This window comes from Solanum dulcamara, chromosome 4 (genome assembly GCF_947179165.1).
Source record: "Solanum dulcamara chromosome 4, daSolDulc1.2, whole genome shotgun sequence".
Classification (NCBI taxonomy): Eukaryota; Viridiplantae; Streptophyta; class Magnoliopsida; order Solanales; family Solanaceae; genus Solanum; species Solanum dulcamara.
Genome location: NC_077240.1, coordinates 40547597 through 40619685, shown reverse-complemented (window position 1 = coordinate 40619685; position 72089 = coordinate 40547597). Strand labels below are relative to the sequence as shown.

General features: G+C 35.8%; 1 protein-coding gene and 1 pseudogene across 1 annotated transcript; one reads left to right on the top strand and one right to left on the bottom strand.

Moving 5' to 3' along the window:
* Nucleotides 1-28467: 28467 nt before the first annotated feature.
* On the bottom strand, nucleotides 28468-30224 carry LOC129887357 (glucan endo-1,3-beta-glucosidase, basic). The gene is made up of 2 exons (XM_055962427.1): nucleotides 30092-30224; nucleotides 28468-29726 (listed from the first exon to the last, which is right to left on the bottom strand). The coding sequence occupies exons 1-2, from the start codon at nucleotides 30159-30161 to the stop codon at nucleotides 28705-28707; spliced, it is 1092 nt and encodes a 363-aa protein (XP_055818402.1). The 5' UTR covers nucleotides 30162-30224; the 3' UTR covers nucleotides 28468-28704.
* Nucleotides 30225-30472: 248 nt separating this feature from the next.
* On the top strand, nucleotides 30473-54868 carry LOC129884218 (glucan endo-1,3-beta-glucosidase, basic-like; annotated as a pseudogene).
* The last annotated feature ends 17221 nt before the right edge of the window (nucleotides 54869-72089 follow it).

The window sequence follows — 72089 nt, the reverse complement described above, 5'->3', positions numbered from 1 at the left end:
AGGTTTGGCAGGTCTTTTGGACTTTCTAGTAGCAATGGGTGATATCTGAGTCTAAGTTGAAGTATTATTTGTTAATTCCTGACCTTGAGGAGAAAGTGCAGCTGGTTCCTAAACTAGAGGAGATGAACCACCTGCAGTATTCTCTAAAAAAGGGCAGCCCGGTGCACTTAAGCTCCCGCTATGCGCAGGGTCCGGGGAAGGGCCCGACCACAAGGGTCTGTTGTACGCAGCCTTACCTTGCATTTCTGCCAGAGGCTGTTTCCAAGGCTTGAACCACCTGCAGATGAACCACCTGCAGTATTCTCTATTTAAGAATAAACATCAGAATCCCTGGTAATGTGCTCATTTGTTGTGCAAGTCAATGAGATAGACTCAGTAAGTGCTACATCTTTAATGGAAACACATGGAGTGAGTTCACAATCTTCTACATAAGAACTAGATATCAGCAAATATGGCTCATGAATTGCTCCTGATGTCTGAAAAGGAAACTTAGACTCGTGGAAGATCACATCTCTACTGACAAAAATGACTCTTGACTCAATGTCCAGTAACTTATACCCCTTCTGACTAACAGCACAACCAAGCAACACAGCTTTCTTGGCCTTAGGTGCAAATTTATCATCTCTTCTTAAGTTGTAGAGAAAACAAGATAGCCTATTACTCTGAGATGTGCGATTGAAGGTGGTTTATTATATAGCTTCTCATATGGTGATATGTTTCCCAGACTAGATAATGGAATTCTATTGATAATGTAAGTGGTAGCTTTTATGCATTCTCCCTAAAATTTGTTAGGCAAATGGCCTTGAAATTTGATAGCTCTTGTTGTTTCTAGTAAATGTTTGTGTTTCCTCTCCATAGCTCCATTTTGTTGTGGAGTATGTGGACAACATCTTTGATGAATAATTCCATGCAACATAAATAGATCATGGCATTGGTAATTTAAAAACTCTCCTCCATTATCAGACCTGAACACTTTACCCACATACCTTAAGTGAGAACACCAAGTAACTTGGAAGAACTTGAGAGTTTTGATGGAGAGCTTGAGTGAATTTACTTGAAGTCTTCAATGGAGCCCTTGAGAGTCTTTTGTAGAGAGAGAAATATTTGAGTAGGTGAATTATAGAAGAATGAATAGAGTTACAAGTTTAGGTCAATTTATAGAGCCAAATTAGGTCCTAAAAACGTCTAGGTTCATTAGCTAAAAATTAGGGAAAAGTCTAAAGTGCTCTTACTATAAACTAAATTTGGCTAGAAAACCATTGCCAGATTCGCGACACGGAGGCAAGCAAGTCCGCGACGCGGACTTGCCGCGCACCTTATTGGTTTGCGCAGTTCCTTTGAGAAATCTATCTTTCGATCTACGAATCCTAAAAATCCACCAAGACTATTTTCTGTAAGTTTTGACCCCCTGATCGATATTCTTAACTCAGATTTTCTAAAAAGATTAAGGATAATGCTGAGTGACCTATTCTCAAGGCATTCTTAAGGCACTTATGAACATTTTGAGGGATATTACACTTATATTTATTCCTAGTTAGGCTCAATGAGCCTATACCTATTCTTTTGTATTTACAAATCATCCAAAATACTTGATTCCTCTTAATGATAAATCGAATACTCCCGAGTGCAAACATAGGTTAAAATATAAGTTTGGGGTGGATGATTTGAAAATGCAAACATAGGCCTAGAGCCTAAGTTTGGGGGGTGTAATGGTGTAGGGTGTGAAGTTTCTCAAAGAAAGAGTTGCAGTGATATCCCTCCAAAAAAGATATATATATGTATATGAGAGGAGGAACAAAAGGCTTTATTCATAAATGATGAGACTAGGGGATCCAAGTGTTTGAAAGGAAGAAAATAGGGTAGAGGAAAACTAAATTGATGTAGATGGTGGTGTCTGAAGTAATCAAGTTATTTGTCTTCACTTTTTCATTACTCAAATCCACAAGTCCTAGTTGATATTAAATCAAGTGTCCCTCAATTAGCGCAGGAACACATAATGGGCAAGCCTATGGTACTACGTGTATGCATGAGAATATCTTCAAAGAGTGAGCATTATATTTTGTATTCTAAATCCCCAAGTGTTGTTTATACTAGATGTGTGTGGGGGGGGGGGGGGTCATCTTTTCATGAGTAGGAATATTAAACTGAGTAGAAGTGAATGCCATTGCTGATTAGTTGTCATGAAGCAAGGCATGGTATGTATGATGAATAGGTTATCTTGAAGGTTGTCATGTCATAAACTATGGCTTCTATGAATTAACGTTCATGTCAAGTCAAGTCATAGCTAGGTACCAGAGCCAAGTCTTAGTCTTACGACGCTAAACTTCTATATTTCTTGAGGACAATCAATAACTTAAATTTGAGGATTTTGATAAGTGGATAATTTACCTACATATTTGGTTATTAATCTTACCCTATTATGTAATTTTAAGAGAACGAAGGAGACGTTTACGATGTTTTATCTCCTAAAGACATTTTTTATGATTTATAAATTTTTGGATTGAAACAAAGTAAATAAATTTAAAAAACAATTGGAAGTAAGCAAACGTTTTGTTGCCAAAAATTGATGATGATGCAGAGGAAGTGATGCAGTCACAAGCTCACATGCGGCGCCGCATCACCAGTTTATAGGCTGCAATTTGAGGCAAAATGATTGTAGAAAAAGTTTGTTATATGATGCATTGATGCGGCCGCAACTCCTGATGTGGGGTCGCATATCACTTATCATTCAACACAAGTCAGACACCCAATATTTCAAAGTTGTTGAGATTACAATAACCAATAAGGTGTCGTAGCGCGTGAGCGAGACCTAATTAATTCTAAATTTTTTTATATAGTTTTAGAAACTATAAATAACTTTTCTTAGGATTTTATTAGTAGTTCTTAAAAATTCAGTTCTGAGTATGATTTTCTAGTCTGAAAACGCTATTCTGAGCGATAAGAATGCGCTTTCACATTGTGATCATCGTTTATTTAGTGATGATAATTTTTTGGTTCCTGATTCCTTATCTTGATCATTGTAAGCATATCTTCTTATAATTTAAATTTAGTTTTCGCACTTTGTATGGGTAACTAACCCCATAACTAGGATTGTGGAGTCCTAAAAGGGAAGTAACAATGATATAGTTATATAGAGAAGTTCAAGATGGTAACTCTTGGTTTATTATTAGTTCTTTCGTATTGTGGATTCTGATGAAAGTCCTGAATTAGAACTCGCCCGTATTCTATACTTGATTGGAAAAATAATTAAGATTAAAAAAAAAAGAACTAAGCATAATGATTTGAGACTTGTGTTCCATTTAAAAACTTGAGACCTTACAGTGAGAATCTACTTGAGACTTAGGTTGATAGTTGTTAAAGCAACACCCAAGTACCTCAAGAACTTAGGGTGATATCTTTTAGATGAACCGAAAGAACTCTAGATGTACTTTAGAAGTTAATCACTTTACACTCAAGATTACTTAACTAAAGTTTCGTAAAAGCAACTAGATCGGCGTTATGACCTAGAATTGGAGTCCACAGCCTTAGTTTCATATTGTTATTGATAAACAACAACAATATTTAGTTATGAAGCATAACAAATCAAAGTCTTTTTTTAATTTTACTTTTCGCATTTGTTTTTAGAAATAAAGATCATTTGTTCTAGTTACACCTAAAAGTAACATTCTTGTCATATAATAGTCTTTATGGGATTCACCCTAACCTTATTGTTTGAGCAACATCTGTTTAATACTTTATTGAGAAGTGTAATTTGGACATATCAATCAATAGCTAGATGAGTGCAAAATCGTGCCAAATTTTGAAAACAAAAAATCAATTGAGGAGATAGTATTGAGAAAAAAATCTGAGAGCTTCTCCGGTACAAATTATCGTGCATAACACGCCGATTTCTACAAGAATGAGAGGGATTTGAAATTTTTTTTGAAAAATGGATCAATGGGTTGAGGACATGTGGAGGGAGAGGAATTTCCACCTTATTTCATTGTACAGATTTGTACAAGAGGTAGCAAATCCCTAGAACACCCTTCTAATGGATCGATTAGGAGTTTTTGGGTTATGTGAGGAGATAAAGGAGAAAAGAGGGTGGAGGGATTTAGGGTTCTAAGCTAGCTTTTGTGTTCTTTGTCTGTATGTGTGTGAGAGAGAGAGAGAAAAGAGTAAAGTGAGTTGAGGGATTAAAGGCGGGTTTTGGGTTGGGTGTTGAACCAGTTTCGGTCCCAATCGGTTCAATGTTAGAGATAAAAGAGGTCTGAAGTGTTTAGCAATTTTTTTTAAAAAAAATGTTACCAAATTGTATTTGAGAGCTGGACACTTTGTTGCAATTATGGCCAGATTTGATTTAAGATATAACCAAAATTGATTCAATTGATTGAATCTGGCCAAAATTGAAATAAAGACATACAACTTTAATAAAGTTTTTTTTAAAAAAATAAATTTATTTGAGCTTCTTAATTTAAACAACATAAAATAATTACTTTGCCCTAATTTAATCATCTTAAAATAAGAGTGTCAAATTATACCACCAAATTGCAAATTCAACTTTTTAAATTAAATTTTGAAATAAATAAAATGAATACTTAGATTGTGTTTGGTATGGAGGAACACATTTTTTGAAATATGTTTTCTGATTTTTTCATGTTTGGTTGGTCAAAATATTATGAAAAATATTTTCTTTAAAAAACAAGCTCCTTAAAAATGAGGAAAATGATTTCTCTAATGAAAGTAGGAAAAACAAGTTTCATAAGTGACATTCCAAATTTATTGTCTTCTCCCCACCCACCCAACTTCCCCAATTCCCTCCCTTTGGTCATCCCACCACCACCATCGACATCCCGAAAACCCCATTCTCTATCCCATCCCATCCACCCACCCACGTAGTGTTTTATTAGATATAAATGCTATTGAGATAATATTTTATGCTTGCTTACCAAATACTAAAAATAAGTAAGAAACCAAAAAAAAAAGAAAGAAGAAACTCACTTACTTTTTAACAAATATTTTCCTTCATACCAAACACTATCATACATTCTTTTTGATAAAACAATTTTCCAAACATTTACTTAAAACGAAAACTTATATAAACCTATATATTAAGGGTTATAGAAATATATGAAAAAGCAATATTTTCTTCAAATTAATTTTGAAAATATTTAATCTTTTATTAAATAATTATTTTAAATTATTTGAAGCTGAATAAACTCAAAAATTAATTAGATTGGAAAAGGTCAAAAATTAGGTGTCAACAATTTCCAATAACTAAGAATCAATATTTTCAAAAATGAGGCATTTTATGCAGCACAGGGCAAGAAGTAAATTCAGAGGCAGAAAATATATGTCTCATGAATCTACAGGGTGTATATTTCATGTATCTTTAAATTTATAATTTTATTAGTGAACTTTCGACGCTTCGCACGAATATTTAATTTCATCAAAAACACTTATAAAAAAGTTGAGCAAGTCAGGAAGAATATTTTAAACTTATTTCAAAGTATGTATATTGGAAAAAAAATTTAGTTATAAAATCTTTACCAAGTACTTAGTCTTGGCAATGAAAATTATGAGCAACTTAATTAACAAAAGGTGATATTAATATTAGAAGTTCCATTCACATTAGTGGTGCACTTCATGTCTTCTCATTTACATATCTCAAATCTCTTGTATGCACTTCCTCTCATGATCTATACTATTGTCACGACTCAACCGATCGGGTCGTGTGGGCATTTACTCTAACACCTAGATAGAAGAATCCTTACAGAAATAACATGCGAAAGTTTAACAAATACCAAATACTAGTCTAAAAAATCAGGAATACACCATAGTTGAATTTTTAAAACTCTAAGATTTATTGTCAGAAACATACTAACACCCCCAAGGATACTAGTCAAAATAGGTACAAGAGCTTCTAAAGATACAGATTATAAATAAGATAATGACACAACTAACATCATAAGGAAGGAAGAGTAGAAGTAGTTGGAGAATCATCTTTGTCTTCACCTAAAAAACATCACTGATCCTGTAACCAGACTACGCCAAGTGGCATAGTAAGAGTAGTATCAGTACAAACAACACGTACTGGTAGGCATCATCAGTCAACCCGATACCCACAACATAATATAAAGAAATCAACAAAAAGAAAACATGCTCATAAGAAAATACACCGCTAAACCTTTATGCACAACTCTCACCATTCCCGATAACCTCATTAAATTTATTCAAGCCTAACTCCCATCCTTCTAGTTGGTATGCTGCCAACTCTAATATAAATCAAGACCTAGCCCTTATATCACATAGAGAAGTTTTTAAACTATGGGTCACTACTAACTCGGGAAAATGAGCTAAAAGAGACTTTTGAGAGTGGAATGAAGAATAGGAGATTTCTATTTCTTTTTTCTTTTATTTTGTTATAAACATTTAATTAGGGGTTAATTATGAATAAGTGGGGTTGATTTAAAATATTTGTAAACTTAGGGTAAAAAATTAAAAGATCAAAAATACTACCCCAAAAAGTCTCCTCTTTCATATTTCAAAATTCAAAATTTTTTATTCCCTCCATCTCTTTTTTTTTACTAATCTCTCTTTTTCTTCTTTTCTTGTTCCTTTCATATTTCAAAATTCAAAATTCTTTATTCCCTCCATCTCTTTTTTTTACTAATCTCTCTTTTTCTTCTTTTCTTGTTCCTTTTCCCTTTCATCTTCTTCTTCCTTAACTTCTTTGCCTTTTTTCTTCTCCGTTTTTCCCTTTTTTTTCAAACTTTTTGTGTTTTCATCTTCTTCTTCTTCGGATGTTGTCATCCTCATTTTTTTCTTCACTCCGATTTGATAGTGAAAATTATAAAAAAAATGATATGTTGTTTATATAAACAGGAGTCGTTCAAGCAACCAAAAATTATTTAAACAACCCTAACTTGTTTAGTTCAAACAACAGAAGTTGTTTAAACAACCAAAAATTATTTAAACAACCAGAAGTTGTTTAGTTCAAACAACTAGAAGATATTTAAACAACCCTAAGTTGTCTAGGTATTTTTTATGATTCTTTAGTTAAAACAATGAGAATATTTTAAATATCAGCTAGTTGTTTGGAGAGATATGAAAATATTTACTAATTATTTTGGAGATCGAGATATGAAAATATTTGTTAGTTGTTTAGACAAATGTTTAAACATCTGCCAGTTGTTTGGAGGTGATGATGACGTGGAGGAGGGGAGGTTGGGGGAGGATGGGGTTGAGGGGTGGATGAGGGGCAGGGGAAAAAAAAGAGGGGGTCTTTTGTAAATTAAAAAAACTTGTGGTTCTTAAAATATGTGTCATTATCACTAATTAAAGAAGAGTCCCTTTTACTTTATTTTTAAGACTTGTGACCTATTTTTTTTATTTACACTCTCAAAAGTCTCTTTTAATTTAATCCCCTTGCTAACTCTATCTAACAACTCTACTACCTTTAGCTTTCACATCAACACTTGGCCCTAAAATAATTATCTCACTTGGAAGAGGTAAACATTTAATGGACCTAAGCTCCTCTATGGTCCGTACTGGACCGTTGTGGTGGGACCTAACCCGCTGTGGCGGCCTCTCCACAATGGGATTCCTCCCGCCAGAGCGATTTGGCCAGAAACAGTAAATCTGACTTCTCCCCCAATCCCCCTTTTTCACATGTACCAATAGGACACCATTAATATCTAATTCTAAGTCACTAATCTTACTAAACCACACATCAACTGCTCTCCACTTATTTACCACGGTCTCATACCTACGATAGGATGCATCTAGCAATCATAACATAATCTGAACAGGCATATATATAGAAGCACATTACTAATTTACCATTTTAAGACCAATATATAGTTTTGCAGTGTAAATCTCAAATATATAAGTCAACAAGATAACATTTGGACCTTCGGTCCCTTTATATCAATTATTACACAGGATATGCATGCTTAATTATAATCCGATCAGTTTCTCTATTATCACACATATAGACAATAGTCATTATATTGTATTCACTTGACAATAAATATTGTATTTGTATTTAGTACTTGTATCAATTATTTTAAAAAAACAAATGAACAATCAACTACAAATACAAAACTATAAAAACATACAAATGATGGTGCCAATAAAAATACAAAAATAAAATTTAAGTCACCCCAACCACTGCCGAAACCACCAAAAAACTGTCGGAACGAGCCAAACGTGCTATTGTCGTTGGCAACTGGATAACTCCACTCACCATTATCTTTTCCTCCATTAATTCTCCATCACCTCCACTGCTTACACCCCCAGATCACGACTTGGCCATCGAAAATAATGAAACATCACTTACAGATCTGACCGGAATGGTAGAGAGAGTAAAAATGAGAGAGAGATTAACAATTGCAGAATACAACAATGGAAGAAAAGAAAAAACATGATGAAATTGACCAAAATACAACTACTGTAATGTTGGTTACCTAACCAGTACATAAATCTCGATAAAGACATATTCAATAGGAAGTTACATGATTCAATGGGATTTTGATTGAAATCTTTTGTATGATTTTTTCCGTTTTGAAAGAAAGAAGAAGACAAAGAATCTGGAAGGAGAGATAAGTGGGAAAGAATATAATGAATAAAGAGAGAAGCAAGAATGATTAGAAAGAGAGAGTGAAGTTGAGGGGGAGTGAAACTAGAATGTATTTGAGGAGGATAATTATAAATACATAATTTGCTATAAAACCAACATATAGTGCTTTATTATAATTTTTTTAAACTATAGCTCTTTTCCATAAATAAGTTGAAATTTTTGCCTACATCCATAATTCTCCCAAAAATATACTACCTAAAATAGGAATCCTAACTAATTTTGGGTCCTAATTAACGTGAATAGAAGAGAAAATATACTACTTTAAATAAATTTATTCCTTCTAAAAATTAAAACTCAATAAAATATTTAAAAATTCCAAGTTAGAATCTACCTCTCATAATTAAAACATTCTTAGAATTATTTAACTTCAATTTACAAAACACGAATTTTCATGTACCCTACTAATTATTTTTATATATGTCAATTATTGTTAATTTCTTTTCATGTACTTTCATCCAAGTTTTTTAAATATTTTCTACTAATTGTAATTTAATCTATTTTTATTAATTGAAATTGTTGTTCAACAGTTCCTTGACTAGGTCCATGCCTTTTACTCTTGATCTCAAAATTTTATTTACGCAAGGAAGATAACAAATTAATTCATTTTAGGAATTATATTGTTTAAAAGATGGAGCGGGTAATTTACTTTATCATGAAAAAGATTGTGTGATTTATTCTTTTATCAACACTTGTGAGATCTATTTCTTGAAAACAAGACTTACTGAAAATTGATTTTATATATATATATATATATATATATATATATATATATGTGTGTGTGTGTGTGTGTATATGTATGTATGTATGTATATATATATGTATATATATGTATGTATGTATATATGTATGTATGTATAATGTAAAGCCTCTTGGTAGATAACTTTCAGTTTCTTTTATTGCATCTTTAAGGTTGTCATCTGCTTAACCATTATGTTTTATGTTATTGTTAATTTATAATAAATAATTATGTTATATTATTGTGGTCATGTATAATGTAATTTGTTTTCATGTATCTTACTGTTTAGAATATATTGTAGAATCAAATATAGAACTAATTTGACTTTGATAAACATAAAAATAACAATTTATCAAAATTACTTTTGTAGTGAATTATGTACCTTTTTATAATAACCATCTTCCATTTTGATGCTATAATAATTAATTATTTTGTAGAAATAGAATCTTTGAGATTATTAATAGCTATAGAATTTGTAAACTTGAATACACTAAGTAACAAAAAAATAATATATGAATGTTGCATCTTGAAAGCTTATATGCTCGGCAGATTGGGAACAAAAAAATATTCTTAATAAAGCAAATATTAAGTTTAAAATATCATGATGGTTCTACGATGATAAATCACCTGAATAATTTTTAGGGAATCATGCACCAGTTATCTCCTAAGGGCATTAAATTTGATGAAGAAATTCAAGGCTTGCTTCTACTTTGTTCTCTACCAGATTCTTGGGAAATATTTAGAACGTCATTGTCAAATTCTGCTACGACTGGTGTAGTGTCTTGAATGAAGAGTTGAGAAGAAAATCTCAAAGTTCTTCTTCGTCGGATGTCCTGGTAACTGGATCCAAGGGAAGAAATAAAAATCGTGGTTCTCAGAATAGAGAACATAATAGGAGCAAATCTAGAGGTATACTTAAGGATACTAAGTTCTATCATTGTGGCATGAAAGGGCACACAAAGAAGTTTTGCTGAAAATTGAAGAGGGAGAACAAAGATAGAGAGGAAAATTGGCAATGAAATTACCTACCCACCGTCCTCACCGAAGATCTTACTAGTGTTCTTGATGCAGACATTTTAAATATTTCTTGTGATAAGTCGAGCTGGATTGTGGACACTGGTGCCGCATCTCATGTGACATCAAGGAAGGATTTTTCTCTTTCTATACTCTTGGTGACTTTGGAACCTTTAGTATGGGTAATGAGACAGTATCTAAAGTGGTTGGTGTTGATACAATTGTTGACACTCAATTTTGACCTTCCATAACGCAAATTAGCAATCAAGTTTCTTTAAAATTTTGAAGCATCTTTAAATAGATTTTATTTTTAACTAAATAGAATGATATTTAGGTTAGTTTAATTATAGTTTGTATTTTAAAAAAAAAACGTTTTTTTCTTGAAAAAAAAAACTCCCACATCTAAAATTAGAAGGAAATTTATAGTTTTTGAAGCCTATATAAAAGCTTATATTCTTATTAGGAAGAGAGGAGGTGGAAGGTTCTTTTAGCCACCCCAAAGTTAGAAATTTTCTTAACTTGACTAGGATTTTTGGACTCTTGTCCCAAGCCTAAAAGTTGTGAAAATTTCTAGTTTTCAATCTATATTTTTCTTCAAGGAAAATAGGAGATTGAAGTCAAAATTTAGGCTAAGAACAGTGTTCTTATAACGTCGAACCCACGAAGGTTCGAGTCTAAATTTTTAATCTTTTATTTTATCTTTTTTTTAGATGGGAGTGCCATCAGGCTCTTGGATGGTGGTGAATGTCTTCCGCTCATCGTCTTCCATCTCGTGGCCCGAAAAAGGTAAAATATTTTCTTAGCTTAATTTTATTTAATTATTTCATATTATTTCATGTTTTATAGTTAGTTGATTTGTACTTTTGTTTTTCTTAGTTAGCATGTATTAAGAATAGCTAGGTTAGTGATAGAAATTCCTTATAGTTAGCATGTGTTAGGATTAATTAGCTAGCATGTGTTAGGATTATCTAATGAAAACACTTAGTTTTGTTCATTATTTTTTCAAGTAGTTTTCCTTGACAATATAGGTTTTCATGTTTTCAAAATCTCCTTTTAACATAATGTAGATAATAAAATATGCTTAAGTTATATTTAATTAGAACCTTCATGCCTAATTGATTTGATTCTTTCTTTAAAATTGAGCTAGTTAGCATGTTGTTAGTCACTTCTAAGATGCCCATCAATTTAATAACTCAAAATACCATGATATATTCCTTGATTTAGTTTTAAATGAGTAAACACTTATGTAATTTTATTTTGGTGCATATGATATCAATTTGAGTCAATCTTTGGACTTAATCCTTGCATATAGTTGAATTTTGAGTCTCTTATCATCTTGATCAAATGACTGGAAATTAATAAATGGAAAAAAAGGTAATATCTATGATTTGAATATTGATATTAGGTTGTATACACGGAATACAAGCGGAAAACAGTGTCGTATACACTGATATACAGTGTGTATATAATTTGATGTAAAGAAATAATGTTATACATACTATATACAGTGTATACGCAATGATATACAGTAGATACATAGGGTAAAACACTGTATACAGTGTTATATATACTGTGTATATACTATATATAGTATATATACAGTGATATACAGTAGATACAGGGGAAAAACACTATATATAGTGTATATACAGTAATATGCAGCAGCTACAAGGAATAAAAACTATATACAATGTATATACAGTCTGATACACAGTGATATAAAATGATATACAGCATCTACAGGAAATAAATACATGGTATATGGTGTATATACGATTCAATACAGTGTATATACAGTTGCGATATATAGTGGAATTGGGCTTAAGGCCCAAAATGCAGATGACCCCAATAACTTAGTCCAGGCGTACAGAAACTAAGTATTGGACCAAATTTTCATACTTTATTCATTTATATTTAATTCGGGTTGTAATAATTTATTTATTTATTTACGTTTGTTTATACTAACGTAGAAGTTGATTAGTTTGATTTAACTTAATTGAACTCCCCTAAGGATAAACCAATTCATGTTAACTTATTCTTAAAATGATTTTCTACATTTACTTAATCATTGATAAACTTTCGCTTCTTTTTTTATATATATATATATATATGTATATTATAATCAAATATTTAAGTTTTATCAATTTTATTTTTATTTTTTATTTTTTCTAAAAATAATTTCAAAGTCTTCGTTTCCTTTTAAATTAATATTTCCCAAAGTTAGTCAAATAATTTTCAAATCGTTGGATAACCGCATGTTAGCGGCTATTTTAAGTGCTAAAACCTTCTTAAAATAGTAATATGAACCTCGTACCCTTTTCTCTAAATTTTTAAGACTTAAATCTGTTAGTCTTTTAAATTAAGTTTTCTTAATTTCTTAAAAAAATTAAGTGGCGACTCCTCTTTTACTAAAATTGATTTTTTCTTATAAAGATGAAATTAATTTTACACTTTGTCCATTTTTCGACATAACAATAATTTTTTTGAAAATTAGTGTTGGAACTAAACTAGTTTTGAACAATGTAAAACATGCATCTGACATTCATCTGCACCTAATTTATGTTGGTGTTCTAGGTGATGAAGGATATGTTAGTATCAATGACGGTGAAAAGTGGAAACTCATTAAGGGTTCTCTGATTGTGGCTCGTGGTAATAAACGTCATGGTCTATACTAGACTACGTCTTCTACTTGTGCTAATATGGTAAATGAAGTTGAGAGTGATAACTCTTCAACGTTATGGTACAAAAGGCTTAGCCACATCAGTGAGAAAGGATTAATGTTCTTGTCAAGAAGAAATTGTTGTCAGATTTCCAAAGTGCTAAATTAGAAAAGTATGGGCACTATTTGGTTGGAAAACAAAATAGAGTTTTCTTTACGTCTAACCCTCCTTCAAGAAAGACAGAGTTTCTTGAGTTGGTGCACTCTAATTTATGCGGTCCAATGAAGACAAGGACATTGGGTGGTGCACTCTACTTAGTCACCTTTATTGATGACTGCTCGAGAAAACTTTGGGTCTATGTCTGAAGACTAAAGACCAAGTGTTGGGTGTCTTTAAGCAGTTTCAGGCTTCAGTTGAAAGAGAAACTGGAAAGAAACTGAAATGTATTCGTACTGATAATTGTGGTGAATATTGTGGACCATTTGAGGAATACTGTAAGCATCAAGGTATTAGATACCAGAAGACTCCTCCTAAGACTCCTCAACTTAATGGGTTGGCTGAGAGGATGAACAAGACCTTAATGGAAAGAGTAGATGTTTGCTTTCTGAAGCAAAATTGCAGAACTTATTTTGGGGTGAAGCCTTATTGACCACTGTATATGTTATTAACTTATCTCCTACTGTTGCTTTGCAAAGTGGTATGGCAAAGATGTTTCTTATGATCATTTGAGAGTATTTGGATATAAAGCTTTTGTACATGTGCCAAAAGATGAGAGGTCAAAGTTAGATGCTAAGACAAGGCAGTGCATTTTTGTTGGATATGGCCTTGATGAATTTGGTTACAGGCTATATGATCCAATCGAAAAGAATCTTGTAAGAAGCCGTGATATCGTCTTCATGGAGAATCAAACCATTGAAGATATTGACAAAGCGAAAAATCTATAAACTTAAAGTTCTTGTTACATTCCGTATTTTTGCATCTTGGATTATTCGTAAGCTAACGGTTATAAATTCAAGGACTTTTAATTTTGAATTTTAAAAGGAAATGATTTGTTGTAGATGTCAAGTTATATGAATAATTTATGTGAAGTAAAATACATCTCAAGAAGGACCCTTGGGCCAAATTTAAATAGAAGCCATCAGATATGTTTTTCTTAAAGTCACGTTTCGGGTAAGCTGACTTCGGGAGGTCATAACCTCTTTAGAATTTGGGAATTTGGGAAAACTCTCAAAATGAAAGTTGTATATAATGAAAATATCTTTCCAACCATAGGTCGTGGGATGAAATACGATAACGGAGTAATAAGATATAGACATTTTAAGTCTGACAGGCCAAACTAAATAGTGGATTCGGCCCAACCCAATTCTAATTCGGGTCAGGCCCAATGCCCACGAAATTAAATCTAATTTTTTGTATCTATTCCTTCATACTTTAGACCAAGAAAATTCTGGAAATTTCCAGAGAGAGAGAGAAAGGGAGTTCTTGAGAGAAATACCAAATCTGACCAAAATTCGAGTCTCGAAATCCGAAGCTCATGAAGAGAAAATTGTTGTACATCGCGTTAGCTTCAATTTGAGGTAGATATCAATCAATAAGTAGAATATTCAATGTGGTCTCTGCAAATTTAAGGTAATATTAAAGTCTTCTTTTCAATGTTAACAAGTTTAGTTAGAGTTTTAACGGATTAGAACGGAGAAAATAGTGTTATAAACTCATTTGGTAATTTGTTGAGATTTATGGGTTAAAGGGTTGTTTTAGGTAGCTTAAATAGATGGAATTAGCTTAATAATGATGTATAATAATGGTTGATATTGTTTTGATGTTGTTGATGAGTTGTTGTTCTTGAATTTGGAGGAATAAGGTGTATGAAGATTATGAATGTTCAAATCCGTTTTTAGAATTGTGTAGCTGGTAGTAATTCTAGAATATCTCATTGTGTAGACCTACGATTTTAGATATTAAATATGTTTTGGAAAGCTAATACACGTACCTACAACTCTTATGTTTATGTTGTAGTCTATATTTGCTGTTATTATGTCGAACAATGAGGATGAATCATAAGAAAAATTCTGTCCAGATTCTGGATTGAAAAATCCCTCATGTATAGCTGATAGTGTTTTGATGATATCTCTTTGTAGAAAATGAGTTTTGAGTTGATTTCTTTTGCATTAGAAACTTAAGACAGAGATCTAAATGTTTCATGAAGGTCATAAAGTCCAGTTTTGCCGTTTGCATTTTCAAAATTTAGATACAACTTGAGGTACTCGGCTTTCCGAATTTACTGCTTTAGTAACATGAGTCGGGTGGAAACATTCTAGGCTTATTATCAATAATAAATCTTATTTTGTGTCAATATTTTGGATTGTTGATGTTTCTTGATGATTATATGGCTGGTTTGAAAGTGGGAAAAGTGAGCGGTATAGGGGAGGTGCTGTCTAATTTTTGTAGAAATAACCTACTAACGATAGACTACATTTTATTCTTGTCCATAGCTTAACCATAGTGCTTAGCGTTTTAATATAGGTTGAGACAATATTGGACAACATATACGTATAAACGCTAAAGGTATGTAAAGTTAACATTTTCTTCTTTTGGCATGATCCATATGAAACGAACGAATGACGTATGCTTAAATTCCAAAGAAACTCTTATTCGTAGATATACTCGGATGGCTACCGTTCTTGATTTTCAAAATTTATATTGTTATGTCTTGACTCATGTGTATGATTCCAGCCATCCTAGTTGGTATAACTCATGTTGTGGTATAATTCATATTTTAGTATAATCCATAATTGGTGTGATTCATAATGACTATTGTCTTGGTTTTCAAATGATGGACTGTTTTGCTTATTCTATTAAGTCTCCGATAATGATCAAATTTCACAAGGTTGCTAATGATACCTTATTCGTGCATATTGTTATGGTATTATTCACCGAGTCCTATGAAAGGCCGGGTATGTTATCATGTATGGATTCCACTACATTATTCACCGAGTTCCTTACTAGAGGGCCGAGTACGTGATATGATAATATGATATTATGGTGATATGACGATATGATTATGGCACCGAGTCCCATAATAGGCCGGGTACGGTATCAGTGTACACTACTCTATTCACTGAGTCCCTTGCTAGAGGGTCGGGTATGGTATATATATACATATGATGATATATTAATATAACTGTGACACCGAGTCCCATAATGGGCCAGGTACGATATAGGATGATGATATGCATGTCTTCATTTTATAAGACACAGGTACAGTGATTTATTGATTATGATACTTGACTCCTGAATCTTTATTTCAGATGTGATCTCCTTTACGATATTTTATGCTTTATATACTCGGTACATATTTCGTACTGACTCCCTTCTTCAGGGGGCTGCGTTTTGTGCCCGTAGGTACAGATACTCATTTTGGAGAGCCGCCAGCTTAGGATTCTACTCAACGGGTTTGAAGTGCTCCATTGTCTCGGAGCCTAAACTTTTGGTACTAATCCTTATAATGTATATATTTGTGTATTTAGGGGTACGGCGGGGCCCTGTCCCGTCATATGCTATTGTTAATCCTCTTAGAGGTATGTAGACACATGAGTGGGTTGTATATAGATATTGTCCGGTGTACTAGTATGACTTATGTTTTTGGACATTTACATTCGGAGTGGAAGCCTTGTCGGCTTACATATTATGTTATCTTATTTTTGACAATTAAGACTCCCCAAGAAATAGGTGATTTTGGTATATATATAAGTAACAGTTTGAGACGACGTGCTACCCATATAAAACCTATATCATATTTAATTGTCGATTGACTATAGATAATAGGTGTGTATACGAGGGTCCAATTCGGACACTAGTCACGGAGCTAGGTCGTGACAGTTCTGATGGCGTAGTCCATCTTGATCAAGTTCCTCATATAAGTGTGCATGATGTTGATGGACCTGTTGATCATGGTGCTGCTCAGAATCAATTCCCAAATCAATATTTTGATATTGATAACAATAATGATGTTGTTATTGACGATGCTTCTACTCATGAAGTTATGGAAGAAGCAAATAATCTTCTTAGGAGGTCCACAAGACAGCGTCTTTTTTTTCTCTCGCTATTCACCTAATGAGTATGTGCTATTCACTGATGGGGATGAATCAGAGAGTTATGACGAGGCCATGGAAGATGAACATAAGGATCAATGGATTCAAGCCATGCAATATGAGATGAAATCTTTGCATGAGAACCACACTTATAAGTTGGTGAAATTACCTAAGGGCATGGGAGCTTTGAAGAACAGGTGGGTTTTTAAAGTTAAAGTTGAAGAACGTGGCTTGAAGCCCAGGTACAAAGCTAGATTTGTTGTTAAGAGATTTATTCAAATAAAGGGTAATAAATTTGATGAAATATTTTTTTCTGTAGTGAAAATGTCCTCCATTCGTACCGTTCATGGTTTGACTGCTAGTCTAAATTTAGAGATTAAGCAGATGGATGTGAAGAAGGCTTTTCTTCATGGTGACCTAGAAGAGGAGATTTATATGGAATAATCTGAGGACTTCAGAGTAAATGATAAATATAATTTTGTGTGCAAACTCAAAAAGAGTCTCTACGGGCTAAAGCAAGCTCCTAGGCAGTAGTACATGAAGTTTGAATCTGTTAGAGGGGAGTAAAGCCACAAAAAGACTTCCTCAGATCACTGTGTATTTATACAAAAATTTTCTAACAATGATTTTATCATCCTCTTGCTATATGTGGATGATATGTTGGTTATGGGTAGGAATACTTCCAAGATTGATGAGTTGAAGAAAGAGTTGTGTAAGTCTTTTACTATGAAAGACTTGGGTCATGCCAAGCAAATTTTGGGCATGAGATCGTCTTAGGGATGAAAAAAAGATTTATTTGTCACAAGAGAAGTACATTGAATGTGTACTAGAGCGCTTCAACATGAAGAATGTCAAGCCTGTTAACACACCTTTTGCTGGTCATATGAAATTGAGCAAGAAGATGTGTCCTACATCTAGGGAGGAAAAACAGAGCATGGCCAAAGTTCCATATTCCTCCATCGTCGGAAGTCTAATGTATGTAATGGTATGCACTAGACCTGATATTGCTCACACAGTTGGTATTGTTAGCAGATTTCTCGATAATTCAGAAAAACAGCATTGGAAAGCTATAAAGTGGATACTCAACTATCTAAGAAGAAGCTTAGATAAATATTTGGTTTTGGAGGATCAAATCTAATCTTAAAAGGCTATACAAATGCTGATATGACAGGTGACCTTGATAACAGAAAATCCACTACTGATGGTTGTTTACTCTCTCTCTCTCTCTCCCTCCCTCTCCTTAATTTTTATGCGTCTGCTGCCAAAACCAACAACACCACGAGGTGCGGAACACTCAGGAGAGCAAACCCCAGGTAGCTCCTCTGAGATCTGCTCAGCCACGCGCCATCACGCGCCGCCAGCAGCCCCAGATCTGCGACGCCACGCGCTACACGCTCCGACGCGTGTGGCAGTTTCCGGCCATTTTTCGGCTCCGTTTTTTCTCCCAGGGTGGTCGCATCTGCATTCCGAGGCTGACCATATATTTGTATCCAGTTTTCCGGCGAGTGAACAGTGCTCCGGCGGTGAACAGTATGTGGGATAGGATGGCCAGCTGCATTAGGGAAACAACTAGAGAGGTGTTGGGGGTCTCATGAGGCCGCCATGGCGGGCACCGAGGGGATTGGTGGTGGAATGGAGAAGTCCAGGAAAAGGTAGAAGCAAAGAAGCAGGCATATTTAAAGTTGGTATATAGCAAGGATGATGAAGAGAAGCGAACGAACAGGAAAAAGTATAAGTTAGCGAATAAGGAGGCGAAGATGGCAGTTTCGACGGCCAAAACGGCAGCCTTTGAACGCCTTTATGCAGAACTAGAGGGAAAAGGCGGGGATAAGAAGCTATTTAAGCGTGCCAAGGCGAGAGAGAGGAAGTCACGCGACTTGTATCAAGTGAAGTACATCAAGGACGAGGATGGTCAAGTACTGGTACAGGAATCCCGCATTAGACAGAGATGGCAGTCATACTTTCACGAACTCTTGAACGAAGGAGGGGACAAAGGCTTTGTGTTGGAAGACTTGGAGCACTTGGATAGGCGTCGCGACTTTGGGTATTGTAGGAGAATAAAGGTTGAGGAGGTTAAGGGAGCTGTTCGTAGGATAAGCAGGGGAAAAGCGACCGGACCTGACGAGATCCCTGGGGAATTTTGGAAGAATGCAGGTAGGGTAGGATTGGAGTGGCTGACTGCGCTGTTTAATGTCATTTTCAGGACATCGAAGATGCCGGAAGAATGGAGGTGGAGTACAATCATTCCCGTGTACAAGAACAAGGGAGACATTCAAAGCTGCAACAACTATAGAGGTATCAAGATGCTAAGTCACACTATGAAAGTGTGGGAAAGGGTGATAGAAATGAGAGTGAGGAGTAGTGTGTCTATTTCAGAGAACCAGTTTGGATTTATGCCGGGGCGCTCGACTATAGAAGCCATTCATATCTTAAGGAGATTGGTGGAGCAGTATAGGGAGCGGAAAAGGGACTTACACATGATATTTATTGACCTAGAAAAGGCCTATGACAAAGTTCCAAGGGAGGTCCTATGGAGATGCTTGGAGGCGAAATGTTTACCTGTGGCATACATTAGAGCGATTAAAGACATGTATGATGGAGCTAAGACCAGGGTAAGGACGGTAGGGGGGGACTCGGAGCACTTTCCTGTTACGATGGGGTTGCACCAGGGATCGACTCTTAGCCCGTTTCTATTCGCCCTGGTGATGGATCAATTGACTAGACAAATACAAGGTGAGGTGCCTTGGTGTATGTTGTTCGCGGATGACATAGTCCTGATTGATGAGACTCACAACGGAGTTAACGACAAGCTGGAGGGATGGAGACAGACGTTGGAGTCTAAAGGATTTAAATTGAGTAGGACCAAGACAGAATACTTGGAGTGCAGTTTCAGTGGCCTGCCACGTGAGGCTGATGGGGAAGTGAGGCTTGGTACCCAGGCCATTCAAAAGAAAAGAAGCTTCAAATACCTTGGGTCTATTATACAGGAAGATGGGGATATCGACGATGATGTTTCACACCGCATCAGTGCAGGGTGGATGAAATGGAGGCTCGCCTCCGGAGTGCTGTGTGACAAGAAAGTGCCACCAAAACTCAAAGGCAAGTTTTACAAAGTGGTGGTTAGACCGACCCTATTGTACGGGGTGGAGTGTTGGCCAATCAAGAAACTTCATGTCTAGAAGATGAGAGTCGCGGAAATGCGAATGCTGCGGTGGATGTGTGGGCACACTAGGATGGATAGAATTAGGAATGAAGATATCCGAGACAAGGTGGGAGTGGCATCGGTGGAGGACAAGATGCGGGAAGCGAGACTGAGATGGTTTGGGCATGTGAAGAGGAGAGACACAGATGCTCCAGTGCGGAGGTGCGAGAGGTTGGCTATGGACGGTTTCAGGAGGGGCAAATGGAGGCCGAAGAAATATTGGAAAGAGGTCATTAGACATGATATGGCACAGTTGCAGCTCTCCGAGGACATGACCTTAGATAGGAGGCTATGGAGGACTCAGACTAAGATAGTGGGCTAGGTGGCCGATCGGTTCTCCATAGTAGTCGTAGTCGCGCTCATTTGTCTTAACATATGATTTTGCATGGGATTACTGCTTATATTAGTTGGCCCAGTCTACTTTGGGTATCCTATTTTATCTATAGTAGTTAATGCTCCTTTATCCCCGATCTTTCCTACCCTGACTATATCGCTTTATCGCTCTCATTATTCATATCTTTATATTGTTTGTTATATGCCTGGCTTTACTGACCTATGTCTTGTTTTTCCTTGTTTCTCCTCCCTTGTTCTTCTCTCTTAAGCCGAGGGTCTTTCGGAAACAGCCGCCCTACCTTTTAAGGTGGGGGTTAGGTCTGCATACACTCTACCCTCTCCAGACCCCACATGGTGGGATCACACTGGGTTCGTTGTTGTTGTTGTTGTATTTTGATCATATATAGTTTTGTGTTAGTCCGCATTTCTCCAAACACCTATCTATCTACGCCATTAAAAACGTACTCTGTTTTTACGTGTTTTTCGATTACTTCGATATCATAAGCTTCACCAGATAACGGCACCACACTTGCAGCCAAAGTGTTGCAAGCGACTGGATCGGTTCTTATAAATGAAAATCTGCAATATTAGTGGAAAAATTTCATTCGAGTTGAAATTTTAGGAATAAATTTAATCCGAAGGAGAAAAATCACCTTTGAGAGGCGTAGCTGGTATGAGATCAGTTGTTTGAGAGCTACATACTGTTACAATTAATTGATAGGAAAAGGGGAACGGTGCAATTGAAAAAACTCAATGACTTCTGTTTTTAATAAGAACTGTAATTTATTCTGACTAAATTTAAATTTAAAAAGATAAAAAAGAAGAAGCTACCATATGATATTGTAGCCATTCATTATGCAATGAGGCCCAATAAAGGCCTAATTGAGAGAAAAACATGAAAAGAGTGACTTGAAATACATGAGAACTCGTCTTCTTCCCCAACTTCAGAGCATAAACTTGAAATCATATAAGAAAATCAGGATTATATGTTTGAGATTTTTGGAGTGAGCCTCTCGTTGTCTCCTTGAAGAGGAAGAAGAATTTTAGGGAAAAGAGGAGGGCAAGGAGTTGTATGTAATGGAAAAGTGAGTCTTCCTCAAAGATTTCAAGCGACTTGACTCTTTTTAATTTTACTAGTTTAGTAGTTATATGTGCTTTGTACATGTGCATTACGTCATAAATTATTAGGTTTTTTCTGTAGACATGTTTCTAATCTAAGTAGGTTTTTATTTTTTTATTTAAAAGTTAGAATTTTGTTAACTTTAATAACTTTTGGAGATAATGATACTTTAATTTTTAATTTATAAATAATATTATTAATTTATTTAATTATTGTTAAAATAGTTTATTCAAATGATATACCACGCGGCAAGGTAAAAATTGATAATTAACAAAAGATGATTCTAACATTCTAATATTGATCTCTACTAGTTAGAGTGAACTTAATAGAGACGAAAAGACTAATTCCTTATACTATCTTTATGAAATCATTAGATAAAAATAATCATGAAGAAACATAGTTAATACATCAATAAATTCAAATAATATATTGATCTCTAATAATTACAACAAACCCAATAGAGGCGAAAAGGCTAATTTCTTATATTATCTTTATAAACCCATTAGATGAATTAAATTTTGACAAAAATAATGAATTATAACACGTAAATAAATAGTGTCTAAAACGAAATTCTTTAGTGAAGAGCAAAAACTTTAATTAATATTTTAAGGGTCTTCGTGTTTTTAATATAGTATAAATTATTATGAATTTTAAATTTGAGAAAGCCAAAAAAAATTGACAAAAAAAGAAACAAATATTGTTTTTACAGTGCCACATCACCGCGCTTAAGATTCTCTTTTATGTATATAGATATAGATTATTAAGGGAAAAAAAGTAAAACTTTCAATAATTCTGCAAATAAATTCAAATAAATCACCATAATATAGAAAAAAATATTATAATTGTTATTTGAGAAAGGTAACAATACAAAAAATGATAATAATCGAGATAATTTTTAAAATAAAATCATCATACATCTCCACATTTATTAGTCCTTCCACTTTAAACTAATATTTGTGCTGATTATTGTTTAAATATTTCAACCAATAAAAGGATGAAAAGAGTAAGACCAATGACAAAAAAAAATGGATAGAATTGTCTCAGGAACATAGTGCTATAAAATCTCTATTCTATCAGTTTAAAGCATGATTATCTAAAATCTTATTTATTGCAGTGTCATAATCGATGAGAGTTGTTTTATTTATTTATCTATTTTTAAAAAAATATAATATCATAAAGTGTAAATATCATTACACCAATAATAAAAAATATGATTTTTATGGCAAAAATACGTTAAGAATAATAAAAATTAAAATTAACGTCAGGGACTTACGTCCCAAATTCTAGTGCGTACGCCCTATGAATCGACGCCTTCAATTTACACCCCAAAGCATTTTTGATGCACCCCTCCGTGGGACTTTCCCCGAAACTCACCCAAAAAATGCCTTTGAAAACATCAGTATAAATTACATGGGAAGCTAAGACGTCGTATAAGAGACATGCAAGATTCAGTTTGAGTTAGTTTGTTGTTTATAGAGTTGTAATCTAAACTGCTCTTTGAAAGTTTGTGAAGTTTGGTGAAAATCCTACAAAATGTAGATTGTGGTTTTTCTTTCCTTGAGCAAGGAAGTTTTCCACAATAAATTCTGTGTCTTGTTTTTACTGTTTACATTTGTATCTCTAATTCATGAACCTGGTTCTTAAAATCATTAGGTGGTATAGGTTTCTTCAGTTGTGCAATTTAATTTGGAAGTAGTACACAATTTGGTATGTAAAATTAGAAAATAACTTTCAACTAAATGCACATTTTGCAATACAAGATGTTAAGACGATATTTTGCACTAGGAAATTTAAAGGTTTAGCCCTCAAATTCTTCAGCAAATTTTTATCGGGAGGGATATGCAGAGGGGGAGAAAACCTGTTGTGTCAATACTGGTGGCAACAAGTAGTAATCCGAGAAGCACGATAGCAATTATCAGCCATTTGAGTAGTAGTAGGTGTGTACATGAATCGAGTTGGTTCGAATTTTTTACAAATCAAACCAAACCATTTGTGTCGGGTTATTAAATCTATAAATCAAACCAAACCAATAAAAGTCGGATTTTTCGATATCAATTTTTCTCGGGTTTTTTGAGTTTTTTCGGATTTTTTAATAGTATCTAATAAAAAGCACAAAGCAGTGCTTCTTAAAAAGAGTTCTAGTACAAAATATCAACATATAAGATGGACGCAGAACACTGTTTGAAGTTTTAACTTTATAATATAACTTAATAAGATGAGTTTTTTTGTATATTATTTAGATGAGCTTCTCAAGTCCAAATCTAAATGTAAGAAAGAAAACAAAAATTATGAAAACATTTTAAAAAATATTTATAAATTACATTTTAATAAATATTTTTATGTATAACATAATTTAAAAGTAGTATATCTATAATCAGGTCGGTTTGGGTTCGGTTTGACTTTTTTTAGTTAAAACCAAACCAACCCTATAATGGTCGGGTTTTTTTTCCAAACACCAAACCAAGTCAAACCAAATCACTAGTTGGATTTGTTTTCTGGTTTGATTCTATTTATCGATTTGGTGCAGTTTATCGGTTTGCCCTATACAACCCTAAGTAGTAGTATGTTTATGTGATGAGAAGAAGGCTTGTTGGTAGAAACTATGATGAACTTGGAGCTATGTGCTTTGTACATGTGTCATAAATTATTAGGTTTTTTCTGTAAACATGTTTCTAAACTAAGTAGGTTTTTATTTTTTTTATTTAAAAGTTAGAATTTTGTTAACTTTAATAACTTTTGGAGATAGTGATACTTTAATTTTTAATTTATAAATAATATTATTAATTTATTTAATTATTGTTAAAATAATTTATTCAAATGATATACCACCCGGCAAGGTAAGAATTGATAATTAACAAAAGATGATTCTAACATTCTAATAGTGCTCTCTACTAGTTAGAGTGAACTTAATAGAGACGAAAAGACTAATTCCTTATACTATCTTTATGAAGCCATTAGATAAAAATAATCATGAAGAAACATAGTTAATACATCAATAAATTCAAATAATATATTGATCTCTAATAATTACAACAAACCCAATAGAGGCGAAAAGGCTAATTTCTTATACTATCTTTATAAACCCATTAGATGAATTAAATTTTGACAAAAATAATGAATTATAACACGTAAATAAATAGTGTCTAAAACGAAATTCTTTAGTGAAGAGAAAAAAATTTAATTAATATTTTAAGGGTCTTCGTGTTTTTAATATAGTATAAATTATTATGAATTTTAAATTTGAGAAAGCCAAAAAAAATTGACAAAAAAAGAAACAAATATTGTTTTTACAGTGCCACATCACCGCGCTTAGGATTCTCTTTTATGTATATAGATATAGATTATTAAGGGAAAAAAAGTAAAGCTTTCAATAATTCTGCAAATAAATTCAAATAAATCACCATAATATAGAAAAAAATATTATAATTGTTATTTGAGAAAGGTAACAATACAAAAAATGATAATAATCGAGATAATTTTTAAAATAAAATCATCATACATCTCCACATTTATTAGTCCTTCCACTTTAAACTAATATTTGTGCTGATTATTGTTTAAATATTTCAACCAATAAAAGGATGAAAAGAGTAAGACCAATGACAAAAAAATGGATAGAATTGTCTCAGGAACATAGTGCTATAAAATCTCTATTCTATCAGTTTAAAACATGATTATCTAAAATCTTAATTATTGCAGTGTCATAATCGATGAGAGTTGTTTTATTTATTTATCTATTTTTAAAAAAATATGATAGCATAAAGTGTAAATATCATTACACCAATAATAAAAAATATGTTTTTTATAGCAAAAATACGTTAAGAATAATAAAAATTAAAATTAACGTCAGGGACTTACGTCCCAAATTCTAGTGCGTACACGCCCTATGAATCGACGCCTTCAATTTACACCCCAAAGCATTTTTGATGCACCCCACCGTGGGACTTTCCCCGAAACTCACCCAAAAAATGCCTTTGAAAACACCAGTATAAATTACATGGGAAGCTAAGACGTCGTATAAGAGACATGCAAGATTCAGTTTGAGTTAGTTTGTTGTTTATAGAGTTGTAATCTAAACTGCTCTTTGAAAGTTTGTGAAGTTTGGTGAAAATCCTACAAAATGTAGATTGTGGTTTTTCTTTCCTTGAGCAAGGAAGTTTTCCACAATAAATTCTGTGTCTTGTTTTTACTGTTTACATTTGTATCTCTAATTCATGAACCTGGTTCTTAAAATTATTAGGTGGTATAGGTTTCTTCAGTTGTGCAATTTAATTTGGAAGTAGTACACAATTTGGTATGTAAAATTAGAAAATAACTTTCAACTAAATGCACATTTTGCAATACAAGATGTTAAGACGATATTTTGCACTAGGAAATTTAAAGGTTTAGCCCTCAAATTCTTCAGCAATTTTTTATCGGGAGGGATATGCAGAGGGGGAGAAAACCTGTTGTGTCAATACTGGTGGCAACAAGTAGTAATCCGAGAAGCACGATAGCAATTATCAGCCATTTGAGTAGTAGTAGGTGTGTACATGAATCGAGTTGGTTCGAATTTTTTACAAATCAAACCAAACCATTTGTGTCGGGTTATTAAATCTATAAATCAAACCAAACCAATAAAAGTCGGATTTTTCGATATCAATTTTTCTCGGGTTTTTTGAGTTTTTTCGGATTTTTTAATAGTATCTAATAAAAAGCACAGAGCAGTGCTTCTTAAAAAGAGTTCTAGTACAAAATATCAACATATAAGATGGACGCAGAACACTGTTTGAAGTTTTAACTTTATAATATAACTTTATAAGATGAGATTTTTTTGTATATTATTTAGATGAGCTTCTCAAGTCCAAATCTAAATGTAAGAAAGAAAACAAAAATTATGAAAAAATTTTAAAAAATATTTATAAATTACATTTTAATAAATATTTTTATGTATAACATAATTTAAAAGTAGTATATCTATAATCAGGTCGGTTTGGATTCGGTTTGACTTTTTTTAGTTAAAACCAAACCAACCCTATAATGGTTGGTTTTTTTTCCAAACACCAAACCAAGTCAAACTAAATCACTAGTTGGATTTTTTTTCTGGTTTGATTCTATTTATCGGTTTGGTGCACTTTATCGGTTTGCCCTATACAACCCTAAGCAGTAGTATGTTTATGTGATGAGAAGAAGGCTTGTTGGTAGAAACTATGATGAACTTGGAGCTATTTTATAGTATCCTTGAATATAATATTCGACTGATATATTATTAATTATTTGTTATTCTTAGGCCTATGAAGTTAAGAGCCGCCAAGGGGCCCTGTTTAATCACATATCCATACATCAACTTGTTCATTTTGTAAAAAAAAAAAAAAAAGAAACACGAGTTTGGCGATGTTGAAGTTCAAACTTCAAATGCAGCCCTGACTTTACAAAACTTTATATCTAGTTATAAGATAATTTTGAGACACATGCACAATTAATTGTGGAGTTTTTATTTATGAAAACAAGCACAACTTTTGAAATTCAAATAATGACCAAAGGAATTAAACTAAAAATATGTATAATGTACCAAAGTATCCTTTATTCATGTGGTCTTAAGTATGTCATATGATAAATTGTAATTAAAGAGTTGTCATTTTTTGAAATAAGACTAAAACAAAAAAGTATGACAAACAAATTTAAGCAAAACGAATATTAAAAACACTCTTCGAAACAGATATACATGTAATTAAACGATATTGATCCTACCTGTTTAATAATTCAAAAGATTAGTGGAAACGCAGGAGCAAGCTGCAGTGTTGCAACAAAGCATTATTGGAAGCGCTTTGGCACGTAGAGACCATAACAAAAATCCATTTTATTAGTTGCGGCCTTTTCGTTTGATATGTATTATTTTAATGGCGGCTTTTCTGTGGAGTGTGGAGGTAGCTATCATGATTGACTTTAAATTTAATACATTTATTGTAAAATAATTTTCATTTATTATATTCATTCCCGTCTTCTAAAATAAAAATATTGGTATTTTTGTCTATGATCTGTATGCATTGCGACTGATGCTTCTCAAGGGGCTGCGGAAAATATAAGTACACATTCAATTCAAATAAATCTTTATAAGTTACTTTGGGATCAAAGACATCGTATATTTGCAACACCTTCCTCCTTCCTTCATTTGTGGTCTGGTTTATTTTTATTTTTTTAAAAGAAAAAAGCTTGATTATTGATTAGCAAGATAACCTTAGCAGAGTTCATTCCCCTGCCCTTTCCCCTACCTCCTATTAAATAAATAGAAAAAGATTATTGAGCAGAGTTAATAGCTCAATTTGTTCAATTGAGAGTGAGAATTCCAAAGCGATTCAATAGATTGAAAGAAACTTGAGCTAAAGCATCATGATTATTAGAGACATGCACAATTAATTCAGTTGGATAGAACTATCGATGAGGGAAATTTGTGGTAAGAAAGAGCTTGCTACTATTGATTAACGTGATACAACGTAAAACCTTAAATCAGTAATTTCAGTTCTTTTTGAACTACCTCCAATTTAGCTGAGGGGTAGCAGAAACGTGGGATTACAGAAAGATCAGTTGCATGTCACCACTAGATTAGCTCATATTCATAAATTATACCTTACAAAATCAAAGATTAAATGACTGAATCAAGTTAATGATAAATACACGAAATGATAAACAATAATTAAAATTTGCAATTACCAGATCCGAGTCTAATCAAACATGGAATTAGTGTATGGAATTTACAAACTTACGAAAAGTTTCTTTCCAAAATCACAAATATCACAAAGAAAAGGAATTTAAAACATTACTAGCAGTTGCATCGTCTCTGGTTAACGATTCACGAAGACAGAGCAATGTTATTTAGTGTAGCATACAAAGATAATTGCATAAAAAGAATAAATTTTGTTGCTGGGGCAAAAGTGATTTCAAATGTCTCTTCTTACATCTCGCTTATGAGGGAAGCAGTGACATTAGTTTCAGCAGAAATGTCCCAAACTCTATCAGAAACCCCAAAGTTGAGATTATATTTGGGCTGCTTGTTCGGGGAAAACAATCCAAAATGTTTCTCCAACTCAGGATTCTTGTTATTCTCATCAAACATGGCAAATATATAAGTCTCAATGGGCCCAGGCTTTCTTGGACTACCCTCTTTCGCATGTTGAATTAAGTTCCTCAAATAAGTTGCTGCATTGTCTTGTGTGGCACCAAATGCACCAGCAGATGGCCATCCACTCTCTGACACAACAATTCCTACAGATCCCCCTCCTGTTCGATCCATGGCAGCATACACAGAATCCAACATAGCATCAAATAAGTTCCTATATTGACGCGAACCATCTTGTACCACCACATTAGGTGCTGTAAAAAGAGCATAGGGGAGTGAAATCTGTCCTGGATTACCAGAATAACTAAAATAAGGATAAATGTTAACGAGCAAAGGTGCACGTGTGTCCCTTAAAAACCCAACAATGGGATCAGTGAACCATCTAACATCGTTCCTAAAGGAACCCTGTGATGGTGGATAAGAGTTGCCAATCAATGTCATGTCTACTGATGTTGAAACCTTAATGTCGTTACCCAAACCAGCTGCACCAATTGCTTTATAAATGTTTACCATAGCAGGAACTTGAAATGAGGCAAGATAAGATGTGCCTGTGACAGGGCTGATTTCATTCCCAACAGCTATGTACTTAATTTTAACATCTGGCCAGAAATCTCTCACGTTCTTCTGTACCCACCAATTCGCATGTTCCATGCCAGAAGCAATGTGTTTCACATCTACATTCGGAAGTCCTAGTATGACTTCAATGTTCGATCCTCTTAAGGCATTTAAAGCTCCATGATTCGGATCATAAAGCCTCAGTCTTCCAATGTTTCTTGACTTGTACAGTTGTATAACTTCCGAATGTGATGGCAAGTTGTTCCCCATCATTCCATAGCAAACACCTATCGATTGAGCCTCTGCTCGATAACAAGTAGAAATTAATGGGGTGTTAGAAACTTAACCAATTCTTGAAAACTTAAAAAAATTTAAAGAAGACATGGTATATATGTTACTGGTTCCTCTGAATCTACTAGTTTTCTCTCAAAACTGTTTATGTTGAAAGAGTTCACTAAATAAATGTTACATTTTGATCTGTTCTCATACCTCAAATTGGAAAAGTTTGTGAGTGTTAACTGAAAATAGCAAATAACTCTTGCTAAAATGAATATACTGCAAGTTAGCGTGGGAAAAAGAGACACAAGTAATAAGTGTATACGAAAAATAAGCAAATAACTATCAACAATAATTTTCAGTGGGAAATTCAAAATGTTTAGCTAGAAACCTGATATGTGAATGTTGGTGGCAACAAGTAATCCTAGAAGCACGATAACAGCTATTTGTGAGGTAGCCATGATGTTTGATGAGAAGGGTTGTTGGTAGAAACTAAGATGAAGTAGGAGCTATATATATGGAGGGAACCTTGATTATAATGTTAATTCGAGTGGAATATTAATATTAGTACGTAAGTATTTATTATTCTTAGTCTAATGAAGTTAAGAGCCGCCAGGTGGACCTGTTTATATGTTCACATGTCCATAAGCCAACTTGATCATTTTGTACAACAAGGATGAAGGGAAGGAGTCCAAATGCAGCCCCAACTTTATAAAGCTTATATATTTCTAGTTGGGTCTTCTTTTATCTTTTCACGATAAATTGTATTTTAATGGCGGCTTTTCTTAGGAGGCAGGCAGCAGCTATCAAGATTATTGACTTTCAAGTTTATAACTATAGTGACATTTTTCGATGTGTTTGAACGTACTAAAAGAGCTACTTGCCCAGAGTAGGCTGTAGATCAGAAATTCAGAATTATAGATGAATTTATTTTTAAAAAGTATTTGTGTAACTTTCAACAACAACAACAACAACCCAGTGAAATCCCACAACATGGGGTTTGGGGAGGGTAGAGTGTACGCAGATCTTACTCCTACCAAGGTAGGTCGACTGTTTCTGAGAGACCCTCGGCTCAATAAAAACATAAAAAGAGGTCAGATAAGGCTAAGAAATTCAAAGCGCTATGGGAAAACAAATAATGAAAGCGTCACAAATAAAATAGAGTAATCAAAGTATAGAAAGTAATAGATAATAACAAATATAACAGAAATCAGAGCACAAGATATTGTAATGCGCTAATGCGCCTACGAATAGGGAAGAATAACGAGACTATGTACTAGCCTTCTACCCTAATGTGGGTCCTCCACACCCTCCTATCTAAAGTCATATCCTCGGTAAGTTGTAACTTCGCCATGTCCTGTCTAATCACCTCTCCCCAATACTTCTTCGGCCTACCCCTACCTCTTCTGTTACCATCCATGGTCAACCTCTCACACCTTTGCACTGGGGCATCTGTGTCTTCCACCTAGGACACTCCTACCTTGTTCCGAATAGCCTCATTTCTAATCATGTCGCTCCTGGTATGCACACACACCTATCTCAACATTATCATCTCAGCAACTTTTATCTTTTGAACGTGAGAGATCTTAACTGGCCAACACTCCGTCCCATACAACATAGCCGGTCTAACCACCACTTTATAGAACTTGCCCTTAAGTTGTGGTGGCACCTTCTTGTCACATAGTACTCCGGAAGTGAGCCTCTATTTCATCCACCCTGCCCTAATACGATGTGTGACATCATCATCAATCTCCCCTCTGCCTTGCATGATAGACCCAAGATACTTGAAACTACTTCTCTTTTGGATGGCCTGGGCACCAAACCTAACTTCCACGCCAACCTCCTGAGGTGTCTCATTGAACTTGCACTCTAAGTACTCTGATTTGGTCCTACTCAGCTTAAACCCTTTAGACTCCAAGGTATGTCTCGAATCCTCCAACTTAGCGTTAATTCATTACGAGTCTCATTGATCAGGACTATGTCATCCACGAAAAATATACACCATGGCACCTCACCTTGAATTTGTCGCGTCAATCCATCCATCACCAAGGCAAATAAAAATGAACTAAGAGATGATCCTTGATGCAACCCCATCACAACTGGGAAGTGCTCTGAATTTCCTCCTACTGTCCTTACCCTGGTTTTGGCTCCCTCATACATGTCCTCGATCACCCTAATATATGCCACAGGTACACCTTTAGCCTCCAAATATCTCCATAGTATCTCTCTTAGAACTTTATCGTAAGCCTTTTCTAGGTCGATGAATACCATATGCAAGTCCCTCTTCCTCTCCCTATACTTCTCTACCAGTCTTCTTATAAGATGGATAGCTTCTGTAGTTGAGCGTCCCGGCATAAATTCAAACTGGTTCTCTGAAATAGACACGCCTCTCCTCACCCTCATCTCCACCACTCTTTCCCACACTTTCATAGTATGGCTTAGTAGCTTGATACCTCTATAGTTGTTGCAACTCTAGATATCCCCTTTGTTTTTGTATAGAGGAATCATTACACTCGACCTCCATTCTTTGGGTATCATTGTCGTTTTAAAGATGACATTAAATAACCTAGTCAGCCACTCCAAATCTACCGAGCTCGCGCTCTTTCAAAATTCCCAGGAATCTCATCAGGTCCGATTGCTCTTAACCTCCTCAACCTTAATACTCCTATAATACCCAAAATCGTGACGTCTCCCTGTATGCTCCAAATCTCCCAACATGAAGTTTCTGTCCCCTCCGTCATTCAAGAGTTTATGGAAGTATGACTGCCATCTCTGTTTAATGAAAGTCTCATCTACCAATACTTTTTCATGCTCATCCTTAATGCACTTCACTTGATCCATATCACGTGCCCTTTTCTCCCGCACCTTGGCTAGCCTGAACAATTTTCTATCCCCACCTTTCTCTTTTAGTTCAGCATAAAGGCGTTCAAAAGCTGTCATTTTTGCCGTCGAAACTGCCGACTTCACCTCCTTCCTCGCTATCTTATAAAGTTCCTTATTCGTCCACTTCTCCATCTCATCCGTGCTTTCTATCAACTTCGCGTACGCCATCTTCTTTGCTTCCACCTTCCCTTGCACTTCTCCATTCCACCACCAGTCCCCTCGATGCCGACTACGACTACCTGTAGAGACTCCCAACACTTCTCTTGCTACAACCTTAATACAACTAGCCATCCTATACCACATACTAGTCGCATCCCCACTACTATCCCAGGCTTCCATGTCCTTCAATTTCACTCCCATCTCTAAGGCACTAGCCGTGGTCAAACTCCCCCATCTGTGTAACTTTCAAAAGAGTAAAATGTTATTTTATCCATTCATTAAATTGTAACCCCCCTCCCCCCCCCCCAAAAAAAATGACTTTTTATGTCCAAGTTCATGTTTATTGGATAAACTAGCTTCTGCATTGCATATTTATCTTAAAATACTTAGTATAAATTTTATATTACAAATAATAAATTTTAAATAATACATGTAATATTCGACAATCTCTTTGCTGTAAAATAAAAATAAAGACATACCAAAAAAATAACAACCATTAGCTGAGGTTAGAAAATGATCTTACAAATTCGATGCTACTTTCGTGGCATATATAGTACTATAATTTAAAGATAAATACGTACTATAATAAAAGTATTTATCTCAAAGAATTAACTATTATGCATCCAAAATAAAAACTTAAATTGATATATATATTGAATGGCATCATGATCAACTCAAATGTCAATAGAAGCGACCGAACCTTGTTTCGACTCAAACACATGAATATTTAAAAAGTATTTAAAAAAAAGAAAAAAGGGAGATGATAAATACCTAAAACTGAAGATGGTTGAGAAGAAAACTCAAAATATTGTGAACATTTTAACCAAATGAAATAGTAAAAAAGAACATATTTGGATTGACTTTTGATTTTTTACTTAATAAGCCAAATATCATAATTTAGGAATTCTAACTTGTGGGTTTTGGCTTATTTTTATCATTTTACTTCAAAATCATGTGGTTATAAATATTTTTAAATTTATCAAACACTTCAAAAGTGTTTAAAAGCTCTTTTTGACTAAAAAAACATTGAATCAATAGGTATTTGCTACGGGATGCTAGGCAACAACTTGCCTTCACATGATGAACTCTACAAGTCAAGAAACATTACAAGATTGAGACTTTATGTGTAACACCTAGAAAATTTTATGCTATAAATTCAAATCATTAGTCGTAGACATATAAGCTTGGATCGGATGATGTCTATAAATTTTCAAGAAACAACTTGCCTTCACATGATGAACTCTACAAGTCAAGAAACATTACAAGATTGAGACTTTATGTGTAACACCTAGAAAAGTTTATGCTATAAATTCAAATCATTAGTCGTAGACATATAAGCTTGGATAAGATGATGTCCTACATATATATGTGTGTTAAGGTCAACTGCCAAGTATAAAAAGTGTATCGGATATGTAGATCATAAGGGACCTCTAGTACTAAGTCGAGTTCAAAGCCTTTCTACCAGTTAAGTTTTCGTATTAGTTAATTCAAGGGTCAACTTCAAATGACCATATCTTCTAGAATATGAAGAGTTATGTGGATCATAACCTATCAAATTAAAGGTATTTGATTCTTTTTTCCAAATGGACATTGTCTTGTTGCTCGCCGGTCGAGCGCCCAAGGCATTTTCCTGCGATAGCGTACTAAGGCAGCAGTTACTACCTTGCTGCACAGTTCACCTCCCTAGTTCAATAACTTGCCCTAGAAAGAGAAGTTCTCAAGAAACTAACTTCCTCCAAGGTTGATTTATCATCCAAGCCCCAAGGTAAGATTTGAATAGAATTTCATAATTTCTTCATCACACCAATTAATACCTTTTACTCATGGAATCCACAGGTTTTCAAGAATATCCATCTCTAAGGTTCAAGAATGAGTTCTTTGTATCTTTTTCTCCAAAGATTCTCAAGGATTTAGAGCATTTAAGGTATATACGACTATATCTACATGTGGGAACAACTTTTTTCTTCCCCACGAACTACATTTTCATGCTTTCAAAGAATCCGTCATGAATAAATTAGGGTTAGGACGAACTCCATATTCTTGAAATTGTTCTTGAATCTTCATGAAACCCCCAAAACTCTCCATGAAAGTATTTCAATTTCTTGATAATTTGAGTTTTCTACAATTTTCTATATGAAATTACGAATGTTTATTGATAGAAGAAATTCTTATCTTGAGAACTACTTTAATGATTTTCTTTATGACTTCTTGATAAATCTTTGATGATTTCTTGATGTTTTCTTCGGAATTCTTATATTATGAACACTAGAACTATGAGTTACGAAAGTTCCCAAATATGAGACCTTATGACGCTATCTTATGATTCTCTAACTTTATTATTATGATATGATATATGTCTCTCATGAATGCAAAGCTATGATATATGAATTATAACCTCATGACGTGATGATATGATCAATGAAGTTTATGAACTATGGTACTTGAATGTTATGAATATGAGCCTTTGGGGTAATCCATAATCACATGAGATTAAGAGAGCTAAAGAATTAACCAAGAAGGCATAAGTTTAAATGACGAACGTCTGAAACCATGTTTGCTGATGTAGCTTAAGGATCGTACCGTTGGTTCAGGCAACTCCTTATTTTCTCTCTTGTTAAGGGCTAGTTATGAATCCACATGATATGTACATGTATGTCTCATACCTGACAAGGTATGAGATGGCTTAGTTGATCGAGACGAGATCAAATTCCTTGCTCTCAAATGGTGATTTATGTAGGGTACATTATTAGACTCCCATAATGAACTAAAATATGATGAAAGAAGTATAATTAAGGTAGTTTAAATGACTTCATCTCTTAACCTTCATATGTTACGATTATGACTATGTGAGTTGCTTCTATTGATCTGATATGTACATTATGTTTTATTCGGTCATTTTACATACACTACTATTTCATATGTACTTACGTCCCTTCTGTTGGGGCGCTGCATCTTTTTATTAATGCAGATTTAGGTACGCAGACACGTGATCGGCTTGCTCATTAGATTCCATTTCATCTGCTATTGGTGAGCCCCTCTTTGTTTCCTGGGGCTTAGTCTACATCTCTCTAATGCTTTATGTTTATGCATTCAAGGTATACCGGGGGCCTTGTCCCGATAGACATTACTCAGTTATGTTTAGAGACTTCATAGATAGACAGTTAGAAATGTTTCATGTTTGGACTTTTGTTTCCTTTGTCAGTGTTTTAAATTCTATGAATTACAATTATGCATAGAGTTTCGTTTATAAGGCTTGCCTCTTCAAATGTTTTAAAAATATATTTTAGCTCATGTCTCGATGTATGCTCATGTATAATGTCATGTTATGAGAATGCTCGAGCTAGAAATGGCATCGAGTGTCGGCCATATGTAGGATTTAGGCTCAAGACATGACATTATGATCCAAATCATGGACTTTTGCAAGGCTCCAACATTGAGGAACGTTATACTAGGACTTTCCGATTCAGATGTCAAGCATGCATATTGGTTCCGGCAATGAACATGCAATTGGGTGGGTTCAAAAAAAGGTTAAAGCTTGCTGGCAAGATGTTAAAAGTTAAGTATATTGTTGTTGGGAAGGAAATCAGCCCTGTCACAACCACATCTTATCTTACCTCACATCTTGGTTCTGCCATGAATAACATTTTTAATGCAATTAACTTCGCTGGTTTGGGATACGACATCAAAGTCTCAACCTCCATAGACATGACCTTGATTGAAAACACTATTATCCACCATCACAGGGCTCGTTTAGGAATTATGCTATGTGGTTTGTTGATTCGGTTGTTGACTTTATAAAATTCACACATTTACCTTTGATCGTTAAAATTTATCATTATTTTAGTTATTCGGGTGATCCAGGATATATTTCTCCACCATATGCTCTTTTTATAGCACCTAATATGGTGGTACGAGATGGTTCGCGCCAACATAGAAACTTTCTTGATGCAATGATGGATTCTATGTATACTTCCCTTTTATCTAATTTGTATTACTAAAATACTTAGAATAATAACTTTGCAGAAATTCGTAAGAAACAACAAAGTTTAAAGTATGTTTTCAAAATCAGAGAGTAAAAACCAGTATTGAAAAAAGAATTTTTAATAAAAAATTGAAACAGTATCAAAAAGGAAAAAATCGAGCTCAGTGACTGTGTCCTTTAGGAAATTATTTTCCTCAAGTATCCGAGGTTAAAAGAATATATCCTCCAATGATAGAACGATTTTACTCACCAGTGTATTGATATCAAAAGCAATGGTGTTAGTGAACCACTCAACGGGAGCAAAGTACACTAGATTTAGTTGTGCAGAAGAAGAAGAAGAAGTAGTTCAAAAAAATCGTAGTGAAAAGTCTAAGGAATAAAAGGTATTTATAGCCACCGAAGTACTGTTTTTGAAAGTTTTCAGCCTTCCAAAATAGTCATTTAAGAAACGACTATTTCTGAAAGTTTGCAACCTTTCAAATTAGTCATTTAATAAATGACGGAAAATTTAAATAAATCCGGTAAAGAAATGGGTTGCATGGATTCGGTTCGAACTGGGTCGTTTGGATTGGCTAATTTTATAATTAAATAATTAATAATTAATTAAATAATTATAAAATATTGTCCAAAAATAATCTCTCGATTGATCAGCTTTCAATGTCAAAGCCTAAGCCGCACAACCGACGATAATGATGGTGCAAGGGGGTCCCTCTTTTCCACTCTTTTAACAACAAGTAAAAGTGTTTTCTTATTTAAACATTTGAACTTTTATTTCCACCACAAATGAGGGAGAAGTGTTTTTCATTAAAGCATAAGGAACACTTCATATTCCTTCCTTCCAGATTCCCTCCATTTCCCATTTATTCTTACTATACCCAACAATTCCCCACATGAATAGAGAATGACTATAACATTAAAGAATGCACAACCAACTGTTTACTTTACAAGAAAGGATCAATTGCATCTGGATAAGTAAATTTTCCTTTGAACTTTCTGTAGGGAACATATGTCGAATATACTCGGTCAATCAGTAGATTTGATATCTTTGAAGCATCGATCTTTGGTGTATACCTAGACAACCATATGTCGCACAATCAACCCTTTACCATCTATGGTTCTTACGGTTGTATTCATTTCATCCATGAACACCTCCCAATTTCATGAGTGTATAGAGACTGGACTTTTACAATCATTCTCTTTGAAGCGGCTTACACTACACACTTACATAGGTGATTTTGAACCATGTTATCGTGTAGATACACTATTTGATCAAATCATCCAAACATAGAAGTTATTAAAAAACTTTAAGCTTTATTAACTCATTAAAAAATCACAATATTTTATCCTTGTTCCTAAATATTGTCTTCATCATGAGAATATTAGTTAATTGACAATGCCCAACCATCATTCACAACTTTTTTTGATCTCCTTGAACCTAGCTCTTGGGATCTCCAGTCTGTTAGGTAGAGTTAGCACCATGGTGAATTGTCCTAAGACTTAAACCCATCCCCTTAGATAATCTTTCAACTGCCTCACTGACTTGGCCTTTTGTAAGTAGATTCGACACATTATCCCTAGACTTTACATAGTCAATAGTGATAATTCCACTAAAGAGTAGTTATTTTATGGTATTATGTCTTCGTCGTATGTGAAGAGATTTTTGATTGTACATAGTGCTTCCTTCGCTACTTATTGTTGTTTGACTGCCACAATTTATGCATATAGGTCCTATAGGTTTGGGCTAGAATGGAATGTCTTCTAAAAATATTCGGAGCCATTCAACTTCTTAACTGGCCTTATCTAAAGCAATAAATTTAGATTTAATTGTAGAGCAAGTGATACATGTCTATTTGAATGATTTTCAAGAGATTGTTCCTCACCAAGGGTAAATACATACCAACTTGTAGATTTTATTTCATTTGAACCAGTGATTCTATTTGCATCACTATATCCCTCAATCACAGCGATATTTGTTATAATGCAAAGCATAGTTTTGTGTATGTTTCAGATACATCAAACTTTCCAACATTCTTGCATAGTCCAATTGTGAATCACTTCCACCTTCATTCTTCTGAAATGCAAAGCTTACATCAATTGTTGTCTCGGCAACATTTAAATCCAAATACTTGAACTTGTCAAATACTTTTTTAATATAATGAGACTACGATAATGCTAGACATCTGATTCCTAATGTCGAATCAGCAACTCCTAAATCCTTTATATCAAATTTGCTAGAGAGCATGCGCTTAGTATCATTTATATCTTCAATATCTTTACTCATTATTAACATTTCATCAACATATAAACAAATATTGAATTCATAATTTGGAGTATTTTTAATGTATACACATTTATCACACTCGTTGATCTTCTATCTGTTTGCCAATTTTGTCTAGTCAAATTTAGTATGTCATTGTTTAGGTGCTTGTTTAGTGACTTAACAAGTTTGCACACTTTCATTTCTTTACCAGGAACCACAAATCCCTCAGGTTATTTCATGTAAATTTCTTCCTCCAATTCTCCATTTAAGAAGGCTGTCTTAGAATTCAGTTGATGGATTTCAAGACCTTATATAACCGCTAGTGCCACTAACACTCGAATAGATGTTATTCTTGTTACTGCAAGAATGTGTCAAAGTAATCAAGACTTTTTTTCTATTTATAAACTTTGACTACAAGTCTAGCCTTATATTTGTCAATAGTGCCATCAACTTTTATTTTCCTTTTAAAGATCCATTTTGATCCTAAATATTAATTTTCGGGAGAAAGATCGACCAGTTCCCATGTATGATTATTCAAAATTAATTTAATCTCACTATTGACTACTTCTTTCAAAAATGTTGATTCAGAAGAAGACATTGATGTTTTAAATGTTTGAGGCTCATTTTCAAGCAAGAATGCTATAAAATTTGATCCAGAAGAAGTAGATGTCTTTTGGTGTTTGCTGCGCCTTAGATCCTTTTTACGTAGTGTACTTTACTTTGGTTCTTCCCACGGTCTTTTACATCTTTCACTTGACGACTCGCATTTAGTTTTATATGGATAAATGTGTTCAAAGTTTTTAGCATTATCTGACTCAATTATCATATTAATATGAATTTCAAAATTTTTGAATTTGTGAAGTCAAAACTATCGGGCCTTGTTGTTTGTAGCATATTCAATGAACACACGGTCCACCCATATTTTTTGGTCCAATTTTTACTCTTTTGGATAAAGGAGCTTGTACCTTTGCTAAACACCCACACATTTTGAAATATTTCAAGTTGGGTTTTCTTTCTTTCCGCAATTCGTATGGAATAGATTGAGTTTTGTTTTGAGGCACGCTATGGAACTTTTGGTTGGCTGTAAGGATAACTTCTGTAACACCTATAAATTTCTAAGCTAAGACCCAAATCATTTTTCATATACATATAGGATTGTACCAGGTGATTCTTAATTTTTCATAGGTGTTAAGGTCAATTCTTTACTATAGGAATAGATTTGGAAATGAATTAAGGTCATAAGAATCCTCTAGCAAAAAGTTGAGTTGAAGGTTTCTTTACCGATTGAGTTTTGATATAAAATTTTACTTTGGTCAACTTTAAACTATCATATCTGCTAGAATATAAAGCGTTAGGTGGAACATAAAATATCAAATTAAGGTCTATAAATCCTTTTTTCAATGTCACCAAGTTTGCCTCCACCAAAGTTTTCAGTCCAACAACTTCATAATCAGGTATGTAAGGCTACTCAGAGCGTTGACCAAAGTTTTTCCTCACGCCTTGCATCTAAATTTAGCCAATAGAAGATTAACCTAGGGTTCTACTCGAGCTTCTCTGAGTTCTTGAATCAAGATAGCGTTCGTTCTATTGTATTTTGAGTATTATCTTATTTTTAGTATTGAGTATATGTTCCTCCATATAGAAATTCTGAATTTTTCTTGAGATATAGTTCATGATTATTCCTCCCATGAACTCCACATTAGTTGAGAAGTTAAACTAGTTGCATTTCTTTAAATTATGCATGATTTTTAGAGTTTGAGTAAACTAAAGAATTTATGCATTAATTTATATTGAGAATGAGCTTGAGAAACAAGAGTTATTTTTAAATGCATTTACTGAGATTGAGAAAGTATAACTATTTTAAAGAGAATATAGTGAGTTTGAGAAAGAGTTGAGTTAGACTTAGGTAAGTTCAATGAGACTTAAAGAGATGTATTTTGAGTATTTTATTCACAGTGATATATGAGCAATAATGCATATTTTTAGGAGTAGTATTAAGCATCCATTTGGATAAGAATTTAGACAATTCAAACCCCATAAACTACATAGATACATGAGTTGAGTTTGCGTCTCTTATCCTGACAAGGTAATGGATGGCTTTAGCATGTGAGCAATGCATTGTCATCATGAGGCTCATAGTGATGTTTGTGGGTTAGAGAAACTCCCCAAGAAAAGTAAAGTTATATTATTTTCAATATTCAATATTGCTGCATATTTTTCAGTTATAAAGTTTTGAGGTTTTTTATTACACTTGTATTGTTTTACTTTTAGTCAAGGTATTTTCAAAATTCTGTTCAACATGAGTATTTAGTTCAGTTCAATATTTTTATTCAGCTTTATTATATACAGTATTGTCACGCCCCGGGAGGGTACTCTAGACGTAACCGGCACTCAGAAACCTTTTCTGGCTCCCAAGCGAACCACATAGCCTGATCACACATCCGTTCATTCATTCATTCAGCGGAAAATTTAAAAATAAAGAATAATTTAGCGGGCAACTCAAATCACCCATCCAACTCAAAGAATAAAGGCCATGGGCCGACAGATCAACTAAAATATTTGTCATTTAAAAATAGTTTGACAAGAATAACTCAATCGACTCATCACTATCTAGTCTATGAAGCCTCTATCACTACTATCTAATTGGTGCCAATGACATGTTCATGGCTACCTCAAATCAAAATGAAAAGGGCTAACTCAATGCAAGAATACACAGACGGTGTCCTCCGAATGTAGGGGAGGACTCACCAACACGCTGAGTGCGAATAGATCCCCAACGATGCTCCTAATGACGATCTCTTAAACCTGTCTCTGTATCATGAAACGATGCAGGTCCAAATGGACGTTAGTACGTGGAATGTACTGGTATGTAATATGGCAGAATGAAGCATACCTCAAGGAAGAATAGCAGCGGTCCAAATATCTCAAATTGAAAAGATGAGAGAGACTCAACAAGGCATCATAAGTCTAAAGTAATAATACATTTTTAGACAAAGACCAATCATATACCATACGGTCCAATCCAATCATACACAATACAGTTCAATCAAATCATTTACAATTTGATCCCTTTCAATCATGTACACTCCGATTATATACACTCAACTCAACAATCAACTCAAAGGACTCAACTCGATAAATATGCAAATTAAATTATGCAACGTTTTACAATTCAACTCAAAGGACTCAACTCAATAAATATGTAGCAACTCACTCAAGTGTCCTAAGTCTAACAAGAAATAGTTTAGATAGGACTAACTCATAAGCATAGAGCAACTCACTCAACTCAACTGACTCAGAGTACTATCAAGACCTAAATGGGAGTTTCTCTTAACCGACAACCAACACTTATGAGCCAGTTAAGGTACAACGAAACGACGTCGTTGCCACGCCCGTTCATACCTTGCCAGGGCATGAACGACGAACACTCATGAATCCAATCCAACCAGGTCCTATAATGTCAGGACAAAAGCTCTCGGGGAAGCATCCAACTTTAACGGTTCAATCCCCCCTACGTTTGGCAACACAGGTATTGGGTTCGAGTATGGACTATACTCTTACCCAATTCGGTGCTCAATACTCCTCCCATGACTCCATGCTCATAAAACTCCTCCAATCATCTCAAACAAGCCCTCACGGCTAGTTTCATGTGGAACATTGCCACCTCATCAACTTTGTTCTCATTTTAACTCAATTAACTCATAATGACGAGTCTAATTGGACCTTCTTTCAAATTGACTCCTCTCAAATCATCAAACTCTTCTCTTTAAAAATTTATACAATCTCAACTCAATGATTGCAGAAAATATTATGTACATAAAAATATAATTTCAACTCCTCAACTCAAACTCAAAATAGATACTTTAATGTAAAAATACTCAACTCATTTAAAGGCTCCTCATACTCAACTCATACTTAAACTCTTTTCTAAATCAAAGATAAAACTAATAATTCTTTAGACTCAAAATAGTGTATAAGTAGTTTATGCAAAAAGGTTCACAATTAATTTATTTAAAGCTCCTCCTCAAAAGATCATTTATTTTCAAAACATTCCTAAAATTCCAATCAACTCAAATTATGCACATCACATACCCCAAACTCACATTAGACTCCAATCCACTTCATCACATAACATCCTCATCACATCATCATCATATATTATCATTTACATCATCATCAAACATTATCATCACATCATTGTCAAGTATCATCATCACATCAATCATCAAACATCTACTCCAAAATCCTTATTTTTGCCCTATGTTCATTTTATAGAAGCGAAAGGGACATTCTTAACTAATCAATTCATTCTTTTCATTCCAATCAATACATATATATACACACAACTATCCATCTCAACCTCAAGACATTTATGACAAGAAATCTCATCTTGAGTTCATGTGAATGAAACATGGACCCATACTCTCAACAAAACTCAACTCAAGAATATCGTCAATACCTATAAATCTATATACAAAGATACATTTGTAGCCAAAAATATGAAAGATAACTATTTAGTAACTCAAGTCATTAAAAACATCAATCAACTAATAGTACTTAAAAACATTCCATAGTTTAGGAAAACTCTCAAGAAAACCTTCTTAGAAGGTTCAACTCTTTCACAACTTCTATCCAACACATATATGGGCATATGGAAGAACTAAATCCATATTTTAGGTTAGCCTTACATACCTTGTTTGAAGACTTTGAAAGAACTTGATGTTGGGTATTTAATGGAAGACTTGAATCCTTGAAACTCTTGAAGGCACCTTTTGTTGGAGATGGATTTGGAGAAGAAGAAGAAGAAGAGAGGGAAAATATTTAGGGCTTTTTAGAGAGAGAGAGGAGCTGAAAATAATGGTCCAAAATGCTCAAGGATGGTGTATATATAATTTGGAAAAAGTCCAAGTTGCCCCTCTTCCAAAAATCTGGAAATTTGGGCAAAAGTCTTGCTGGCGCTATAGTGGCGCATCGCGCCAAGCTAAAATAGGCTTAAAAACCTGCACATCTAATAGTGGCGCATCGCGCCAAGCCCCAAACTACTGAGGCTGTTTTCTGGCGCTATAGTGGCGTGGGGCACCACTGGAGCGCCAAGCCTGAATCTCGCCCAGGCCTGAATATTCCTGCAGTACTAGTCCGTAGTAAAATGGCCATAACGTTTGACTCCGAACTCCAAAAATTGCAATCTTGGTGGCGTTGGAAAGAAGACTCAAAGACCTTTAATTTGGTAGGTCGTGGTCCACCCATTTCATTATATCCTAGGAGATATGGTCGTTTAAAGTTGACCCTTATACTAACTCGTCCGAAAACTTAATCGATTGGAGTTCTTTGGACTCGACTTGGTGTTAGAGATCACTTATGACCCCTAAACACATATAACACACTTCAAATACTTAGGAATTAATCCTAAATCACATGTAGAATTACAAGTCCTCCGGCCCGAGTCTTCCCACACGTGAAGAAATGTTTGATTCTTTGCGAAAAGTTTTCCGGGGTGTCACAAGTATGTTCCATGTACTGACACCATTTGGAGATGCATCGTTTTATGATGTAGATTCAAGTACTCACGATAGCAGACATTCATAAGAACTCTTTTTATCAGCAGTTGGCAAAATTGTGACACCTATCTCAGTTTAAAGAGTAGTCAAGTAGTCGTGGTTCTTGTTTCGACATCTATCTCAGTTTAGTAGAGGCTTCATTGACAAATTTAGTGAGTTAGTTCAATTTATTTATTCTGTTATTTTAAACCTTATTAGTATTTATATTAAGAGCTATTTTCAGACTTTACAAAATTGAGATTGAGATATTTTGAGTTTTGCTTAAATGTTTTAAAGGTTCGCTTTAAAAAGCTTTCGCAGGTTTATTTAGTCTTCAGTTCAGTAATCAGCCTGGCTAAGGGTTTGCTTGGGGCAGGCAATGGTCTCCGAGTTACAACCACGTCCAAAGTGTAGGCTCGGGGCATGACAACTTTCCCCCCACAAGCTCTGTGAGAAACCAAAACTTATTAATAAAGTATTCATCATCTCTTTTAATGTTTGATTTTTCCTTTCTGCAATTTCATTTGATTGTGGTGTATAGGGGACAATAGTTTGATAAATAATTTCATATTCTAAATATATCTCTACAAAAGGAGATTCATATTCTCTACCCTATCACATTGAATCATTTTTATCTTTTTAATCAATTGATTCTCCACTTCGTTCTTGTATTGCCTAAATGTGTCAATTGCTTCATCCTTACAATTAAACAAATACACATAGCAATATTGAGTTCAGTCGCCAATAAAAGTTAGAAAATACTTGTTTCCACTGCGAGATGGTATTGACTTTATATCACATATATTTGTATGAACTAAATCTAAATGATTTGTATTTCTATCAATAGATTTATGATGTTTAACAAACTTAGATTCAACACAGGTTTCACATTTAGATTTAATACAATCGAACTTAGGCAATACTTCTAAGTTCATCAAATTTGTAACATTTTATAGTTGACTCGTATTAAAAGAACATGCAATAAAGCATTTGATTTAAATAAGTAAACAGAAGAAGAATTCTTATTAATCTTGTCAACAATCATTACATTTAGCTTGAAAGGGCCCTCAGTGAGGTAGCCCTTTTCTAAAAACATTTTTTTCTTACTTATTATAGCTTTGTCACTAACAAGGACACACTTACATTCATTTTTAATGAGTAGTCCTGCTGAAACTAATATTTTCCTAATTGTAGAAACATCCAGGACTTTATTGAGAGTCAGTACCTTGCCGGAAGTCATCTTCAAAAGTATCTTCCTAGTTCCACAATCTTGGGGGTTGCAGTGTTCCCCATGAAAAGCTCTTTATCGAATTCAACCAGAGTGTAGCTTGCAAATGCTTCTTTTACAAAACAAATATATTGAGTGGCACCAAAGTAAAGAAACCACTCCTTTGGGTTTCCAACCAAGTTTCACTTTGATATCATATCATATAGGTCATCCACATCCTCCATCTTTTCCACCATGTTTGCTTGAGCCTTGTTGTTTTCCTTGTCCTTCTTTGGGAAACGACATTTGAGAGCCTTGTGGCCATCTTTTTCATAATTATAGCAATTGTCATTGAGCTTTTTCTTGGCTTGCTTTTTCTTCTGTCTAGTGGACTTGTCTTTTTTCTTTCCTTTTGTAGGGAGCCTCTTCAACAATATTAACTCCTATAACTGTTGAATTTTCACGTGACGTCTTCTCAATTTTTTTGTTATCTTCTTCAATCTTGCGATGAATTACAAGATTTTCCAGCTTCATCTCTTTGCGCTTGTGTTTTAGATAGTTTTTGAAGTCTCTCCAAAAAGAAGGTAAATTTTCAATTATCGCAGCCATTTGAAATGCTTCATTAACCACCATACCCTCATTAATAAGATCATGGAAAATAAGTTGAGGCACTTGAACTTGGGTTCGAACTGTTTTGTTGTCTATCATTTTATAGTCTAGAAACTTGACAACCATAAACTTTTTCAAGCATGCGTCTTCATTCTTATACTTTTTCTCAAGTGCATCCCGCAACTCTTTCAAAGTATTTAATGCACTGTAAACGTTGTACAAAATCATCTAAAGCACTTAAGATGTAGCCCTTCCATAGGTAGTTTGCCTGATTCTCTGCCTCAACAATCATGAATTTTTCTGTCTGTGATATCAGAAGTAGAGACAAGAGGATCTTCATTGATAAACTTCTGCATACCAAGTGTGCTAATCCAAAAAATACCTTTTGTTTCCATCCTTTGAAGTTACTCCAGAGAATTTCTCCATTTTTTCGACCGGTGGCACAACAATTTGGCTTGGTGACGCAACAATTACAGAAGTAGTAGCACTTTCAATTGTCATTTTTTTCACTTTCAAAATTGACAAATTTGATTCAGTAAGAAATAAACACAATCACAAACTTATCACAAAAACAATTACGAATGTTTTCTATTCTTCAAATCATTGTACAAATATGAACTTTAATATTTCAATGAAGTTTTTATATTCATCAAATTGAAATATTAATTCACACTTAGTATTTAACAGCTTAGTGAATTTTTTATACTATTCAAACTAAATGCACATTGAGATTTATTCAGAGAAGATTTTGTATTCTTCAAATCGAAGGAGTAGAAAATAAGAAGATTTTAGTCTCCAAAAATTCAGACACTGTTAAATTTCAAATGGAGTTGAAAAACAGATTTTAGTCTCCAAACAATAATATAAATTAATAATAAAAACAATAATTTCCTTAAGGCTTTACTGGTGTTCGACTTGGAATATCTTACTAATGCTCTGATACCATGTTAACTCCACCCATGGAGCTTTGTATGATCACTACGATTGATTAAGATGAGCTAGATAAGGTAGATGAGGAAGATGCAGAGAAGAAGAAGAGGAAGAAGATGAAGAAAGGAAGAAGATGCAGAGAAATGAAAGGAATCTACATTTCACAAAAAATGTGACTTGATTCATTCATTCATTACATGTGTGTAGGGTTGATTTATTTATAATGCATCTAGAGTTAGTTTATATTCACAACAACCTATAACTAACTCATAACAAACTCTAACTAACTCATAACAAACTCTAACTAACTTTTAACCAACTTAGTTAACCATGTTAGCTTGTTAACTTGCCTATGGTTAACACTCCCCCTCAAGCTCATAGTTTGAACAAGTTCATCACTCCAAGTTCATTTAATAGCCCCTTATGTTGTGCCTTACCAAGACTTTTTGTGAGCAAGTCAGCCAAATGATCCTTGGTGTGTACGAATTCAATTTTCAGCATTCCTTGATTGATTTTCTCTCTTACAAAGTGACAATCAATGTCTATGTGTTTGGTCCTTTCACGAAATATAGGATTCATAACAATCTGAATTGTGTCTTTGTTGTCACACACCATGGTTATAGGCAACTCAATGTGTATGCCAAGTTCTTCAAACAAACCTACTAGCCATGTAACTTCTACAACATAGTTTGACATGCTTCTGAACTCAACTTCAGCGGAACTTCTGGACACAGTCTCTTGCTTCTTCGACTTTTAGGATATCAAGGCTCCACCAAACTTCACTAAGTAGCCAGTGACTGATCTCCTTGTCTCTAAGCAGCCACCCCAATCTGAGTCACAGTAGGCTAGAAGCTTGTTAGTGTCTCCTGCTGGCATTAATAAGCCAAGTCCAAGTGCTTCTTTTAAGTATGTAACTACTCTAAATGCTTCCTCCATGTGGGACTCTTTTGGACAGTGCATGTACTGAATTAGGACCTGGACTGAGAAAGCTAAGTCAGGCCTAGTCATGGTTAAGTATAGCAGTCTTCCTACTAGTCTTTGATACCTGCCAGGATCTTGCAGCTTGTGATCTTCATGTCCCTCATTACTTTTGATACACTTATCATATTGCACAGAGGTCAACTTCTGATTCTATTCTAGAGGTGTCCCTACAGGTTTAGCTCTCCCTAGGCCACACTTAGCTATTAGTTCAAGAGCATACTTTCTTTGAGACATGTGAATCTCTTTGCTTGATCTAGCACATTCAATACCTAGGAAGAATTTGAGTTCTCCTGGATCCTTCATCTTGAATTCCTTTTGTAAATCTTTCCTTGTGTCACTAATGATATGCTGATTACTGCCAGTGATCAAAAGATCATCTACATAGACCAACACAATGACTGTATCATCCTTATCATGTCTAGTAAAGAGAGAGTAGTCATAGTGACTCTGATGGAATCCGAAGTGAATTAAGGACTGTGTTAGCTTGAAGTTCCACCGCCTTGGTGCTTGTTTGAGACCATATAGAGACTTATGAAGTTTGCAGACTTTAGAACTCTCCCCCTGTCTAGCAAATCCAGGAGGAATGGTCATGTACACATCTTCTAACAAATCACCATTGAGAAAAGCATTGTGAACATCCATTTGATGTATGACCCAACTTTTTGATGCAGCAAGAGCAGTGATAGACCTCACAGTAACCATATTAGCCATAGGACTAAAAGTATCACTATAATCTAGGCCCTCCTGTTGACTATACCCCTTAGCTACTAATCTGGCCTTGAGCCTCTCAACCTCCCTTGTAGACTTATACTTGACTTTGTAAATCCATTTGCAGCTAATAGGTTTCTTACCTGGAGGAAGGTCTACTAGACTCCAAGTCTTGTTGTCCACCAAAGCATCTATTTCCAACTACATTGCCTGAATCCACTGAGGGTCAAGAGTAGCTTTTTTATAAGAAGAAGGCTCTAAGATAGCTGAATATGCCTTGATAAAAGAGTTGTAGGAAGGGGAAAGATGTCTATAGTTAACATAGTCAGACACTGGAAATGAACAAGAGTGGCTCTTGGGCTGAGTGATAAAGTCCTGAAGCCAGATATGTGGTTTGGATGGTCTAGAAGACCTCTTGGAAAGAATAGGAGAAGAGGTTGATAGAGGTTGGGAGACTGTAGGAACTGCAGTAGGGGACATAGAAGGAGATGAAGTAGTTGAATAGACTTCAGGTGCAAGAGGAGCTGCTGTAGTGGGTAGATTATAAGGAACTATGGGAATAGATGGTGCAGTGTTAGATGGTAAGAAGGTTAAGATTGGAAATATGGAATTGGCTGAGGTTTGTAAATCTCTGAAAGGAAACAAGTCTTTTTTAAAGACAACATGCCTGTTTACAAATAAGGATTTATCATGGAAATCATATAGAAGGTATCCCTTTTGGGACATAGAGTCGCCCAAAAGAATAACAGATATGGCTCTAGGAGAAAACTTATCTTTGATGGATGGACCAGTGGCAAAACACAAACAACCAAAGGTTCTTATATGAGAGAGGGATGGAGGATGCTGATACAGTAACTCAAAAGGAGACTTATAGAACAGTAGTTTAGAGGGAAGTCTATTAAGAAGATAAACAGCAGTGGTAGCACATTCACCCCAAAACTTTAAAGGTATGGATGCCTGGAACCTTAGGGCTCTTGCCATGTCTAATATAGACATGTGTTTCCTCTCAACTACACCATTTTGCTGAGGTGTATAGACACATGTGCTTTGATGACATATTCCAAGGCTGGATAGCATAGATTGAAAAGATGTGCTCATAAATTCAGTCCCATTATCAATTCTAAACACCTTGACACACGTAGAAAATAGGTTGTGAACTTGAGCAAAGAAATGTCTCAGCACAACTATGGAGTCAGACTTAGCAGTGACAAGAAATAACCAAGTGAATCTGGAATAATCATCTACGACAGTAACAAAGTACTTCATTCCATTATGAGTAGGCACCCTATATGGACCCCAAACATCACAATGCACTAAATCAAAGAGTGCCTTTGAAGTATGAGTGCTTACAGGAAATGGAAATTTGGTTTGTTTAGCTAATGGACACATAGTACAAGTAGAATGATCTGAGGTATCTAAGGCAGCAAGACTAGAAGACCTCCTTATAACATCAATGGGAGCATGTCCTAGCCTCCTATGCCACAGTGTAATGCACTCAGAATTACCACATATAGGACTACTAGTAGAAGATGTCTGAACTGTTTAAGCAGCACTACATAAATGTGGAGTAGGAACAAAATAGTTGGAGCCTTCCTTGAGGATGTAGAGCCCTTCATCTTCTCTACCAATCCCGTTGACTTATCCACTATAGAGATTTTGGAAAACACAGAAATCAGGAAAAAATGTTACCATACATTAGAGTTCCTTAGTGAGCTGAGACACAGATAACAGGTTGCATTTGAATTCAGGTACAAATAGAACATTTCCAATAACTTGATCTCCAAATACTTTTGTGGTGCCAACATGAGACACTGATTCTACATTTCCAGTAGGTAGAAGTACCTGCCTCCTTTTAGTCTTAGACACTGAGGTGTACTTATCTAACAGTGTTGATTGAGATGTCATATGGTTAGTGGCTCCTATATCAACTATCCACTCCTTACTTACATATTTGGATACTAGAGCAGACAAAACTCTACCTGTAGTAGCAGCTTTAGCTGAGTGCTCTTCACCAGTGTCACTTCCTTTGGCTAGTAGCTGCATGATCTGTTGATATTGATCAACTGTAAAGAAAGCTGCAGGTGGCTTATTTGCTGCACTAGTATCTCCATTGTGTGATGGACCTGTATTTTGAGCAACTGCAACTTGGTTAGAAAAAGAACTAGAGCTAGATGTAGAGCTACCAGTTTTCTTCTTGGATCTCCATCCAACTGGATAGCTTTTGACTTTGAAGCATTGATCCTTAGTACGACCTCTGTAACCACACACTTCACAAATGATGACAGGTTTCTGTGATGATTTCTGATAATTATACTGAGTCTCATATTGATTCTTGCTTGGATTCCCACTACCACTAGGATGATGACCAAAGTTATCACTCCCAGAACTATGACTATTCCCTCCCTTTTGATTAAACAATGGAGTGCTCTCAATTAGTTTCGGAAGAGATGAGCTTTCATAGTTCGTGTGTGCTATGTTTCTTTGGCTTTCATGATCTATGACAAGAGAAAAGGCTTTGTTCAGATTTGGAGTTGGTGACTGCATAAAAATTTGTCCTCTAACTGCAAAGTATGTTTCATTTAGTCCCATTAGGAACTCTAGTAGCCTTTGATACTCATAATGATCTTGAAACTTCTTAGACTCAGGGCATGAGCAGCCTGGACAAGGCATAATTGAGTCAAACTCATTCCACAGGCCTTTGAGTGTAGTGCAGTAGTCTGTAACTGACATAGTCCCCTGACTTAGACTATGAATTTCCTTATAGAGTTGGTACACATGAGCTCCATTAATTTTTTCAAACCTTTCTTTTAGATCACACCACACTTTGTGTGCATCTCCACCATATACAACAGTTCCTAGTAGTCCAGGTCGAACAACATTCATAATCTAGAAAAGGATTACAGCATTACACTTCTCCCATGCATCAGCAAATTCAGGCCCAAACTTAGACTTAGGAAATCTGCCATCTATAAATCCAAGTTTACTCTTACCTAGCAGCCCAATCCTCATGTATCTACTCCATATTACATAGTTCTCTGAGACAATCATTTGAAGAGATATTAAGTAGCTACTTGGAGTATCATTTTGATGCAAGAAAAGTGGATGATTATGTTCGATATTTGGGACTATGAAGTCATCTGCTACAGTCATTGCTGCTGTGTTTTCAGTGCCTAATGTTCCAGATGTAGTTTTACCTAAGTTCACCATTAAACTTTCTTCAAAACTGAGTATGATGAGCCTTACTTATGATTCAAACACTTTCCAGATTTGAATCAAATTTACTACACCTGCACTGCACTTCTTCTAAGGCTTTACTGCTGCTCGACTTGGAATATCTTACTAATGCTCAGATACCATGTTAACTCCACCCATGGAGCTTTGTATGATCACTACGATTGATTAAGATGAGCTAGATAAGGTACATGAGGAAGATGCAGAGAAGAAGAGGAGGAAGAAAATGAAGAAAGGAAGAAGATGCAGAAGATGCAGAAGAGAAGATGCAGAGAAATGAGAAGAATCTACATTTAACAAAAAATGTGACTTGATTCATTCATTCATTACATGTGTGTAGGGTTGATGTATTTATAATGCATCTAGAGTTAGTTTTTATTTACAACAACCTATAACTAACTCATAACAAACTCTAACTAACTCATAACAAACTCTAACTAAATTTTAACCAACTTAGTTAACCATGTTAGCTTGTTAACTTGCCTATGGTTAACAATACACCACATAAATTTCTGGTGAAGGGTGTGCACTAAGCCATCCTTCACCTACTGTGGCTCCGCCCATGGGGGACGCTCTTTCCAACTCTTTTAACAATAAGTAAGAAGTATTTCCTTATTTAAATAGTTGAACTTTTTTTTCACCACCAATAAGGGAGACATCTTTTTCATTAAAGCTTCGGGAACACTTCATATTCCCTCCTTTGATGTTTCCTCTATTTCCCTTTTATTTTTACTATACCCAACATTCCCTTAATAATGTACCAAGAGGGAGATTTGTAGACATCATTGTATCTGAGAGTGGATGGACATCCACTGGTGGATTTGGAACCATAACAGACAATGCAATAATTTACTTGAGAAAATTAATTCAACATGCTAAAGAGGGTATACCCCAAGAAAGCCTGGGCCTATTGAGACCTATTTATATGCCATATTTGATGATAATAACAAGAATCCACAGTACGAGAGATATTTTGGATTGTTTTCCCCCAACAAGCAACAAATATATATATAACCTCAACTTTGGGGTTTCTGATAGAGTTTGGGACATTTCTGCTGAAACTAATGGCATTGCTTCTCTCCTAAGTGATGTGAGAAAAGACTTTGAAAACATCATTTTCTTCTATATTTGAATTGTAAGTGGGAAAAAGATTTCATTTCCTCCTCCATATCTCGTTAAGTAGTCATTTTCTTAGCAATGCACATTCATTTTCACACCCAAAAAAATAGGCATTTTATTGGATGAAAAACTTAGTACCAACAAGAGAATTCGTTCTTAATGCAATCACAGAGTGGTATTTTAACTTTTTTATTTCTTTCTGATTTTGGTTGTCTAGCAAACAACTTTTAGTAAGTTTGCAAATTTCATGGACCATCAATTACATAAATAGGTATTTTATTTTTTTTAACCTTCTAGCAACTTTTGTATGTTTATAACTTTCATGGACCTTGATGAAGGGTACAGATTTTTGTATGTGTTGCTAAGTGTTGTCAACTTAGTACTTTTGTTTTGATATTTTGTTGTAACTTTTGGATTTCTTTGATCTAAAGTTCTATAATTCAGAAGGTAGTTGTAATGTGTGGTGAAACTTTATTCAAGTTTAATATAAGGAGGTATGTTCCAGGATTTAAGGGACTTTGACATACCACTTTATGTATTTATATATGGTGTAAACTTTTATTGTATGAAAAGAATATAAATCTGCTCCCTTTCTCCATATTATCTCTCTGTTTTCATAATTGTTTTTCTCTTTCTCTCCTTCAATTGGTATCAGAGTATAATTGATCTATGAGGGACCTTTTTAAGAGAAAAACACAGCAAGAACACCCATCAAGTTTAACTAGTCCAGGTCTCTTTCTGTTCAGTTCCCCTTCACATGCCTTCTACCAGCTCTCCTCTTTCACCCCTATCTTTAATTGCGAGAAATACCAAGTTTGGCTAGTGAAGATGAAGACATATTTAAAGGGTCTTGGTTTATGGAAGTATGTTGAGGAAGATAGCAGTCCAGAAACTTTTAGAGCAAACCCAACTCTCTTCAGCAGATCAGAATTCATGAAGAAGAGAGCGCAAAAGGTCTAAAAGCCTCGTCTTTTATTCATGCAGCTATCTCAGAGTCAATTTTTACAAGGATCATGACATGTGAATCTACCAAAGAAGCTTGGGATATGCTAAAGCGAGAATTCCAGGGGAGTGATATGATGAGGAAGATGCAAATATTGAATCTAAGAAAAGAATTTGAGATGTTAAGAATGAAAGAGACCGAAAAGGTGAATGATTATGTTGATAGAATCATGAAAATTGTCAATCAGATCAGGTTGTTGGGAGAAAAAGTTGAAGAGAGGAGGATTATTGAGAAGGGGATGGTGACACTCCCAGAAAAATTTGAAGCAAAAATCTCCTCAATTGAAGATACTTGGGATACGTCTCATGTCATATTGAATGAACTATCCAACACTCTTATTGCTGTGGAGAAAACAAAAGCTTTTGGAGATAAAGAGAACTCAAGCGAAATCGCTCTTGTGGTAGTTCAAATATCTAAATCTCAATTTGATGGTGAATTAAAAAGGCAACCAAATGGAAGACATGGTAAGGAGGAGAAGGAGCAATATAACAACCAAGGGAGATATAGAAGATCCAAGTATCCACCTTGTCCTTATTGTAAAAAGACCAATAATGCATAAAAGTTTCACTGGTACAGACCTGGAGTTTAATGTAAGGTCTGCAAACAGTTTGGTCATGTGGATAAGGTGTGCAAATCAAATCAAAATCAGCCAGCTCAAGCTCAAGGCCAACTAACCCAAGTTACTAAAAATGTTGAAGATCATGAAGAGAAGTTGGTTGCTGCTTCTATTGCTAAAGAATGCAATGTAGTAGTTCAAGATCATGATGTGTGACTTGTTGATAGTGGATGCACGCATCACATGACAGCTAACTTGAACAATTTTGAATGGCAGGACCATAATTATTTCTCCAAAATCAGACTTGGAGATGGCAGACTCGTAGATGCAAAGGGAAAAGGAGTATTTGTTGTTCAAAATCCCTAGGGTATGAAGCTTATATCTGATGTATTATTTTTCCCTAAAATTAGCCAAAGTCTTCTCAGTGTTGGCCAATTGCTTGATAAAAATTATGCCTTGTTATTTAAAGATAAAGCATGTGAAATCATGGATCCAACTGGTATAAAATTACTCTTGGCCAAAAAAACAACAGAAGCTTCCCTCTTGATTGGAAACATACTAAGATTGGAGCTTATGTCCGCATACAAGATGAAACTTATGTTGGTCACATCAATTTTAAATCTTTAAAAATGATGCAGAATACGGAACTTGTGACAGATATGCCTTCCATAAATGAAACCTCTAATGTATGTGCAGTGGCTGAACCAGAATTTTTAGTAAGGTAGTTCAAAATCTGAAAAAGTAAACTAATAAACTAGCCGAAGGGGGTTCGACATCTATTATATATACATAAAAAAATTATTTTAATCATATATAAATAATATAATTTTTCACCGAATAAGGTTAAGATGAACCCCTGATTGTAAGGTGGCTAACTCCTATGTATGTGGGGTTTTCCAAATTGGGAAGCTAAGTCAATCACCATTTTCTATTAATCAAGCCCGGAGAGCTACTGAAAAGTTCCAACTAATACACACTGATGTGTGTGGACCTATGAGCACTTCTTCTTATAACGACAACAAATATTTTCTTTTATTCATTGATGACCTTACGAGGTTTTGTTGGGTTTACTTTCTTAAACATAAATCTGAAGTATTTGTTGCATTTCAAAAATTTAAAGCAACTATTGAAAACCAATGTGACTCTTTGATAAAAGTCTTAAGGTCTGATTCTGGGACTGAGTTCACTTTCAATCGATTCAAGGATTTTTTTCACAAAGTAGGAATTCATCATCAACTTACAGTCACTTACACACTGTTTCTTCCAAATGCATACGCAGGTGTACGTGGTCTCAAAAGTAATATAGTGACCCTTTTTAAGAGTCAGATATCGAACCCAGAGGGAAATGCAATTAGGAATTAGTTAACTTTTCAATGAATCAAATTATTCATGTGTGTTTTCAAAGAGTTGAGTTCATTTATATCTACAAGATAATTATACCAAAAACTAAATGAGAAATTGATTTAACGATATTAGAGAAATTTTATTAATTTAAAGAAAAGTCCCTAGGTTGTAGCACTCATAGATTTCCAGTCTAAAATCCTTTACTTTGGTATCCAATGGGTTTTTCGATTACTGGTTTACAAGGTAGGATTATACAATTATGATCTTCTGATCTCTAATTGCCTACTCTTGTTGACAACTTAACTGCATCGTTGCGCGGGGATAAACATGAACCAACAAAAATGCATTAATATTATCATCTTGTTTAGTAATCAAATATGGTGTATAGATATATGTCACGGTCATTCTATACACGAATTATTCTAGGCAATTCTAGGACAAACATGCAGTATTCTATCCCCTTTCCTTCTTCAGTGTTCCGAGTGGATTTTTTTTTATTCTAATGGTGATCAAGCATTAAAACAATCAAAAACAAGAATATAAGAGTAATCACATACAAAAACCCATGTCCAACCAAAGCAAACAAGAACAAACCTTCATCTTTTGGAGAACAAGGGGATTTAGCCACTCATGGTGTATAACATATTTACATAAATCATTAATAATATCAAAATTTAGATTCAAATGAAAGGAAAGAATAAAATATCACCAAGAAAAGCTTTTCCTTTGTCTTCTTCAACTTCAAACCCAAAAATCTGATCTACTTTTTAATAAAATATGTAAAGGTGCTATTTATAGCCCCAAAAATGCAAAATTAAAGTAGGCGCACTGAAGTCCGCGATGCAGACTTGGTTCAGTTCAGTGTAATTTTTCATTTCCTTTGTCGGCATGAATTTATGCTATCCAGAACCAGGTCCTCGACGTGGACCTGATGCTAACCACACTGTTTTGTCGAGTAAATTTTAAGTTTTGGAATTAAATCTCAAAAGCCAAGTGCGCGTCGCGAACACATTTCCTTATAGTGTATTTTCTTCACATTGTATTTTCAACTTCGCCTTTGAGCTCCACTTTCTATCCGATCATGTTTTGAATGTTCACTCTTTTCCAATCATCCCTGAAAGTGTCTAATCACATTGGTTGGTTACAATAATACCAAGATGCAACAATATGAACTAAATTCTAGAAATTTGCTCTCAACTTGATCAATGAGTTATGGGTTTTATTTGTTATTGGGCGCATAAATGTACCCAAGATCACCACCCACACTTATAACTTTGTTAGTCCTCGATCAAACTCCCAATTTTATTCCTAAAATAACAAATCCATGATATACAAAGCAATTCTACCAAACCACAGTGATTTCATAATTAGCTTATCTTACAAACACATGTCAAATTTCTGTTTTAAGCAACTAACTAACTCAACACCACATAGACTCGAGAGTTGACTTTGTAATGAAATAACTCACATGGTTTGTTAAATTAAACTTTATGCATAATTACAATTTCTTCATTAAACATGTGCCGTCACCAAGAAAGAATTTACCCATACTCTCACAGTTAAGTTAATGGGTATTTAGACAAAATTTCGCTCACTCTCCCAAATAAAATCACAAGTTGCTCAAGATGAACCATAGGCTTCCTCTTTTTTTTACTAACTTCAACAATGATATGGTTGACGTTTTTTTCATTTTCCACAAGTTTGTTTTCTCTAACACAAAATTTTATTTCAATTAATAGCACTAATGGTGAAGGGGAGCCTTGGAGTAATTGGTAAAGTTGTTGTCATATGACCAGGAGGTCACGAGTGACTTGGAAACAGCCTCTGGCAGAAATGCAAGGTAAGGCTGCATACAATAGACCCTTGTGGTTGGTCCCTTCCCCGGACCCTGCGCATAGCGGGAGATTTAGTGCACCGGGCTGCCGTTTTTTTTAATAGCACTAATGGTTTTATTCTTAGTAACCCAAGGTTGTTAACCTCCCATTTCTCCACTTTATCTTTTCCAAAGCGCTTGGATTTTTGGATCAAAATTATGGTCTCAGAAAAATAATTGGGAATAGGCCAAACTAGGCTGCCAAAGAATCAAGTTAAAGGCTCAAAAGGGCTAAATATGGATTTACATTATGGTGGGTACACAAGTGGTTTTAAAATGAGGTTACCAAAGAATTGCCTAGATCCTTTTCCTAAATTCTAAACTTCCTTTAGTTTCACTACTCATACACACAGGGCAAGTTCTAAAAATCAAAAGCAACCAGGATTATATAATTTACCTCACTTAAACTGCATATTTTTAATTTCAGAACAACAATTCTTCAGAAATATCAACCACAATCATATGAATTCAACATTATTCAAAATCTAACAACAGAGTATTAGGTCTCTCAATTTAGTCAATCATTTTATCTACTACCTTATGCAATCTGATAGTTTGGCAAAACACTTTATATATATTACAAATATCTAAAAAAAATAAAATTGTACAGTTCAAAGGGACTATCCATGGGCAAAGAATCGAAAACAAATGCCATGAAACCCAAATTCAGAAAAAGTTTTAAATGATATCAACATTTAAGATAAACCTAAAATATCAGTGCTGACAAAAATAAACAAGTACCAATCTATATAAATCACAACACAAGTCTAACAAAAACAACTACAATTAGCAATCCAAATAAAACAAAACATCAAACTTAACAACAAAAATAAACAGATATGGTTTAATTTAAAAAGATTTAAACAGACTCCACCTCAAACTTAGAGTTGGAAACTGTACTCAGAAGCTCAAGGTAGTAGACTTCCCTGTCTACTCATCCATCTGTCCATCGACATTTGGATCTTCCACCATCAGGGGGTCAAACTCTTGTGGCCTCCAAATCTAACCTCCACGTCTGAGCCAGTTCTTCTTTTATCCTCATCCGTGGGGATGTTGTCTTCAATGGTCTCATAAAAGTCAGGTCCTAGTTCGAGGACAGCTATAGCATGCTCGTTCAACGGGTATTGTCTCTCGACCTCACGGAGTTCCTCTTCAGTTGAAGCTCGCCCTCCGATGCGGTGTCGAAGCATTTCTAAGACAAACATGTAGGCTGTGATCATATCATTGTTCCTTGCGCTCTCCTGGGTAGTGATGACTGGGCCGTGAGTGTAGTCTGGCCCCTTGATGTTTGTGATATCATAAGAATCTGAGGGAATAGGGGCCATATAATCATGTTGTTCCTCGGGGACCCCGACCCTTTGACATATATCCATTATGAGGCCTCCGAATGCAAATCCCCTAACTCAATGAACCTTGTATTTCCTGAAGTGGATTTTATCACCGCTCCAACATTCACATCTACCCCTTTCATAAGGACATATACCAAGCATACTCTGTCCCATGTTAATTCTGTGTAGTGGAGGCCTGGAATGAGACTGTGCATAAAAATCTTCACCTATACATGTGCTTCTTTGTTAAGATACGCGTATGGGAATATGCTGTGGTATCCCCAAAGACCATGACGTACCCACTTTGCAGTCGATCTAGGCCCATACAAAGTATGTTGGACATCCATGTATAAAGGTTGAATTTTCAATTTGTCAAGGTGGTGGTTGGCAGCTCTGGCATTCCCAATATCTCATTTATTGCCATTGGAGATAGAGGAACATCAACCCCTCGGACTGTGATGTAATGTGTGTGCTGATCAGGTTGATAGTTTGCATAGAATTCCCTTACCACGTGCAAATTGCACGACTTTGGGTTAGTGAACAAGAAATTCATATTTAGTTCCTCTATTCTCCGCATTATTTGGGGGTAGTCTCTGGCCAATTTTTCTTCATCAATTGGCATATCAGACGGATAGCGAGACTCAGTGTGTTTCTTGTACCAATTTGTTTTCAGTTGGATGCACCGCTTTTATGCCAAATTGACAAAATTGGCCTCGAGGCATGGGTGGGTCAGGTGGTATAGAGGGTGCCCCTCTATCTCTTTTCCTTCTTCAGGAAGATGTAGGTTCCTTTCCTGGCCTTCTATTGGATGTCATTCTTACTGCAAACAATATACCCAAAAACAACATATAAGAATCTAAATATACATTCGAACTTCAGGCCCGAACCCCACACTGAAGCATTTCATTAGCACGCAAGTAATATGAAGGTACTCAGGCTTCCCTTTATTTGAGTACTATCCATATACATGCTAACAAACCAACCCACACTTCAAATAATCCACATGGTGAGTCCAATACTATAAGAATTCAAAATAGCCTCTCATAATCTAGCATATCCCCCCAAAAATCAACATACATTATTCAATACTACAAGCCATTTCAACTCCAACTTCAGAGCACACAAATAAACTCATGATTTACCCAACATAGTATTCAAGTTCAAGCAGAAATGTATATACATAATCACCCCTACTACAAGTATGTTTTCAACCCAAGAATTGGCATAATATAAACTTTTCACACTATTTTCATAACTCAAACCAACTTCAACACATTACTTTATGCATGTTTACTCAAGAATTCAACACATATTAGCATAACTATCATAACATCCAATTTCTTCTAATTATCAAAAGTAGGGTTAGGTTACAAGAACATAACCCATAATCAGTTAACCACAACAAGCAATTCCTAAACAACTTGACACAACCAATAATTATTTTAATCTAAGAACTATGAAAATCAATTATATTGAGTCAAAATTTAAGGCCAAAGAACTTATGTAGATTTCAACCATTTATATCATAAAAGTAGTTCAAGAACACATGCCTTGTCAGTATGCAGTAGAAACCCAAAAGAAATTTGCTTGGAATTGTTAAATGCATCACAGATTTTTGCGTTAGAAGAAAGGAGTTTTGAGAGTTGAAGAGAGAAAAAAAATGGTTCAAAGTTGAAAATTGAAGTTGAATGGGTATTTTTTGGAGTTTTATACTAATTTCATCGGGTGAACCCATTAAAAATGGGTTAAACCCATCTTTTTTAAATGAAGAATCTCAAAAAATATCCCGGTCCACGATGTGAACTTGTCGCGGACCTTACTGTTTAGTGACCCAAAATTTTAAATTGCATTTTGTACTGAAATTAACCAGGTCCGCGATGTGGACCTGGCGCGCACCTTACTTGAAAATTATTTTCACAAAAAAAAGACTGAAAACATACCTGGAAAAATTTGCACTGAGATAGAACAGGTCCGCGACGCGGACTAGTCGCGAACCTCTCTGTTCAGGCTTCGTCCGAATTCTCTTTTTGTTTTCTTTTATTTTATAAAGTAATTTATACAATGAAACAAAATGAAATCCATTATAACCTCTAATAAAAAATATATGTTACAATACCTCACGGGTTACCTCCCGCGCAGCACCTTATTTACCGTCGTGGAATGACTTAACGCCTTCATCTTTCGTCCTCAAGCTCTACAGCTTCCTTCTCACAGTCCACATCATTACTAAAGTAGTGCTTGACTCTTTGCCCATTAACTAGAAACGTGGATGTTTTTTAGGAATTCCATAGTTCCACAGCTCCATGAGGTGTCATACATGCCATTTCAAAAGTGCCACTCCACTTGGATCTTAACTTCCCTGGAAAAAGTTTTAGTCTAGAGTTAAAAAGAAGTACCTTTTGCCCTGGTTTGAAAGTTTGAGTGATGATGTGCTTACCATGCCATCGCTTTATTTTTTCCTTGTAAATCTTTGCATTTTCATAGGCATTGAGCCTAAACTCCTCGAACTCATGCAATTGGTCCAATCGCTTTCTCCCTACTAACTTTGGGTCAAGATTCAACGTCTTGATTGCCCAATAGGCTCGGTGCTTTAACTCAACCGGTAATTGACATACTTTACCAAATACCATCTGATATGGAGAGGTCCTGATGGGCATTTTGTATGGCGTTCGGTATGCCTAAAGTGCTTCATCTAACTTCTATGACCAATCTTTCCTTTGTGCATTCACAGTCTTTTGTAATATCTGCTTCACCTCGTTGGATACCTCGACCTGCCTACTGGTTTGTTGATGATATATTGTAGCCACTTTATTCCGCACCCCATACTTAGCCAAGAGATTCTTCACTATTTGATTTATGAAGTATGATCCACCATCGCTGATAATTGCTCTAGGAGTGCCAAATTGAGTGAAAATGTGCTTCTTGAGAAACTTGGTCACCACCTTTGAGTCATTGGTTGGAAGAGTTACGCCTTAACCCATTTGGACATGTAATCTACTACCACTAAGATATACTGATTTCCATAAGATGATGGAAATGGACCCATGAAGTCCATGCCCTATACATTGAAAATTTTGACTTCCAGGATGTATCTCAATGGCATTTCATGTCTTCTTGAGATGGTGCCCATTCGTTGGCATTGGTCGCAGTTCTTCACATACCCTGTAGTATCTTTAAACAATGTAGGCCAAACGAAACTAGATTGAAGTACCTTATGCGCAGTGTGCTCTCCTTCATGATGACCACCATATGGTGATGGAGTGGAAACTATCTAATATTTGGCGCACCTCAATTTCTGGAACACACCTTCTTACAATTTAGTCTATTCCCTGCTTGAATAAGTAAGGCTCGTCCCATATGTAGAAACGAGCCTCATGCATCAACTTTTTCTTATTTTGTAAGGTTGCATCTGGGGAAAACACCTCACTGACTAGGTAATTGACTATGTCGGTGTACCACAACAATTCATTCACTTCAAGAGCTAACAGTTGCTCATCAGGGAATTCTTCTTTGATCTGCAACTATTCCCCAATATGTGTCGAACTCTCTAACCTAGAAAGGTGATCGGTAACTTGATTATCACAGCCCTTGTGATCTTTGATCTCGATGTCAAATTCTTGTAGAAATAGGATCCATCTTATAAGTCATGGCTTTGCATCTTTCTTGTTGAATAGGTACCTAAAAGCTGCACGGTCAGTATAAACAATCACTTTTGTACCTATCAGGTAAGAGCGAAATTTATCAAACACATAAACCAATACCAGTATTTCCTTCTCTGTGGCAATGTAGTTAGCATGAGCAGAGTCGAGAGTTTTGCTGGCATAATAGATGGAGTGAAAAATTTTCTCTTTCCTTTTCCCTAGAACTGCTCCCACTGTTGTGTCACTTGCATCACACATCAATAGAAAAGGTAGCTCCTAGTCAGGAGTTATTAGAATGGGGGATTCAATCAGCTTCCTTTTCAAGAGTTCAAAGGCCTGCAAACATTTATCATTAAAAATAAATTTTACCTCTTTTTTCTTTGAAAAATCTTTGATTAATCACCGATAGAATTCGGAATGACCTAGATAACTGCGGACTCCTTTCACTGAAACTAGTGGTGAAAGCTTCTCAATCACTTCAATTTTAGCTTTATCTACCTCCAAACCATCTTTTGAAACTTTGTGCCCCAACACAATACTCTCCTTTACCAAAAAATGACATTTTTCTCAGTTTAAGACGAAATTTATTTCTTCATACCTCGCTAGAACTTTCTCCAAATTTTGCAAACAAAGATCAAAAGACTCTCCAAAGACTGAAAAGTCATTCATAAAAATCTCTACAAACTCTTTCACCATATCATGAAATATAGAAATCCTGTACATCTGAAAAGTGGAAGGAGCATTGCAAAGACCAAATGGTATATGCTTAAATGTATATATCCCATAAGGGCATGTGAATGTTGTCTTTTCCTGGTCCTCCGATGCAATGGTAATCTGGTTATAACCTAAATACCCATCCAAGAAATAATAGTACTCTTGGCCTGCTAACCTGTCAAGTATTTGGTCAATAAATGGTATAGGGTAGTGATCTTTCCTTGTGACATCATTTAACTTTCTGTAGTCCATGCATATACGCCACCCAGTTACTGTTCTTGTGGGGATTAACTCATTCTTCTCACTAGTCACCACAATCATTCCCCCTATCTTTGGTACATACTGAACTGGGCTTACCCACTTACTGTCAGAGATTGGGTATATTATGCCTGCATCTAGCCACTTAGTTATTTCTTTCTTCACCACCTCTTTCATGATGAGGTTCAACCGGCGTTGTGGTTGCGCACTAGCCTTATGTCCTTCTTCCATGAAAATTCTATGCATGCACAAAGTGGGGATGATACCATAGAGATCAGCCATTTGCCATCCAATTTCCTTCTTGTGCCTTTTTAATACCTCAAGTGCTGCTGTGACCTGCATCTCAGACAAAGAAGACAAAAGAATTACAGGTAAGGTATTATTCACTGCAAGAAAAGCATACCTGAGATGTGCTGGCAATTGCTTCAATTCCAAGTTAGGAGCTTCTTCTAGAGATGGCTTGGGTGAAGGACCCTATTCTCTGTTCAAAGGTTCCACATTCTTTTTCCTCATGCTGACATTTGGCATATGAAGCACACTAGCTAACTCTTTAGCTTCCATGTACTCTTCAATATCTTGACCTATCACGACTCTTTCCAAAGGATCTTTTGCTAAAATGCATTGAGCTGAGACTTCCTCATCAATGATAGTTATAGTAGACATCTCTTCATAGACTGCACGCAACTTCAGTGCCTAATATACATCAAACACCTCCACTTTGTCATGTGCTTTTATAGTCAATCTAGCTGCAGCTACATCAGTAAGTGCCCCGTTTGTTGCTAAGAATGGATGCCTTAAGATAAAAGGAACATCGAGGTCAGGCCCAAAATCTAATACAATAAAATCAACAGGAAAGATGAGGGATATCACTTGAACTAACACATCTTCAATAATACCATCAAGTCTAGATACAGAATGATCAGCTAACTATAATGGTTTGTTTTATAAAAGAACCACATCTGTGAAATTATTGGGATTTTGTAACACCCCTCAAAATTTTTCCCTAAGATTCGGACCCTTCTTGTATTCGGGTAGGGTCGAACTTGAGTATTGTGGAGCATTTGCATGAGTTAAGACAAGTCTTTGAGAAATTAAGAAGTGTTAGAGGTGATGTGGGGTCACAAAGGACCCCTATGAACAAGCTAAGTCTAAAAGATTCGTCGTGGCTAAGTTTGAGGAGGAGTTCGCATGAGGGGTTGACTTATAATGACCCTACCTTTCGATATATGATTATCTGGGTGGCCCACGAACTATTAAATTAAAGGTCGTCGAGTCTTCTTTCCAACGCCACCAAGAATGTAAATTTTGGAGTTTGGAGTCAAAAGATATGACGATCCTAAGACGAACTAGCACAATAGAGATTTTCAGGCCTGGGTTGTAATTGCTGGAAAACTGGGCTTGGCACCGCAGTGGAGCGATGCGCCACTATCGCGCCAGAAACATGCCTCAGTAGTTTGGTCTCTGGTGCAGCGCGCCACTAAAAGATGTGCAGGGTTTTTCAAGCCAATTTCCAGAACCTAGAAAATATTGGCCTTGGCGCTATAAGGGCGCGACGCGCCACTATTGCGCCAAGAATGTGCCTCAGTAGTTTGTTCCTTGGCGCGGTGCGCCACTACGAGATGTACAGGTTTTAGGCGTAATCAGCCTACTACTGCAATAGCGCGACGCGCCACTATCGCGCCAAGAGCATTTTTGCCTATTTTTAGAACTTTTTGAGAAGGGGCAATTTGGGAATTATCCCAAATTATATATGTATCACCCTAGACCATTTTGGGATCATATTTTGTAGCCACTCTCTCTCTCTAAAAAGCCCTAGGAGTTCCTCTCTCTCTCTCTTCTTCTTCTTCTTCTCCATTTCCAACAAGAAAAGTTCCAAGAACTTCAAGATTTGAGTCCTCCATTGAAGACCCAACATCAAGGTTTCCTTCAAGTCTTCACTAAGGTATGTAAGGCTATCCAAAACATGGGTTGAGTCCACTCATGTTCCCTACTCTTGCTTTGAGGCTAGATGTCCATGAAAAATGGAGTTTCTTGGTATGGTTTATGTTTGAATGAGTTTTGTCCCCTATTTATTTGATGCTATATGTGTTAATGTTGTTGAGCTAAGAAGTTCCTAAAACTTTCATGTTAGTATGAATTGATGGAGATGACTTGTTATTATGTTTTGTTGATTCTCTTTAGCCATGTGATTATGTTGCTTAAGTCAATTTCCTTAAATGTGTTATCCTACTTGAATCATTGAGCTAAAGTCATAGAGTTGTGATGAGTCTTGAGGAGATGTCATAAATGCTTACCTAATTGAGGCTTAACTGAGTTAATTGGAGGATAGAATTGATGAGTGGACGAGGTCCTAAATGGAACTTACCATTATGACTTAATTGAGTTGAGAATGAGGATAGAGTTGATGAGTGGGAAATATTCCACATAAAACTAGCTGTGAGGGCTTGTTTGAGATGATTGGAGGAAGTCTTATGAGCATAGAGTCATGGGAGGAGTATCGAGCACCAAAGCGGGTAAGAGTATAGTCCATACTCGAACCCCAGAAACTACACCGCCAACGTAGGTAGGGATGGAACCATTAAAGTCGGATACTTCCCATGGGATCGAACTGTTAAAGTTGGATGTTTTCTATTTTATTGTCCTGAAATGATAGGACTTGACTAATCGATGGTATCCATGATTAGAGAGGCGTTCATGCCCTGGAAAGGTATGGACGGACAAGGCAACAACATCTGATTGTTGTACTATCACCGGTTTTATAAGTGATGGTTGTCGGATAAGAGAAACTCCCATTTAGGTCTTGATAGTGCTCCGAGTCAGTTGAGTTGAGTGGTTCATGAGTTAGTCCCGTCTAAACTATTTTTATTAGACTTAGGACATTTGAGTGAGTTGTCATGTATATATATATATATGAGTTGAGGTCCTGAGTTGATATTGATGTCTTCTTGATGTTTGTTTCATTCGGCCATTTTACATACTCGTACATTCCATGTACTAATGCCATTTGGCCTGCATCATTTCATGATGCAGAGATAGGTACTAGAGATCATCGACCGACGCTCCGTTGAAGATCCACATACTCTTTCAGCTAGTTGGTGAGTCCTCCTAGTTTCCGGAGGATCTTGAACTCCTTGCATAGTTTCATTTTGTCTCTATATTTTGATTGTTAGTAGCCATGGGCTTGTCATTGGCACCTTCCAGACTTTGATAGAGGCTTCATAGACTAGAGTTTGGGGAGGTTGGACTGTTATTTTGAGGAGTCCTATTATACTTATTTTGTAGAGTTAAACATATTTGGCCTTCAGCCCCTATATTATAACTAGCATGTTATAATTGAGCCTTCCTTTGAGCGTATATGACTGAATGACGGAATGATTGAGTTAGGTGGTTCACTTGAAGGTCAGAAATGGCTTTCAAGTGCCGGTCACGTCTAGGGTACCCTCCCGGGGCGTGACAAATATGGTATCAGAGCCTAGAGTTCAAGAGTCCTAGGGAGTCTATGAAGCCGTGTCTATTAGAATCTTGCTTATGGGTGTGTTGTGCACCACACTTATAATCAGGAGGCTATAAGACATTAGGAATTGTTTCACTTCTTTCCTACTCTAGAATTCGTGCGATAGAGTTAAACTCTATAAAACTCCTTTCTAATTCATTTATTTGTACGTTACAGATGATGCCTCCTAAATGTACGGCTAGCCAGAGAAATGTTGATAACGCCGAGATGCCCCAATCAGAGGTACACCCAGCAAGGGCTAGAGGCCGACCTGCGAGGTATGCGGAGGCACCCAAGTGCCTGCTACTCCGCCTACACCCACATCAGAGGCAGAATTTCGAGGGGCGATTGCCATGCTCACGCAATTAATGGCTGCCTGGAATGATAACCAGAGTTCGCCGACTCTTAGCTTTAGTTCTCAAGAGCCATCTGCTACCACTAGAATTAGAGACTTTCTGAGGATGAATCCGCCAGCATTCACGGGTTCTAAGGTCGACGAAGTCCCCCAAAACTTTATTGATGAGATGTGGAAAATTCTGAAAGCTATGCATGCTATGGAAATTGAGGGGGTTGAGTTGGTGTCTTATCAACTCAAGGATATGGCAAACATCTGGTACAGCCAATAGGAACAAGGTAGAGGTGAAGATGCTGAACCTGCTATGTGGGATGAATTTGAAGAAGCTTTTCTTGACCACTTCTTTCCCCGAGAATTGAGGGAAGCGAAGGTGGAAGAGTTTGTAAATCTAAAACAAGAAGGCATGACTGTTAAGGAGTATGGCCTAAAGTTCATCCAACTGTCCAGGTATGCTCCAGAAATGATCCAGATGTGAGGTTAAAGATGAGGAAGTTCGTCTCCAGATTAGGGAGGCATGTGAAGAAGGAATGCAAAGCAGCATTGTTGATCTCGGATATGGATATTTCCAGATTAATGGTGTATGCTCAACAGGTGGAGGATGAAAAGAGAAAAGACATAGAGGAGCATTTGAGCAAGAAGGTAAAATCAATGGGTCATGAGAGTGAATAGAGGCAAATCAAGGGCAACAGGTCCTTCTTCCTGAAGAGGCCTCCCAATTATGCCTCATCTACCGCCAGCGCACCTATGCCGCAGAATAGGTATGATCGGCAGGGACAGAGTCGCCAGAATTTCAGACCCCAGGGTTCTCAATCCCAGGCCAGTATAAGTCAAGGTTCGAGGGGGAATCCACCATGCGGTAACTGTGGTAGGCTCCATTTAGGAGAATACAGAGCGGGAAGGATTGGTTGTTATAAATGTGGCCAAATGGACCATTTTTAGAGGGAGTGTCCTACAGGGGGAAATAGAGACCATCATTCTGCCACCGCACCGCCGGCTAGAGGTAATTAGAGAGGCACTACTTCAGGTATGAGTGGAGGTACAAACCGCCTATATGCCATGAGTAGTCGTCAAGATCAGGATAACTCCCCAAACGTCATGATGGGTATGATTCGAGTCTCTTCTCTTGATTGTTATGTATTGATGGATCTGGGAGCCACCCTATATTTTGTGACTCCTTATGTGGCTAGTAAATTCAATAAAGTTCCTGAATGTCTTCTTGAGCCTTTTAGTGTAGCTACTCCTGTTGGTGATTCTATCTTAGCTGAGAGAGTCTATAGAGATTGCACTGTGTCAATTCATCACAGGGATACCTTGGCCGACCTAGTTGAGTTGGACATGGTTGATTTTGATGTGATCCTTGGCATGGACTGGCTTTATGTATGTTATGCCTCTATTGATTTTAGAACTCAGGTTATTAAGTTCAAATTCCCGAACGAAGCTATCATAGAGTGAAGGGGTAGTCTTGTTATGCCTAAGGGTAAGTTTATTTCTTACCTTAGGGCTAGGAACCTAATCTCGAAAGGGTGTATCTATCACATTGTCCGAGTGAAAGATGTCAATATTGAGTCTCCATCTCTCGAGTCGGTCCCGATTGTCAATGAGTTTCCCGACGTCTTTCCCGAGGATTTACCTGGAGTCCCTCCTGATAGGGAGATCGACTTCGAGATTGATGTTCTTCCTGATACCTAACCTATCTCAATCCCTCCATATAGAATGGCTCCCACCGAGTTGAAGGAGTTGAAAGAATAGTTGAAAGACTTGTTAGATAAGGGATTCATTAGGACGAGTGTCTTACCATGGGGTGCTCCTGTCCTATTTGTGCGAAAGAAGGATGGGTCCCTTAGAATGTGTATTGACTACAGGCAGCTAAATAAGGTCACCGTAAAGAACAAATACCCTCTCCCCAGAATAGATGACTTATTTTATCAACTTCAGGGTGCCACATGTTTCTCAAAGATAGACTTGAGATCTGGCTACCATCAGTTGAAGGTGAGGGAATGTGATATTCCGAAGACTGCTTTTCGGACTCGTTATGGCCACTTTGAATTTTTGGTCATGTCCTTTGGGTTGACAAATGCCCCCACAGCTTTCATGTATCTCATGAACCGGGTGTTTAAACCATATCTTGATATGTTTGTGATTGTATTCATAGATGATATTCTGGTCTACTCCAAGAATGAAGAAGAGCACGCCTATCATCTTAGAGTCATTTTACAAACCTTGAGAGACTAGGTATTGTATGCAAAGTTCTCTAAATGTGAATTTTGGCTTGCATCAGTAGCCTTCTTAGGCCATATTGTGTTTGGAGATGGTATTCAGGTTGACGCTCAAAAGATTGAGGCAGTAAAGAATTGGCCCAGACCCACATCCCCGATAGAGGTAAGAAGCTTCTTGGATTTGGTTGGCTATTATTGAAGATTTGTAGAGGGATTCTCATCCATATCATCACTATTGACTAAGCTGACCCAAAAGAAGGCTAAGTTTCAATGGTCCGATACTTGTGAGGAGAGTTTCTAGAAACTAAAGGCCAAGCTAACCACTGCTCCTGTCCTGACCTTGCCCGATGGAACAGAGGGCTTTATGGTCTATTGTGATGCATCTAGAATTGGGTTGGGCTATGTGTTGATGCAAAGGGGGAAGGTGATAGCCTATGCTTCGAGACAGCTTAAGGTTCATGAGAAGAATTACCCAACTCATGACCTTGAGCTGGCAGCTGTGGTATTTGCGCTTGAAATCTAGTGCCACTACTTGTATAGAGTGCATGTTGACGTATTCACCGATCACAAGAGCTTACAATATGTCTTCAGCTAGAAGGAACTCAACCTGAGGCAAAGGATATGGCTCGAGCTACTCAAGGACTACGACATGAGCATCCTCTACCATCCAGGTAAAGCTAATGTTGTTGTTGATGCTCTTAGCAGGTTGTCCATGGGTAGCACTGCCCATGTGGAGGAGAAAAGGAGGGAATTGGCGAAGGAGGTACATAGATTAGCCCGATTGAGAGTTCGACTCGAAGAGAACAATGAAGGTGGAGTAAATGTTTGAGATAGGGCTACGTCCTCACTTGTAGCAGAGGTAAAGGAGAAACAAGATCAAGATCCCATCCTCCTCCAATTGAAGGAAGTTGTTCACAAACAAGGGGTGATGATTTTCACCAAAGGGGGAGATGGTGTGTTGAGGTACCAAAGTAAATTGTGTGTACCCGATGTCGATGATGTTCGAGGAAGGATTATGGATGAAGTGCATAGTTCTAGATACTCTATCCATCCCGGCTCTATGAAAATGTATCACGACTTGAGGGAAGTCTATTGGTGGAGTGGGATGAAGAGAGATATTGCGGAATTCGTTTTCAAGTGTCCGAATTGCCAACAGGTGAAAGTCGAGCATCAGAGGCCATGTGGTTTAGCTCAAAACATAGAAATTTCGGAATGGAAGTGGGAGATGATCAACATGGACTTTATCACTGAGTTGCCAAAGTACCGAAATAAGCACGATTCGATTTGGGTAATTGTGGATAGGATGATGAAATCATCTCACTTCTTGGCGGTTAAGACTACTGACACCGCAGAGGATTATGCAAAGTTGTACATTCGAGATATCGTCAGACTGCATGGGGTTCCCTTGTCTATTATCTCAGACAGAGGAGCTCAATTCACTTCCCAATTTTGGAGATCTTTTCAGAAGGGACTGCGTTCAAAGGTGAACCTTAGTACGGCCTTTCATCCCCAAACGGATGGCTAAGCGGAGCTCACCATTCAGACGTTGGAGGATATGTTGAGAGCTTGTGTGCTTGACTTCAAAGGAAATTGGGACGATCACTTACCTCTCATAGAGTTTGCATATAATAATAGCTATCATGCAAGACTTCAAATGGCTCTTTATGAAGCTTTGTACAGGAGGAGGTGTAGATCACCTATTGGGTGATTTGAAGTTGGTGAAGCCGAGTTGATTGAGCCCGATTTTGTCCATCAATCCATGGAGAAGGTGCGAGTTATTCAAGAGAGGCTAAAGACAGCCCAAAGTCGCCAAAAATCTTACACCAACGTGAGGAGGAGGGACTTAGAGTTTGAGGTGGGTGATTGGGTGTATTTGAAAGTGTCACCCATAAAGGGTGTCATGAGGTTTGGAAGAAAAGGGAAGCTCAGTCCTCGATATATTGGTCCTTACCAGATTTCGAGGCGGATTGGGAGTGTTGCCTATGAGTTGGAGTTACCCTCA

Coding starts and splice junctions, on each gene's coding strand:
- LOC129887357 (XM_055962427.1), bottom strand. CDS start 30,161: ATGGCTACCTCACAAATAGCTGTTATCGTGCTTCTAGGATTACTTGTT. Junction 29,727..30,091: donor CACCAACATTCACATATCAG/GTTTCTAGCTAA, acceptor GTTATCGAGCAG/AGGCTCAATCGATAGGTGTT.